This window comes from Xenopus tropicalis, chromosome 1 (assembly GCF_000004195.4).
Source record: "Xenopus tropicalis strain Nigerian chromosome 1, UCB_Xtro_10.0, whole genome shotgun sequence".
In the NCBI taxonomy this organism is placed as follows: Eukaryota; Metazoa; Chordata; class Amphibia; order Anura; family Pipidae; genus Xenopus; species Xenopus tropicalis.
The window spans coordinates 2,601,948-2,674,036 of record NC_030677.2 but is presented as its reverse complement, the minus strand read 5'-3'; the positions used below and the strand labels follow the sequence as shown (position 1 = coordinate 2,674,036).

The 72,089-nt window shown below is 43.6% G+C and overlaps 2 protein-coding genes across 2 annotated transcripts; both read left to right on the top strand.

Annotated features, from left to right (window-relative positions):
- The first annotated feature begins 23,112 nt into the window (after positions 1-23,112).
- LOC116408384 (vomeronasal type-2 receptor 26-like) lies at positions 23,113-54,734 on the top strand. Its single transcript, XM_031895159.1, has 7 exons — positions 23,113-23,348; positions 38,278-38,569; positions 42,151-42,981; positions 43,685-43,894; positions 52,314-52,322; positions 52,844-52,964; positions 53,827-54,734. Exons 1-7 carry the CDS (start codon positions 23,113-23,115, stop codon positions 54,732-54,734), a joined length of 2,607 nt encoding a protein of 868 aa, XP_031751019.1.
- A 2,935-nt stretch (positions 54,735-57,669) lies between these two features.
- On the top strand, positions 57,670-70,350 carry LOC116408383 (vomeronasal type-2 receptor 26-like). The gene is made up of 6 exons (XM_031895158.1): positions 57,670-57,905; positions 64,984-65,275; positions 65,459-66,286; positions 67,634-67,843; positions 68,831-68,954; positions 69,443-70,350. Exons 1-6 carry the CDS (start codon positions 57,670-57,672, stop codon positions 70,348-70,350), a joined length of 2,598 nt encoding a protein of 865 aa, XP_031751018.1.
- The last annotated feature ends 1,739 nt before the right edge of the window (positions 70,351-72,089 follow it).

The following is a 72,089-nucleotide window of genomic DNA, read 5'->3' as shown; positions in this document are numbered from 1 at the left end:
TACTCTTAGATCCACCTGTATCTGTATCCTCAGCCTCCTGACCCCATTACTCTTAGATCCACCTGTATCTGTATCCTCAGCCCCCTGACCCCCTTACTCTTATATTCACCTGTATCTATATCCTCAGCCCCCTGACCCCCTTACTCTTATATTCACCTGTATCTCTATCCTCAGCCCCCTGACCCCCTTACTCTTATATTCACCTGTATCTCTATCCTCAGCCCCCTGACCCCCTTACTCTTATATTCACCTGTATCTATATCCTCAGCCCCCTGACCACCTTACTCTTATATTCACCTGTATCTATATCCTCAGCCTCCTGACCCCCTTACTCTTAGATTCACCTGTATCTGTATCCTCAGCCCCCTGACCCCCTTACTCTTAGATTCACCTGTATCTGTATCCTCAGCCCCCTGACCCCCTTACTCTTATATTCACCTGTATCTCTATCCTCAGCCCCCTGACCACCTTACTCTTATATTCACCTGTATCTGTATCCTCAGCCTCCTGACCCCCTTACTCTTATATTCACCTGTATCTATATCCTCAGCCTCCTGACCCCCTTACTCCTAGATTCACCTGTATCTATATCCTCAGCCCCCTGACCCCCTTACGCTTAGATTCACCTGTATCTATATCCCCAGCCTCCTGACCCCCTTACTCCTAGATTCACCTGTATCTATATCCCCAGCCCCCTGACCCCCTTACTCTTATATTCACCTGTATCTATATCCTCAGCCTCCTGACCCCCTTACTCTTAGATTCACCTGTATCTGTATCCTCAGCCCCCTGACCCCCTTACTCTTAGATTCACCTGTATCTATATCCCCAGCCCCCTGACCCCCTTACTCTTATATTCACCTGTATCTCTATCCTCAGCCCCCTGACCACCTTACTCTTAGATTCACCTGTATCTATATCCTCAGCCCCCTGACCCCCTTACTCTTAGATTCACCTGTATCTGTATCCTCAGCCTCCTGACCCCCTTACTCCTAGATTCACCTGTATCTATATCCTCAGCCCCCTGACCCCCTTACGCTTAGATTCACCTGTATCTATATCCTCAGCCCCCTGACCCCCTTACGGTTAGATTCACCTGTATCTATATCCTCAGCCCCCTGACCCCCTTACTCTTATATTCACCTGTATCTCTATCCTCAGCCCCCTGACCCCCTTACTCTTATATTCACCTGTATCTATATCCTCAGCCCCCTGACCCCCTTACTCTTATATTCACCTGTATCTATATCCTCAGCCCCCTGACCCCTTACTCTTAGATTCACCTGTATCTATATCCTCAGCCTCCTAACCCCTTACTCTTAGATTCACCTGTATCTATATCCTCAGCCTCCTAACCCCTTACTCTTAGATTCACCTGTATCTATATCCTCAGCCCCCTGACCCCCTTACGCTTAGATTCACCTGTATCTATATCCTCAGCCCCCTGACCTGCTTACTCTGAGATTCACCTGTATCTATATCCTCAGCCTCCTAACCCCTTACTCTTAGATTCACCTGTATCTATATCCTCAGCCCCCTGACCCCCTTACTCTTAGATTCACCTGTATCTGTATCCTCAGCCTCCTAACCCCCTTACTCTTAGATTCACCTGTATCTATATCCTCAGCCTCCTAACCCCTTACTCTTAGATTCACCTGTATCTATATCCTCAGCCCCCTGACCCCCTTACTCTTAGATTCACCTGTATCTGTATCCTCAGCCCCCTGACCCCCTTACTCTTAGATTCACCTGTATCTGTATCCTCAGCCCCCTGACCCCCTTACTCTTATATTCACCTGTATCTATATCCTCAGCCCCCTGACCCCCTTACTCTTATATTCACCTGTATCTGTATCCTCAGCCCCCTGACGCCCTTACTCTTAGATTCACCTGTATCTGTATCCTCAGCCCCCTGACCCCCTTACTCTTAGATTCACCTGTATCTATATCCTCAGCCCCCTGACCCCCTTACTCTTATATTCACCTGTATCTATATCCTCAGCCCCCTGACCACCTTACTCTTATATTCACCTGTATCTATATCCTCAGCCCCCTGACCCCCTTACTCTTATATTCACCTGTATCTATATCCTCAGCCCCCTGACCCCCTTACTCTTAGATTCACCTGTATCTATATCCTCAGCCCCCTGACCCCCTTACGCTTAGATTCACCTGTATCTATATCCTCAGCCCCCTGACCTGCTTACTCTGAGATTCACCTGTATCTATATCCTCAGCCCCCTGACCCCCTTACTCTTAGATTCACCTGTATCTGTATCCTCAGCCCCCTGACCCCCTTACTCTTATATTCACCTGTATCTGTATCCTCAGCCCCCTGACCCCCTTACTCTTATATTCACCTGTATCTATATCCTCAGCCTCCTGACCCCATTACTCTTATATTCACCTGTATCTGTATCCTCAGCCCCCTGACCCCCTTACTCTTATATTCACCTGTATCTCTATCCTCAGCCCCCTGACCCCCTTACTCTTATATTCACCTGTATCTGTATCCTCAGCCCCCTGACCCCCTTACGCTTAGATTCACCTGTATCTATATCCTCAGCCCCCTGACCTGCTTACTCTGAGATTCACCTGTATCTATATCCTCAGCCTCCTGACCCCCTTACTCTTATATTCACCTGTATCTGTATCCTCAGCCCCCTGACCCCCTTACTCTTATATTCACCTGTATCTGTATCCTCAGCCCCCTGACCCCCTTACTCTTATATTCACCTGTATCTCTATCCTCAGCCCCCTGACCCCCTTACTCTTATATTCACCTGTATCTATATCCTCAGCCCCCTGACCCCCTTACTCTTATATTCACCTGTATCTGTATCCTCAGCCCCCTGACCCCCTTACTCTTATATTCACCTGTATCTCTATCCTCAGCCCCCTGACCCCCTTACTCTTATATTCACCTGTATCTATATCCTCAGCCCCCTGACCCCCTTACTCTTATATTCACCTGTATCTCTATCCTCAGCCCCCTGACCCCCTTACTCTTATATTCACCTGTATCTATATCCTCAGCCTCCTGACCCCCTTACTCTTATATTCACCTGTATCTATATCCTCAGCCCCCTGACCCCCTTACTCTTAGATTCACCTGTATCTATATCCTCAGCCCCCTGACCCCCTTACTCTTATATTCACCTGTATCTATATCCTCAGCCTCCTAACTAAGTACTGATTTCCATTTTTACATTCAGAATGCAGTTTCTATGGGTGCCGGCCAGCCCTGTCCTTAACAACTAGACACAGGAGAAGCATTGTAACCTGCAGCTGCAGGAATTATATCAGTGCTTATCATAGTAACACAGGAACATAGTAACATAGTAAGTTAGATTGAAAAAAGATGTACGTCCATCATGTTCAACCATAATGCCTACCAATAAACTGCCTAACTTCTAGTTGATCCAGAGAAAGGAAAAAACCCCATCTGAAGCCTCTCTAATTTGCCGCAGAGGGGAAAAAATTCCTTCCTGACTCCAAGATGGCAATCGGACCAGTCCCTGGATCAACTTGTACTAAGAGCTATCTCCCATAACCCTGTATTCCCTCACTTGTACTGAGAGCTATCCCCCCTACCCCTGTATTCCCTCACTTGTACTGAGAGCTATCCCCCCTACCCCTGTATTCCCTCACTTGTACTGAGAGCTATCTCCCCTACCCCTGTATTCCCTCACTTGTACTGAGAGCTATCTCCCCTACCCCTGTATTCCCTCACTTGTACTGAGAGCTATCTCCCCCTACCCCTGTATTCCCTCACTTGTACTGAGAGCTATCTCCCCTACCCCTGTATTCCCTCACTTGTACTGAGAGCTATCCCCCCTACCCCTGTATTCCCTCACTTGTACTGAGAGCTATCCCCCCTACCCCTGTATTCCCTCACTTGTACTGAGAGCTATCTCCCCTACCCCTGTATTCCCTCACTTGTACTGAGAGCTATCCCCTACCCCTGTATTCCCTCACTTGTACTGAGAGCTATCTCCCCTACCCCTGTATTCCCTCACTTGTACTGAGAGCTATCCCCCCTACCCCTGTATTCCCTCACTTGTACTGAGAGCTATCTCCCCTACCCCTGTATTCCCTCACTTGTACTGAGAGCTATCTCCCATACCCCTGTATTCCCTCACTTGTACTGAGAGCTATCTCCCCTACCCCTGTATTCCCTCACTTGTACTGAGAGCTATCTCCCATACCCCTGTATTCCCTCACTTGTACTGAGAGCTATCCCCCCTACCCCTGTATTCCCTCACTTGTACTGAGAGCTATCCCCCCTACCCCTGTATTCCCTCACTTGTACTGAGAGCTATCCCCCATACCCCTGTATTCCCTCACTTGTACTGAGAGCTATCCCCCCTACCCCTGTATTCCCTCACTTGTACTGAGAGCTATCCCCCCTACCCCTGTATTCCCTCACTTGTACTGAGAGCTATCCCCCATACCCCTGTATTCCCTCACTTGTACTGAGAGCTATCCCCCCTACCCCTGTATTCCCTCACTTGTACTGAGAGCTATCCCCCATACCCCTGTATTCCCTCACTTGTACTGAGAGCTATCCCCCCTACCCCTGTATTCCCTCACTTGTACTGAGAGCTATCCCCCCTACCCCTGTATTCCCTCACTTGTACTGAGAGCTATCCCCCATACCCCTGTATTCCCTCACTTGTACTGAGAGCTATCCCCCATACCCCTGTATTCCCTCACTTGTACTGAGAGCTATCCCCCCTACCCCTGTATTCCCTCACTTGTACTGAGAGCCATCTCTCCTACCCCTGTATTCCATCACTTGTACTGAGAGCTATCTCCCCTACCCCTGTATTCCCTCACTTGTACTGAGAGCTATCTCCCATACCCCTGTATTCCCTCACTTGTACTGAGAGCTATCTCCCCTACCCCTGTATTCCCTCACTTGTACTGAGAGCTATCTCCCCTACCCCTGTATTCCCTCACTTGTACTGAGAGCTATCTCCCCTACCCCTGTATTCCCTCACTTGTACTGAGAGCTATCTCCCCTACCCCTGTATTCCCTCACTTGTACTGAGAGTTATCTCCCCTACCCCTGTATTCCCTCACTTGTACTGAGAGCTATCCCCCCCTACCCCTGTATTCCCTCACTTGTACTGAGAGCTATCTCCCCTACCCCTGTATTCCCTCACTTGTACTGAGAGCTATCTCCCTACCCCTGTATTCCCTCACTTGTACTGAGAGCTATCCCCCCTACCCCTGTATTCCCTCACTTGTACTGAGAGCTATCCCCCCTACCCCTGTATTCCCTCACTTGTACTGAGAGCTATCCCCCCTACCCCTGTATTCCCTCACTTGTACTGAGAGCTATCCCCCTCCCCTGTATTCCCTCACTTGTACTGAGAGCTATCCCCCTACCCCTGTATTCCCTCACTTGTACTGAGAGCTATCTCCCCTACCCCTGTATTCCCTCACTTGTACTGAGAGCTATCCCCCCTACCCCTGTATTCCCTCACTTGTACTGAGAGCTATCCCCCCTACCCCTGTATTCCCTCACTTGTACTGAGAGCTATCCCCCCTACCCCTGTATTCCCTCACTTGTACTGAGAGCTATCTCCCTACCCCTGTATTCCCTCACTTGTACTAAGAGCTATCCCCCCTACCCCTGTATTCCCACACTTGTACTGAGAGCTATCCCCCCTACCCCTGTATTCCCTCACTTGTACTGAGAGCTATCTCCCTACCCCTGTATTCCCTCACTTGTACTGAGAGCTATCTCCCTACCCCTGTATTCCCACACTTGTACTGAGAGCTATCCCCCCTACCCCTGTATTCCCTCACTTGTACTGAGAGCTATCCCCCTACCCCTGTATTCCCTCACTTGTACTGAGAGCTATCCCCCCTACCCCTGTATTCCCTCACTTGTACTGAGAGCTATCCCCCCTACCCCTGTATTCCCTCACTTGTACTGAGAGCTATCTCCCCTACCCCTGTATTCCCTCACTTGTACTGAGAGCTATCTCCCCTACCCCTGTATTCCCTCACTTGTACTGAGAGCTATCTCCCATACCCCTGTATTCCCTCACTTGTACTGAGAGCTATCCCCCCTACCCCTGTATTCCCTCACTTGTACTGAGAGCTATCTCCCCTACCCCTGTATTCCCTCACTTGTACTGAGAGCTATCCCCCCTACCCCTGTATTCCCTCACTTGTACTGAGAGCTATCTCCCCTACCCCTGTATTCCCTCACTTGTACTGAGAGCTATCTCCCTACCCCTGTATTCCCTCACTTGTACTGAGAGCTATCTCCCCTACCCCTGTATTCCCTCACTTGTACTGAGAGCTATCTCCCTACCCCTGTATTCCCTCACTTGTACTGAGAGCTATCTCCCCTACCCCTGTATTCCCTCACTTGTACTGAGAGCTATCTCCCCTACCCCTGTATTCCCTCACTTGTACTGAGAGCTATCCCCCCTACCCCTGTATTCCCTCACTTGTACTGAGAGCTATCTCCCTACCCCTGTATTCCCTCACTTGTACTGAGAGCTATCCCCCCTACCCCTGTATTCCCTCACTTGTACTGAGAGCTATCCCCCTACCCCTGTATTCCCTCACTTGTACTGAGAGCTATCTCCCATACCCCTGTATTCCCTCACTTGTACTGAGAGCTATCCCCCTACCCCTGTATTCCCTCACTTGTACTGAGAGCTATCTCCTCTACCCCTGTATTCCCTCACTTGTACTGAGAGCTATCTCCCTACCCCTGTATTCCCTCACTTGTACTGAGAGCTATCTCCCCTACCCCTGTATTCCCTCACTTGTACTGAGAGCTATCCCCCCTACCCCTGTATTCCCTCACTTGTACTGAGAGCTATCTCCCTACCCCTGTATTCCCTCACTTGTACTGAGAGCTATCCCCCCTACCCCTGTATTCCCTCACTTGTACTGAGAGCTATCCCCCTACCCCTGTATTCCCTCACTTGTACTGAGAGCTATCTCCCCTACCCCTGTATTCCCTCACTTTTACTGAGAGCTATCTCCCATACCCCTGTATTCCCTCACTTGTACTGAGAGCTATCCCCCTTACCCCTGTATTCCCTCACTTGTACTGAGAGCTATCCCCCATACCCCTGTATTCCCTCACTTGTACTGAGAGCTATCTCTCATACCCCTGTATTCCCTCACTTCTACTGAGAGCTATCTCTCATACCCCTGTATTCCCTCACTTCTACTGAGAGCTATCTCTCATACCCCTGTATTCCCTCACTTCTACTGAGAGCTATCTCTCATACCCCTGTATTCCCTCACTTGTACTGAGAGCTATCTCCCCTACCCCTGTATTCCCTCACTTGTACTGAGAGCTATCTCCCCTACCCCTGTATTCCCTCACTTGTACTGAGAGCTATCTCCCCTACCCCTGTATTCCCTCACTTGTACTGAGAGCTATCCCCCATACCCCTGTATTCCCTCACTTGTACTGAGAGCTATCTCTCATACCCCTGTATTCCCTCACTTCTACTGAGAGCTATCTCTCATACCCCTGTATTCCCTCACTTGTACTGAGAGCTATCCCCCTACCCCTGTATTCCCTCACTTGTACTGAGAGCTATCTCCCCTACCCCTGTATTCCCTCACTTGTACTGAGAGCTATCTCCCATACCCCTGTATTCCCTCACTTGTACTGAGAGCTATCTCCCCTACCCCTGTATTCCCTCACTTGTACTGAGAGCTATCCCCCCTACCCCTGTATTCCCTCACTTGTACTGAGAGCTATCCCCCATACCCCTGTATTCCCTCACTTGTACTGAGAGCTATCCCCCCTACCCCTGTATTCCCTCACTTGTACTGAGAGCTATCTCCCCTACCCCTGTATTCCCTCACTTGTACTGAGAGCTATCTCCCCTACCCCTGTATTCCCTCACTTGTACTGAGAGCTATCTCCCCTACCCCTGTATTCCCTCACTTGTACTGAGAGCTATCTCCCATACCCCTGTATTCCCTCACTTGTACTGAGAGCTATCCCCCCTACCCCTGTATTCCCTCACTTGTACTGAGAGGTATCTCCCCTACCCCTGTATTCCCACACTTGTACTGAGAGCTATCCCCCTACCCCTGTATTCCCTCACTTGTACTGAGAGCTATCTCCCATACCCCTGTATTCCCTCACTTGTACTGAGAGCTATCCCCCCTACCCCTGTATTCCCTCACTTGTACTGAGAGCTATCTCCCTACCCCTGTATTCCCTCACTTGTACTGAGAGCTATCCCCCCTACCCCTGTATTCCCTCACTTGTACTGAGAGCTATCCCCCCTACCCCTGTATTCCCTCACTTGTACTGAGAGCTATCCCCCCTACCCCTGTATTCCCTCACTTGTACTGAGAGCTATCTCCCCTACCCCTGTATTCCCTCACTTGTACTGAGAGCTATCTCCCTACCCCTGTATTCCCTCACTTGTACTGAGAGCTATCCCCCCTACCCCTGTATTCCCTCACTTGTACTGAGAGCTATCTCCCCTACCCCTGTATTCCCTCACTTGTACTGAGAGCTATCTCCCCTACCCCTGTATTCCCTCACTTGTACTGAGAGCTATCTCCCCTACCCCTGTATTCCCTCACTTGTACTGAGAGCTATCTCCCCTACCCCTGTATTCCCTCACTTGTACTGAGAGCTATCTCCCCTACCCCTGTATTCCCTCACTTGTACTGAGAGCTATCCCCCATACCCCTGTATTCCCTCACTTGTACTGAGAGCTATCCCCCTACCCCTGTATTCCCTCACTTGTACTGAGAGCTATCTCTCATACCCCTGTATTCCCTCACTTGTACTGAGAGCTATCTCCCCTACCCCTGTATTCCCTCACTTGTACTGAGAGCTATCTCCCCTACCCCTGTATTCCCTCACTTGTACTGAGAGCTATCCCCCCTACCCCTGTATTCCCTCACTTGTACTGAGAGCTATCTCCCCTACCCCTGTATTCCCTCACTTGTACTGAGAGCTATCCCCCCTACCCCTGTATTCCCTCACTTGTACTGAGAGCTATCCCCCCTACCCCTGTATTCCCTCACTTGTACTGAGAGCTATCCCCCTTACCCCTGTATTCCCTCACTTGTACTGAGAGCTATCTCCCCTACCCCTGTATTCCCTCACTTGTACTGAGAGCTATCCCCCCTACCCCTGTATTCCCTCACTTGTACTGAGAGCTATCTCCCCTACCCCTGTATTCCCTCACTTGTACTGAGAGCTATCCCCCCTACCCCTGTATTCCCTCACTTGTACTGAGAGCTATCCCCCCTACCCCTGTATTCCCTCACTTGTACTGAGAGCTATCTCCCCTACCCCTGTATTCCCTCACTTGTACTGAGAGCTATCTCCCCTACCCCTGTATTCCCTCACTTGTACTGAGAGCTATCCCCCCTACCCCTGTATTCCCTCACTTGTACTGAGAGCTATCCCCCCTACCCCTGTATTCCCTCACTTGTACTGAGAGCTATCCCCCCTACCCCTGTATTCCCTCACTTGTACTGAGAGCTATCCCCCCTACCCCTGTATTCCCTCACTTGTACTGAGAGCTATCCCCCCTACCCCTGTATTCCCTCACTTGTACTGAGAGCTATCTCCCCTACCCCTGTATTCCCTCACTTGTACTGAGAGCTATCCCCCCTACCCCTGTATTCCCTCACTTGTACTGAGAGCTATCCCCCCTACCCCTGTATTCCCTCACTTGTACTGAGAGCTATCTCCCCTACCCCTGTATTCCCTCACTTGTACTGAGAGCTATCTCCCCTACCCCTGTATTCCCTCACTTGTACTGAGAGCTATCTCCCCTACCCCTGTATTCCCTCACTTGTACTGAGAGCTATCTCCCCTACCCCTGTATTCCCTCACTTGTACTGAGAGCTATCTCCCATACCCCTGTATTCCCTCACTTGTACTGAGAGCTATCCCCCCTACCCCTGTATGCCCTCACTTGTACTGAGAGCTATCCCCCCTACCCCTGTATTCCCTCACTTGTACTGAGAGCTATCCCCCCCTACCCCTGTATTCCCTCACTTGTACTGAGAGCTATCCCCCCTACCCCTGTATTCCCTCACTTGTACTGAGAGCTATCTCCCCTACCCCTGTATTCCCTCACTTGTACTGAGAGCTATCTCCCCTACCCCTGTATTCCCTCACTTGTACTGAGAGCTATCCCCCATACCCCTGTATTCCCTCACTTGTACTGAGAGCTATCCCCCCTACCCCTGTATTCCCTCACTTGTACTGAGAGCTATCTCCCTACCCCTGTATTCCCTCACTTGTACTGAGAGCTATCTCCCCTACCCCTGTATTCCCTCACTTGTACTGAGAGCTATCCCCCCTACCCCTGTATTCCCTCACTTGTACTGAGAGCTATCTCCCCTACCCCTGTATTCCCTCACTTGTACTGAGAGCTATCTCCCCTACCCCTGTATTCCCTCACTTGTACTGAGAGCTATCCCCCCTACCCCTGTATTCCCTCACTTGTACTGAGAGCTATCTCCCCTACCCCTGTATTCCCTCACTTGTACTGAGAGCTATCCCCCCTACCCCTGTATTCCCTCACTTGTACTGAGAGCTATCTCCCCTACCCCTGTATTCCCTCACTTGTACTGAGAGCTATCTCCCCTACCCCTGTATTCCCTCACTTGTACTGAGAGCTATCTCCCCTACCCCTGTATTCCCTCACTTGTACTGAGAGCTATCTCCCCTACCCCTGTATTCCCTCACTTGTACTGAGAGCTATCTCCCATACCCCTGTATTCCCTCACTTGTACTGAGAGCTATCCCCCCTACCCCTGTATGCCCTCACTTGTACTGAGAGCTATCCCCCCTACCCCTGTATTCCCTCACTTGTACTGAGAGCTATCCCCCCCTACCCCTGTATTCCCTCACTTGTACTGAGAGCTATCCCCCCTACCCCTGTATTCCCTCACTTGTACTGAGAGCTATCTCCCCTACCCCTGTATTCCCTCACTTGTACTGAGAGCTATCTCCCCTACCCCTGTATTCCCTCACTTGTACTGAGAGCTATCCCCCATACCCCTGTATTCCCTCACTTGTACTGAGAGCTATCCCCCCTACCCCTGTATTCCCTCACTTGTACTGAGAGCTATCTCCCTACCCCTGTATTCCCTCACTTGTACTGAGAGCTATCTCCCCTACCCCTGTATTCCCTCACTTGTACTGAGAGCTATCCCCCCTACCCCTGTATTCCCTCACTTGTACTGAGAGCTATCTCCCCTACCCCTGTATTCCCTCACTTGTACTGAGAGCTATCTCCCCTACCCCTGTATTCCCTCACTTGTACTGAGAGCTATCCCCCCTACCCCTGTATTCCCTCACTTGTACTGAGAGCTATCTCCCCTACCCCTGTATTCCCTCACTTGTACTGAGAGCTATCCCCCCTACCCCTGTATTCCCTCACTTGTACTGAGAGCTATCTCCCCTACCCCTGTATTCCCTCACTTGTACTGAGAGCTATCTCCCCTACCCCTGTATTCCCTCACTTGTACTGAGAGCTATCTCCCATACCCCTGTATTCCCTCACTTGTACTGAGAGCTATCTCCCCTACCCCTGTATTCCCTCACTTGTACTGAGAGCTATCTCCCCTACCCCTGTATTCCCTCACTTGCTAAGAAGCCATTCAGCCCCTTCTTAAAGTTATATAATGTATCTGCCAGCACGACTGGTTTGGGGAGAGAATTCCTCTACTTCACAGCTCTCTCTATCCCTACAGATCAGTTACGGAGTGACAGACCCTTTGCTCAGTGACAGAATCACCTTCCCATATTTTTTCCGCACAGTACAGAGTATTCAAAGTGAGTTTCATGCTTTAGGGCAATTACTGAGCCATTTTGGCTGGACCTGGGTTGGAATAATTACATCTGATGATATGAGTGGGGAGGAGGAATATAAGCTCCTGGCCAAGTATCTCTCCAGCGCCGGCATCTGCATAGAGTTCACATTAAGACTGCATATAAAGATAAAAAATGACTATTATATAACTGAGAAAAACACAAACATTTTCAGCAGCTCCTCTACCAATGTCATTATAATCTGTGGAACTGTAAGTTTTCAACTTTTTATCGGTTTATACAATGAAAATGACTGTTACAGAAGAAAGACAGTAATCCTTTCATCAAACTGGGGAGCTAATGACATTGTTATTGGGTACAGCCCTGTATTATTTAATAACAGTCTGGTCCTGGTGCCCGGGTACCATTATGATCTGGATACTCCTCAAATGAGGGACTTTTTACAGCATTTTCATCCTTCTAATTACCCAGATGACAAGTTTCTTGAAGATATATGGCTTATTCATCTGTACTGTTTGTCTAAAGACCCAAATAAGAATAAGATTTATAAATTGGCTTACATTCGTAAGAAACCTCTCCGTAACTGCACTGGGCAGGAACGTATTACAGACCTTCCCTATTTCAGAGGAAAACACAACTCTCCCCGAGTGCATCTGGCAGTTGATATGATGTTTCGGGCTCTACATGATATGAACATGGAGCTTGAAGTGAAATCAGTGAGGAACAGGGACAGATTTCCTTATAAGTTTGAGGTGAACTAAAGTTTAATAAAAAGTAAAAATGCTATCCCTTGAGTTTTGGGATTTCTGTAGCCACCCATGGCTGCCACAACCCTATAGAGCAGTGCTGTCCAACTTCTGTTGTACCGAGGGCCGGAATTTTTCCGACATACGTGGTGGAGGGCCGATAATGGAAGCCAGTTTTTACCACTCCCCTTTTTGAAACCGCACCCACTTGAAACCACACCCATGTTATCACATGACCATACCCATATTAATGGTTGCAGTACAGCAAAAACCTGCCATACTCTGCCTGCCCTACCCTGCCTGTGTGTACCATACTCTGCCTTCACTACCCTGCCTGTGTGTGCCATACTCTGCCTGCCCTACCCTGTCTGTGTGTGCCATACTCTGCCTTCCCTACCCTGCCTGTGTGTGCCATACTCTGCCTTCCCTACCCTGCCTGTGTGCCATACTTTCACTGTGTGTGCCATTCTTGGCTGGTTTGTGCCATACTTGGCCTGTGTGTGCCATACTCTGCCTGCCCTACCCTGCCTGTGTGTGCCATACTCTGCCTTCCCTACCCTGCCTGCGTGTGCCATACTTTCACTGTGTTTGCCATTTTTGGCTGGTTTGTGCCATACTTGACCTGTGTGTGCCATACTCTGCCTGTGTGTGCCATACTCTGCCTTCCCTACCCTGCCTGTGTGTGCCATACTCTGCCTTCCCTACCCTGCCTGTGTGTGCCCTACCCTGCCTGTGTGTGCCATACTCTGCTTGCCCTATGATGCCTGTGTGTATGGCACACACAGGCAGCCTACAGTGACACAATGCTGGCACTGCTCCTACAGTCTGCACAATAACTATATATTAAAAAACTTTTTAATTGAAGTACCACCTCAGTATATGTTCTTTTTGTAGTGTGCAGGGATTATTTGTGGTTTTCTACTGCTCCTGAGGTGTGAACAGGGGAACAATGGGGGTGATTACAGCCTGAGCCTGAGGTGTGAACACTGCAGGGGGTGAACAATGCAGAGATTAAAAGGTGTGAACAACACAGGGGATTACATATTTAAACAATACAGCCTGATTACAGCCTGAATCTGAGGTGAGAACCATGCAGGGGGGGCAGTTAATCACAGTACTGATACCACTTAGAGCTTACACAAGAGTAAGCCATCAAAGCAGCCAGACAGGTGGGGGGCCACACAGAGGGGGGTCGCGGGCCGCATGCGGCCCGCGGGCCGCCAGTTGGACAGCACTGCTATAGAGCATACATGCCTCCAAAGAAACCCACAGTAATATCTTTTGTTTCCTGCTGGGGCTCTGCACATGCTCAGTCTGCTATTGGCTGCTGTCAGTTACCCGATGTTACCCCTATTTGGCTGTAAGTCAGTCAAACCCAGGCTAGTATAGGTTAGAGCATGGGGTACATGTGACTTCAGGAAGGGCCTTCGCTATATGGCAGTAACCAGCAGTGTAGTGTAACTACAACTCACTGTAGCAGTGTGCATTTAGCAAATAATGGATGCCAGAAGGTTCTTGCAGTTGAACAAATAATAACTGGGTTTATTGTCAGAGACAATCACATCAAGTTGCAGGGTAATAATACTCACCAGACAGATGTTATAGTATAGTGGTAATCTCTGAGGACAACAAGAGAGGATGCACACTAGTTTATCCCACCTCTGTTAGGGGTTTGGTCAGGGTAAATGCACCTGGTTGGCTTGGCACCCCTTTGGAAGCAGTCAGGATAGATACCTTAGTCCTCAGATTGAATACCTCTTGCTTTTAAGAGTCCTACATCCAACTGTGGATCAGGGTTTAGATACTGCCTGTCTCCTATGTCTTATCCGTGGCCTTTTCCGAGGCAACAGTGCCTGTATGGAAGGGTACTTCCAGCTTCTCTCCTTGGAGTTTCTCTCACTGCAGAGCTGTGTAAATCCCTCTCCCCCCTCCCTTCAGAACCTCCTTGTCTGCCTGGCGTGGTGCACATGCTCAGTTTCTAAGCCGTTTTAATGAGCATGCTCACTTGAGATGAATCTCTTCTCTACACAGCAGACGATTGAACTCTTTAACCACACCCACAGTCAATCCTCCAATGAGCCGATCGCATAGGCAGTTGCTATACTAACTCTGCCTTTGTAAACAAGAGCTCTCTGCTCCCTCTCTTGGAACACGTTCTTCTGACTGCAGGCAGGAAAGTTTAACCTTTTCACCGCTGAATCTAATCGGCAGGCATTTTATAAGTGAGTCTTGCAAGCTTAAACAGTGTTTGCTGAAATACTTGAGCAATGTACACTTCATTCCTGTTTAATTTTATTGTTGTTTAATGCCCTAACAGTTTCATTTTTAGGAAAAAGCTGTCTGTACAGCTTTGTTTAAAAAAGCAAAAGCTTGAAAAAAAAATCCTTGAAGAGGTCAGGCGTGCGCTCTCAATGACGTCACCCGGCAAAATGGCCGCCGGGTGAGACGCAAAACAGAGCAGAAAAGAATGCGGTGGTGCAGGCTGTAGGAGGAGATTGAGGGAGCGGCACTTATGCGGTTTAAGTGGGTGTAAAGCGCCCTATCCATTAGAGCTTTGGCTCCAGCAAATACACGTAGGATCTACAGTTGTTGTTTGTTCTAATTTGCAGAGAAAAGTCCTTTTCCCTCACTCAAATTGGCATTTTAACAAATAAAATGGGAATGTATTACATTTTGGGCCAAAAAATGCTACCCTGGATTTGATTGTATGGTATCAGGCTCTCTTTAACTCATTGTAATGTATTACTATGCTAATATTGGTAATATTATGCTTTTACTGCAAAAAGCTACCTCCATTAATTCAACCATTGTTATTTTGGGTTTTTTAAGTTGCGCCATTATTTGACGAACGTTCAGCTTCAATCCAAACATGGTGAGATTTTCTCATTTGATAAAAACGGAGAGTATATGACTAAATACCAGATCTATAGTAACCTAGTGACTCCTAATGGGATGTTGATCAGGAACTTTGTTGGTGAGTTCTCCCCTTGGGCACCAGTAGACCAGCAGCTCAATATAACCTCAATGGCAATTCCATGGAAGACAACAGACAACACAGTAAGATTCTCTTTTCTAAATGATAAACATTGTGTATATTGATATCTATTTTGCTGTTAAACACGTATCAATGGCAGAGGAAAGTGAGGCTGCACTCAAAGCTGGGCCTGTATATAACTTTACTGGCTGTTACAAGCCCTATATAACTCTGTTTGGTCCCATAAGCCATACAGAACTCTACTGGGTCTCAAAAGTTGTATAGAAGGCTATACACTAGCTATTCAGCAACTTCTGGGTCTTACAAACCATATATATATATATACATACAATGGTACTATGCTAAGATGTCTGTTTATCTTAAAAGGATCAGAAGCAAGAAGGAATTAAATCTGATGCAAGAACTCAAACACTTCTAAGTAGCCATATTGCCATACTACTGGGTTAGCATCCTCTTTTATATGCAATGTAATAACCCGACCAAGTCCCTGCAGCCTTCTCCATGCAACAGATTTTCTCATCATATTGTACATATGCCAAATGTCACACCACACATGGATTGAAAATGTAACAAATATGTTCTTTTGAATTTTACTTTTAATGTTTTTAGATCCCAATATCTCAATGCTCGGACAGTTGCCTCCCCGGATACAGGAAGATGCCGATACCCGGAGGCCAATCTTGCTGTTATAACTGTGTTCCATGTTCCGAGGGAGAGATCTCTAATATAACAGGTATAGTAAAAATACTTCCAGTTTAATGATAAAATACTGTGAGTATATTGTTGATAATCTCCATTTACTGAAGGTGGAAAATTTCAGGAGACTTTTCAGTCTTTCATAGAGTAGACTTATGGAGTAAAAATGCATAGACTTCTGGTATGGGGCCTTCATGTAAAGCTACAAATGGAGAAAGTACTGTCTATTTTACCCAAGTTTGTTGTATATCATCAGCACATCTTGGGTGTCAAACTGTCAGGACTGGCCACTGGTGAGTGACCAGCAGGTTGGAGCCTATGTGCCGAGTAACCCCAGAAACACACTGTAAAGGCTGAATAGTGAGCAAAGGCCAAGTGAGATGAAGCAAATAGATTTAATGGACCAATAGCGGAATTAACAAAACAGATTAAAAGTAGAACCAAAGTAAGACTTAAGATAAAACAGTCCAGCAACAGGCAAGTTGGTTAGCGCTGGTAGAAGACTGGCAAGGTCCATAAGGCAGGTCAAGGTCATTGGCAGGTAGCAGACAAACAAGGTCAAGTAACAGGCTGAAGGTTAAACCAGGAAATCCACAGAAGGTAGGTACCAGGTGGGGACAGGAGAACAAGAACGAGGACCCAGGCAGGGCACAGGCAGGGAGCTAGAAAACCAGGAATCATGGAATCACAGGATGTTGGGATGTCAGAATCAAGATGGCGGCTAGATCAGGCTCACCAGCAACGATGATCAGCCAGGAGCAGATTTATAAAGGCAACACATGCAATCAACAAGATGGGTGGAGACAAGAGGGAAGCAGGTAGAGTTGCTGGATGCCATCAGGGCAACTGACGCCACTCAGCTCAAAGAGCCTCCTGTGGCTCAGTATATAAATGCAAAAGTGCTTTACGAATTTTTCGGCGTTTCGCAAATTTTTCTTCAAAGCAAATAGGACAGATTTGCTCATCCCTAGCTTTCAGACCTTCCAGGGGGCATGGAGTCTGTTACTAAACCAAAATGTAGGAATTTAAAAGTATAATATTGGCCTCACAAAAGATAAACTAGAAAGGAGTAAGAGGAAAATGTATTAAGTGACAATTAATATTTAAGATCTAAAAATCCTTGGGAATTATACCTATACTATATAAATGGAATGGTATTCTAGGTATCAGTGAGTTATTATTGTTTCTTATTTTGCTGTTTCCAGTCTGATATATTGTGTCGTTAAAAAAGTATAATAATTACAGTTTCATTTTAATAATTTTAAAATAATGTACAAAATATTTTACATAACTCAATCTCCTTCTTAATTTTCTCTCCTACTTGTTATTTATATAGACAGTGTGAGCTGCACCCAATGCCCAGACATGGAATGGCCCAATGAGATGAAGGATCAGTGCATACAGAGAGAGGAAGTTTTTCTATCATACACTAATGATGTCATTTCCATATGCTTTTCAGCTGTTTCTATTCTCTTTTTCCTTATAACTCAATTTATATTACAAGTCTTCATTAAACACCGGGACACTCCCATAGTAAGAGCCAACAACCGGAGCCTGAGCTTCCTCCTCCTTGTCTCCATCAAGCTGAGCTTCCTCAGTGTGTTTCTGTTCCTCGGTCGCCCTGTGGATATAACCTGCATGCTGCGCATCATCACTTTTGGAATCACCTTCTCCATAGCTGTCTCTTCTCTCCTGGCCAAGACTATCATGGTTTGTGTTGCTTTCAAAGCCACCAAGCCAGGGAGCTCATGGAGAAAATGGCTGGGAGTCAAACTGTCCAATTCTGTAGTCTTGTTCTGCTCATCCATTCAAATAATCATCTGCATGACTTGGTTGGCCATTTCTCCTCCCTTTCAGGAACTGGACATTCACACTTCCCCTGGAACCATCATCATTCAGTGCAATGAGGGCTCAGCTATTGGCTTTTACTCAGTTATTGGGTATATGGGGCTTCTGGCAGCTGTTAGTTTTGTTTTAGCATTTTTAGCTCGGAGCTTACCGGACAGTTTTAATGAGGCCAAGTACATCACTTTCAGCATGCTGCTCTTCTGCAGTGTTTGGATCACAATGATCCCAGCCTATCTGAGCACCAAAGGCAAAAACACTGTGTGTGTGGAGATATTTGCCATACTCACCTCAAGCGCGGGGCTTTTAGCCTCTATATTTCTGCCCAAATGTTACACAATACTACTCAGGCCAGAAATGAACACAAAAAACAATTTGCTTGGAGACAAATAGAAATAATGTTCAAATCCCCATTAATAGTTCTGTTATATATTGTTATACATAAACATCATCATTAGACAATAAAATATACCCTTATATGCGGAATTTATTGATGCCACTTATGATACATGATCTGAAATTTGTGTCTTTTAAGAAACTAGAAACTTCCTGATCAACTACCCAGAGTTCATCAGGAATGTTTTGCAAAAGAAAGCAACAGCATAATTAAGTTCTGCACCATTTAATTTTGTGCTTAAATTGGGCAGATGGGCTGGCATGATGGGCAAATCTACCAGAGATATGTATGGTTATATAGCACCAATCACATTGTTTGACCTGTGGGAATACAGCGTACTGTATATTACCATTACTAATGATACTAACTACTAGTATATTGGAACTACTCTGGCCAATCACCTTTGGGGCAGGGTGCAAAGTGCAAAAACGATGCCAGCTTGTACTTGTGTTCTGCACTTTGCAGTCTGCCCTGGGGTAATAATGACCCATTGAAAATCAAAACAATAAAAGGGAGAGATAAAAGGAGGGAATAAATTATGCAGATCGATGAGGTTGGAAATAAAAAAGCTAAATAGTAAAAGTACTAAATAGTTTCATATTGTTGGAGGGAGGAACTATTGCAGAAACTAAAACCCCTGATTAAATTTAAATTGTTGCAATGAATGAAGGAGAGTTAAAACCTAAGATGTGATAGCTTTATAGTATAGAAGGAATGGATTAGGCAACGTTGGCCAATCGTTGGATGCCAATTTCCAGAATAGAAGAAAGACTTCCACTAAATGTGTCATGGGTCGGCCCTTCATTCTGGAGCTATGACTGAGGCCTCATGCGTGATAGCATTGTTATATGATTTCAGGGGCATTTGATCACAAAGCTATAAAATATCTATGAGTAGCTGTGCCATTGTTTTTTCATTCTCTAGTACAGAAACTTCTTACTTTTATTCATAATGTGCATTCTGTGCCAAAATGGGTTTGTACAAGATGCAAAATGTGGTTGAATTTGTTTGATCATATCGCAAGATGCAACCTTGTAGCCACCATGCAAGTTCCACCATAGAATATCCAGGGCCCCCAAAGAGCATCAGTGGAAACCAGTGCCTGGTTCTGTTATACACATATAGTTACATAAATCCTGGTATCACTGGAGAACCCATCAGGAAACCTGTGTAACTCAAAATTCAAGTTGTACAACTTACACCTATTTTTATCTTCAAATATACTCTTCCTCCTTCTGAGAAGTTGTTGTTTAACACTTAATACACCAGTAGATTCAGGTGGTGTAAGAAGGTGGCTCAAAATAAAACATCTAGGTCTGAGTCAATGCCTAGGCATGGAGTTATAAATAAGGAGCACATACCTATAAGCATTTCCAGTTCACCAAAGATAGTATACCCCTAGGCACAATATTGTGAGAGCCTTGTACTCCGAGACTGGACACCTGTTGACTAAGTACTACAGCTGGTTGTTACTAATACCATAAGGCAGACAAATATGAATCAAGGGAGCAATCAACAATGCAGGGTTAAAATGTTAAAAATATCTAGTATAAATAGATTTAAAGCAAGTGGACTTGTTAAGTAATCATTGAAGACGTTTCACTACTCATCCGAGCAGCTTCTTCAGTTCAACTGACTGGTATGGGAAGTCCTCAGCATATATACTCTTCCACTAATCCAATCACAATGGTACTTTGTAACTCTTCCACTAATCCAATCCCAATGGCACTATGTAACTCTTCAGAAAGGTGACATCTGAAACTCACAGAGGTGTGACTGCTGGGGAGTTACTTTGAAAGGATTACCCAAGTATCATGCAACTCTTCAGGTGTTACTTGTTAGAGTTACATAGTGCCATTGTGATTGGATTAGTGGGAGAGTATATATGCTGAGGGCTTCCCATACCAGTCAGTTGAACTGAAGAAGCTGCTCGGATGAGTAGTGAAACGTCTACAATGGTTACCCAACAAGTCCAGTTGCTTTAAATTTATTTATATTAGATATACCCACACCATAGCCTCCTCCTTTATTTGTAGGAAAGTGGAAAGCCAATGCAGCTTTTAGAATTCCAGAACATATATATATATATATATAATGTGCCAAATTTTAAATCTGATGTAAGGAGCAGAGTACAGCATCCCTTTGGTCCCTGGGAAGCATGTGCTTGTTGCTGCTGTAATGTATTCTACAATCTCCAATATCCCCATTAGTCCTCATTTCCTTGTCCAGTTGGTCTTGCAGTCCTGGCTAGAGATGTAGCGAACTGTTCGCCGGCGAACTAATTCGCACGAAAATCGGGTGTTCGCAAGTTCGCGAACTTTTAGCGATGTTCGCAATTTTGGGTTCGCCTTAGCTGGCGCCAAATTTTGACCTCTCACCCCAGACCAGCAGATACATGGCAGCCAATCAGGCAGCTCTCCCTCCTGGACCACCCCCGGACCACTCCCTTCCATATATAAACCGAAGCCCAGCAGCCATTTTACATTCTGCCTGTGTGTGCTTGATGAGTTAGCATAGGGAGAGAGCTGTGCAGGGATTTGAGGGACAGTTTAGGTAGCTTTGCTGACTAGTAATCTACTTTCTACTGCTCTGTATGTAGCTGCTGGGGACAGCTGTCCTGCTGATCTCATCTGCTGTAACCCAATAGTCCTTGTAAAAGCAGTTTATTACACAAGTTTAGAAATGTAGTGTGATTTCTGCCCTTTACAGCACAAAACGCAACGCTGTGTCAACAACGTATTTTTCAGAGAAATTTTTGCCCTTGATCCCCCCCCTGCATGCCCCTGTCCAGGTAGTGGCACCCTTTAAACAACTTTAAAATCAGTTTTCTGGCCAGAAATGGCTTTTCTAGGTTTTAAAGTTCGCCTTCCCATTGAAGTCTATGGGGTTCGCAAAGTTCGCAAAAGTTCGCACTTTTTGGCAGAAGTTCACAAACAGGTTCGCGAACTTTTTTTGTGAGGTTCGCTACATCTCTAGTCCTGGCAGAACAGTATGATGAATAAAATGAATTATGAGGTATACCTACATGCATAAAACAGTATATTTAATGTAATAATCATACTATTTATATTTTATTGTAATGTTAATTGAGGCCACCAAAGATTATAAGTATCTTACTGCATTTCTATTCAACACAACATCAATCTAAAAAGATAAAGTGTTCAGAATAGAGCAGAGCTCCCCAGGTGCCGGTGCCTATATTCATTCTACTGAGCAAATCCTCTCTCTGCTCTCTATAAAATGAGGGTTGGATGAGCCGGGCCCCTTACTCTGTTCTACACACACAGCCCAACCCTGGGGCCCCTGTGTCTCTCTGTGCCACTGACTGTTACTGGGGCAAATCCTCTCTCTGCTCTCTATAAAATGAGGGTTGGATGAGCCGGGCCCCTTACTCTGTTCTACACACACAGCCCAACCCTGGGGCCCCTGTGTCTCTCTGTGCCACTGACTGTTACTGGGGCAAATCCTCTCTCTGCTCTCTATAAAATGAGGGTTGGATGAGCCGGGCCCCTTACTCTGTTCTACACACACAGCCCAACCCTGGGGCCCCTGTGTCTCTCTGTGCCACTGACTGTTACTGGGGCAAATCCTCTCTCTGCTCTCTATAAAATGAGGGTTGGATGAGCCGGGCCCCTTACTCTGTTCTACACACACAGCCCAACCCTGGGGCCCCTGTGTCTCTCTGTGCCACTGACTGTTACTGGGGCAAATCCTCTCTCTGCTCTCTATAAAATGAGGGTTGGATGAGCCGGGCCCCTTACTCTGTTCTACACACACAACCCAACCCTGGGGCCCCTGTGTCTCTCTGTGCCACTGACTGTTACTGGGGCAAATCCTCTCTCTGCTCTCTATAAAATGAGGGTTGGATGAGCCGGGCCCCTTACTCTGTTCTACACACACAGCCCAACCCTGGGGCCCCTGTGTCTCTCTGTGCCACTGACTGTTACTGGGGCAAATCCTCTCTCTGCTCTCTATAAAATGAGGGTTGGATGAGCCGGGCCCCTTACTCTGTTCTACACACACAGCCCAACCCTGGGGCCCCTGTGTCTCTCTGTGCCACTGACTGTTACTGGGGCAAATCCTCTCTCTGCTCTCTATAAAATGAGGGTTGGATGAGCCGGGCCCCTTACTCTGTTCTACACACACAGCCCAACCCTGGGGCCCCTGTGTCTCTCTGTGCCACTGACTGTTACTGGGGCAAATCCTCTCTCTGCTCTCTATAAAATGAGGGTTGGATGAGCCGGGCCCCTTACTCTGTTCTACACACACAGCCCAACCCTGGGGCCCCTGTGTCTCTCTGTGCCACTGACTGTTACTGGGGCAAATCCTCTCTCTGCTCTCTATAAAATGAGGGTTGGATGAGCCGGGCCCCTTACTCTGTTCTACACACACAGCCCAACCCTGGGGCCCCTGTGTCTCTCTGTGCTACTGACTGTTACTGGGGCAAATCCTCTCTCTGCTCTCTATAAAATGAGGGTTGGATGAGCCGGGCCCCTTACTCTGTTCTACACACACAGCCCAACCCTGGGGCCCCTGTGTCTCTCTGTGCTACTGACTGCTGGCTGCCAGGTTTCTGCTCTTATTGGGGGATACTTTGATAGTGGGTACAATGCCAGGAGACATGGTTCCCTATAAGCTCAAATTACTGAACTGTATAATGCTCATGTGCATGGGGGCCTGCAAGTCTGAAGTTCAGAGCAAGCATTCTGCATGTCATTTGGAGATGATGAAATCATTTGAGGAATATGAATATATTCAGGAAGGAGACATCATGATTGGTGGGGTGTTAACTGTGAACTCCTATGTGAAATTTTTGAAACACCCAGAGGATAATTCCATCAGGATACTGTGTATGGAGTAAGTCCTCAAGTCCTCACATCCCTCAGTAATATTTCTGGGAACTTGTAGCCAGGAGATTTGCTATAGCATATTTGTTGACCCGAAATGTACCAAGTCCTGCACTGTGCATTTGGGCTTTTCTGTTACATCCATCTTTGTGGACACCAATGAGTGTATTAGTTTTTATTATTTTCAGACTTCAATGAAATGAACCCTGGAACTTAGCACTGAAAACTGTAACCCAGGAGCTTTAACCAATTTCTTTATCATGCAAGATTATGCTTATAAGTGTCAGAACATGATGATAATGCCTATGTTTTTTTTTTTTTCAATATAAAACCCATGGCAATTAGGCACATATTCACATTCTATGTGCCATGGAGAAAATGCTGATTTCTGACACAAATCTATAACAGGCAAATACATTTGCTCATCACTATTAGTTATCTAAAATGGAAGTTCCTTTTACAGTTAAGTTTGAGAGGAGAGTTGTATTCTAACACAATTCTTGTATTTGGGCTGTGTGAATTACTTTTTGTTCTGTAGCACTCATCAGAGGTGAAAACTAAGCCGTCGTATCACTATGTACAACATTATTGTGTCTCATACTGTGGCCTTGTTTAAGTGTCCCTGAAGGATTAGGGAATTCCCTGTTGGCCAAAGGGTGTCAGATGAAATTCCTACACTATAAAAGGGGACACTTGACTTTTGGCTTCTTTGGACTTCACTTCATAGAGAGGATTTATGATTCTGGGAGCCTAAGGGAAAAGAAGATTGGAATGAGGGCTAGTAATTTGGAGTGTTACCTTCTGTCATAGCTGGCTATTTGAGGGAGAGTTAGACTTGGAAGTTCAGTGAGAAGCTCCAACAAGGAAAGGGGAAAGATTAGAACCCCAAATGTTACCTCCAAATGTAGATATTCAGGAGGATTCGCTCAGGAATGAAGAGAATTCTCCTAGGCACAATATTGTGAAGGCCTTGTACTCCGAGGTTGGACACCTGTTGAATGAGTACTACTACTGGGTGTTACTAATGCCATAAGGGAGAAAAATATGAATCAAGGGAGCAATCATCATTTTAGGGTTAAAGGAACAGTAACACCAAAAAATTAAAGAGTTTTAAAGTAAATGAAATATAATGTGCCCTGCACTGGTAAAAGTTGTATGTTTGCTACAGTAACACTACTATAATTTATATAATAAGCTGCTGTGTAGCCATGGGGGCAGCCATTCAAGCTGGAAAAAAGGAGAAAAGGCACAGGTTACATAGCAGATAACAGATAAGCTCTGTAGAATACAATGGTGTTTTTTCTGTTATCTGCTATGTGCCTGTGCCTTTTCTCCTTTGAATGGCTGCCCCCATGGCTACACAGCAGCTTATTTATATAAACCATAGTAGTGTTTCTGAGGCAAAGACCCCAGTTGTAGCAATGCAGGGCAGCAGTACATTATATTGGAATTTCTTTTATACACTTGATTTTTTTGGTGTTACTGTTCCTTTAACAAATTATTTCCTCCATATGTGCAACTACACACACCTCTGGCTAGTGTTAAACATCCGAACAGTCCTTTGTGAGAAGCATCAGGGATGGACGGTTCCAATTGAAATTAAACTTTAAATTCTTTATTGCTTTATTTAAATTCAATAATTGCCCTGCTCCTGTAATAGACATAGATGCACCAATAAAGGATTAAAGGTTTTATATCAATTGGAATTGTCCGTTCCTAATGCACCACACAAAGGGCGGTTTTATTACTGTAACTCTGTTGTAACTAACTTGTTACCGAGAACCTGCTGATAATTAACATTTCAGCATTAAAAAATAATAAAAGTCAAAAAGTCATTCAAGCCAAAAGCATTCATTGAAACAGATCAAAGTATTGCCCATAGTTAGTAGAAGTTCTGTAACCCTATTTTGGCTACTGTGGTACTTATAACACGCAACTCCCTGTGTGTGGCGCTACCCTGAGCCCCCGCTTATTATGGGGGACAGGTATGATATAAATGAATGGCGTGCCTCCACCCAGGGTAGGTATAGGTAGAACTATATCTCTCCCCCCTGGGAAACTCTGTGATGTCCTCCTTGGACCAGGACTCCCAGCAACTCCCGGTACCTTGCCCCTCCCTTGGGGTAGCTGCTTACCAGGCAGTTGAGGATCCTCAGTATATGAACAGCCAAGACACTGGTTATAATGATGAACCAGATGAACTTGTTTATTGATGCAGGCAGAACACTTCAGAGGATGTCACACAGACGGCTCAAGTCACACTCTCTCTTTGGGCTACCCCCGGTACTCCCGCCAGATGATCCCACCTAGGAACTCACCCCGGCCCACGCGTAGGGTCCCTTCACTGGGAACACTCCCATGTGCTGACTTGGCTCCTCTTACTAAACACTACAGGTCCTTAACTCCAGCCATGAGTGCTGGGGGGTCTTAACCCCTCTCTCTCCTGTTGGGGCTATCGCTGCCCGTTCTCTCTAGCCTGCCTGTCACTCCTAGAGTGACCTGTTACAGTACCTCCTGTACTAGAACACAAGCCTGTTATACGCTTCTTTACAAGAAGCAGTCCCAGGACTAAGACCTTCACAAAATGGGTGTCATTCCTTTTTATATTGCAGCATACTGCCACCTAGTGGTTGCTGCTGAATAACAGGGAAACTCCCTTTTCCACAGAAACAGCTAGGACCCCCTTTAGGTGTCCATAACTCAAAAGGCCACCCTCTGGTGCTTGTCTAAAGGGGAAGTCAGCCTGTAGGGGCCCAATTCTTTGGGGTTCCTACCGGCAGTAGGCAGCCCGACCATCTGTGCAATTTCTGTAATCAACAAACCCCACACCTTCAGTTTTGAACAAAAGCATGGCAACACCTAGGGGCACTAAAATGCTAATACTTCTCTTTTTTTTTATTTTAAAATTCCACCAAACTCATTCTGAAAAATCTGACAGGAAAAAGTCTTTGCAGAAAAATATGGCAGAAACTCTGAATTGTTGCACTGAGACCTCTATGAGATACTCTACTGAATTGTTACTCAAAAATTACAGCATCAAAAATCTAAAACCTCTAAAGTTTTTAGGCAAAGAAAGATTTTTGAGGGAAGGGGCCTCTGCCATTGACTTCTACATAATCTCAGCAAGTTTAACCTGGTGAATAGTCAGATTTGTATTTTTAGGCATTTTGACTCCTAAAAAATGGTGACATTTTTTTCTGGGACTTTTAGCTCTAAAAATCCAAATTGAGAAAAAAAAAATCTGATGGTTAGCAAATGGGCTCACTAGATTCCTATCATATTAGCAAGAATTTGTCTTTCTCAAAACGCATGCAAAGAATAATTTTCCTAATAGCAGTACAGGTATAGGACCCATTATCCAGAATACTCGGGACCAAGGGTATTCCGGATAAGAGGTCTTTCCATAATTTGGATCTCCATACCTTAAGTTTACTAAAAAATTAATAAAACATTAATTAAACCCAATAGGATTGTTTTGCATCCAATAAGGATTAATTATATCTTAGTTGGGATCAATTACAAGGTTCTGTTTTATTTCTACATAAAAAAAGGAAATCAGTTTTAAAATTCTGAATTATTTGCTTATAATGGAGTCTATGGGAGACGGGCTTTCCGTAATTCGGAGCTTTCTGGATAACGGGTTTCCAGATAAGGGGTCCGATACCTGTACTTCCACCTCTAGTGATGACTGTCGGGTCACATAACCACCCAAATGCCAACACTGATGCCACACACCTATCCCGCCTGATGCTCTTATTCAATTGGAAGCTTTGCATCAGGTTTCCATAGTAACCATGTCAGAAAGCGAGCTGTCTGACTGAGGTCTGTATTTATGTGCACATGAGGATAATATCTAGGGGTCAGGGGGCAGATTCCTAATCATGTATGTACAATACAGTGCTGAGTGTGGCAGCTTAAACATGGCGGGGTAGAAACAGAGGGGAAGGAAGGTGAATATTCAAATTTTATTCCTTTTTATACCTGCAGTCCTACAGAAAAAAATACATATTACAAACTAGGATTTCATATTGGAGCTCACTACAGTCCATTAGAGTCAAATTCCTCCACTCTCCATTTATTCCTATGGGATTTTTGAAAGAGTATTTGTCAATGACAATAAGTGAAAATTCACCCTTTGATAAAAATGCCTTCAATAATGCAAATTAAATGAATGTAGGGGGGCAGAATTTCATTCTAGCTGACTGTGGTGAGCTCTAACTAGTGATGAGCGAATCTGTTCCGTTTCGCTTCGCCGAAAAATTCGCGAATCTTTGAAAAGATCCGCGAAACGGCGAAAAATTCGCGAAACTGCGAAAATGACGTGCGACAAAAAAAATTGTCGCCCGCGGCTATTATTTTGTCGCGCGGCTATTGTTTCGTCTCCCGCGGCTATTGTTTTGTCGCGCGGCTATTATTTCGTCGCGCGCGGCTCTTGTTTCGTCGCGCGCGGCTCTTGTTTCGTCGCGCGGCTCTTGTTTCGTCGCGCGGCTCTTGTTTCGTCGCCCGCGGCTATTATTTCGTCGCGCGTGGCTCTTGTTTCGTCGCCCGCGGCTCTTGTTTCGTCACGCGGCTCTTGTTTCGTCGCCCGCGGCTATTGTTTTGTCACGCGGCTCTTGTTTCGTCGCCCGCGGCTATTATTTTGTCACCCGCGACTATTCTTTTTTGACTCTGGCGACAATTTTTGGACGTGCGGCGAATTTTTCCGCTGCGAAATTTTTCATCCGTTTCGCGAAACAATCAGCCAATGGCGAAACGCGGAAATTCGCCGCGAATCCATGCCTGGCGAAACTTTTCGCCCATCACTAGCTCTAACTTCACTCTTAATAAATATATCCCATTGGGGATAAAAAGGAACAAGTTTGGTAAGCATGACGCTACCTTACTAAAAAGGTTTTCATTATAATCATTTCTTTTTTGTAACTTATATTTTTATTAGATTTTAACCGTGATGATTGTACAATGACAGTAATAAATGATAAACATAGATGTAATAACAGTGCCGCATGGTAAGGTTATTAAAGGTATATGTAGGTTTTCACGGTGGTGTATTCCATGATGTCTCAATTGAAGAGAAGATAAAGAAAGGGTAGTTAGTAGAACACATATTAAGCAAAAATATTTCAACGGTACAATAAGGTTTCAGCCTCCATTAGCATATAATCCCTAGGGTGTCCAAATTTTGAGAAAGTGGGGGGTTCTGTTATTTAGTCTGGTGATGCCAGCTTCGAAAACCTTGTTAGACTCCACTCTTCGTTTGACCTCAGCTAAGGTGGGGGAGGTTGGGGTTTTCCAGTGTGCAGCTATCGAGATTAGAGTCGCTGTTAAAACATGGTTATGCTTGGTAAGCTTTATTAGTTTTTGGGAGCGGTTTGCCCAGCAAAAAGGTCTTTATGTCAAGTGGCACCGGATTTCATAATAGTTTGCTTAATAGATCTGAGATTTCTGGGGGGTTATCATGGGGCAAGACCAAAAAATATGTGGGAGGGTTCATTATAATCAATTCTTATACTACAAGTATAATTTCAAAAGTGTGATGTGCCACCTGCTGATTGGTTGCTAAAGGCCATTAAACCTGCAAGAAATGTTGCATCTTTTTATTACCTCTCATTGTAGCCTTGCATACACTACTTAGTCTCTTCAAGGCACCAGTCAGTACAGCATGACTATTCACTTATACACAGGCTAACAATCCACCTCACCCTAAAAGCTGCAAAGGGGTTTTCCCAGACATAATGAGGTTGGACTCTATTGTTTTACTGCAGTGTATGTGGTACCTGACTCTAGAGCTCTGGATAAGAAAAGGTAACATGAAGCTGCCAATCCACCCTGTGGGGCCTTTACCTTAGACTTATACTTTTACCCATCCCATGCAACAAAAAACTCTACACTGAGGAAGTAGGGCTGCTTTAATAAGAGGACAAAAGGGGCATTTGCCCGGGGTCCATTTATTTTGGAGTCCCACAGACTGAGCAACATTTTCTTAATTTTTTTGGGCCATTCTGGCCATAAGATATCTGTGACAGTGGCCCTCTCCCTCACCCTTACCCTAATAATGGCCACCACAAGCCGGCATCAATGAGCAGGAATAAGTGATTAAGTAATTGACAAGGGGGTGGGACCAGCATGCACATATGGTTGAAGAGCGAGTGAGAGACATGGGCTGATGACACATTGGGGGAGATTTATGAAGGGAAAAAATCGGATTGGAAACGAACATTTTGCAACTTTTTCATCGGCATTGAGATTTGTCGCAACTTTTTCATCGCCGCCACGACTTTATCGTCTTTTGCAGGACGTTTTCAACGTCGTCGCGGGAATAACCAATCCAATATTTTCGCGTTGGCCACGAAAAAGTCGCGGAAAATATACGAAAAAGTCACGACGGCAACTAAAATGTTGCGGAACATACAAAAAAGTCACGACGCCGACGAAAAAGTCGCAAAACTACCGATCATTACGAAAAAAACGCATTCAGACACCTTCAGACTGTTCCTGGATTAGTAAATCTCCCCCATTGTGTTGGTAATGCATTGGGCCACCAGGCCGGCCACCCAATCACACGAGCAAGCAAGACAGCTGCCTCAGCCTCTACAACAACACTTGGTTAGTCGGTCCCAGTCCCCACATCAGTCCCAAAGTCAAATGTTGCAAGTCCTGAGTCTTTGTTTTAAAGTTCACCTTGAAGGTGACTTTTAGGGGCTGATTTACTTACCCACGAACGGGTCGAATGGAGTCCGATTGCGTTTTTTTCGTAATGATCGGTACTTTGCGATTTTTTCGTATGTTTTGCGATTTTTTCGGATTCTTTACGAATTTTTCGGATCCAATACGATTTTTGCGTAAAAACGCGCGTTTTCCTATCCATTACGAAAGTTGCGTAAAAAGTTGCGCATTTTGCGTAGCGTTAAAACTTACGCGAAAAATGCGCAACTTTTCGCGTAAGTTTTAACGCTACGAAAAATGCGCAACTTTTTACGCAACTTTCGTAATGGATACGAAAAACTCGCGTTTTTACGCAAAAATCGTATTGGTAACGAAAAATTCGTACAGAATCCGAAAAAATCGCAAAACATACGAAAAAGTCGCAAAATGTTCGTTTTCAAGTCGGAACTTTTCCAATTCGGGTCGGATTCATGGGTTAGTAAATCAGCCCCTTAGTATGTTATAGAATAGTCCGTTCTTTGCAGCTTTTCTAGTGGTCTTTAAGTTGGTATTTTTTTAATAGTTTCTTATTTATTTTCCTTTTTCTTCTGACCCTGCTTTCAATGGGGTCACAGAAATGAGAGATTACAATATGATTGTTATTGATATTTAATGTTATTTTTTTTTATCCTGGTTTCTCTTACCCATATTCCAGTCTCTCTTTAAAACCACTGCCTGGTTTTTAGGGCAAGTTGGACAGATAGCATCTAAAATTTCAAACTGGAGAGCTGCTAAACAAAAAGATAAATTTGGCATGTGACTAAAATCACATATGATCTAACTGGCATGTGTGGAGTTAAAGGTGTGCCTTTGGCCATTTTCCAGTGATCTAACTGGCGTTTATGGATTATTGGTATTTGTTGAGTTAATGAAGTGCTTATTTACCATTTTCAGTGATCTTACTGGAATTTGTTGAGTTAATGAAGTGATCTTACTGGCTTGTCTAGTTTTAACAAAGTGCTCATTGGCAATTTCCACTTGCATAGCTGGGGTTAGTATGTTAATTATGCTTTTCCTGTAGTAATTATATTGGTGCATAATGTTGTGAGTAAATACTGTGATTATGAATTTTCTGTAATAATTATACTTCCACATCTGGTTTATGTCTTGTTAAATGGATGTATGGGGGTGTGGCCTAAAGTGGGTGTGGTCAAAAATGTTGTCAAGCTGAACACAGCTGGATGATGCTGGCTCACCAATTAGATCTTTGACCATGGACCACCAAGGTCTTAAAACAGTACTGTGAGGAATAAAGTACAATATATAGAATAACATGTATTCTTTGAGGCAGGAAAGAGTAAGGCCGCAATTCATTACATGTATTTACTAGTGTAGAACACAGTGCAGTGGCTGGTTTATGCATCTATGTTGGGGGAAAAGGATCCAGAACCACAATGTGATACTGATAGAATAAACTAATGCTAAGTTTATGGAGTAAAGTTATTTTGCTCACAGTGATAAAGTTCATATATGCATGTAAAGACTCCAAATTCCTTGGTAGATTTCCAAGCTGGAACCCTACAGTGAGGCCCAGAGAGACAGGGAGGATCAGGTGTTATCTAAATTATGTTAGAAAAGTGCTAAAAATTGGGGATAAAGTAATTATATCTGAATTCACTGTGTGATCATCAGACACCCCTAGGAGTGGCTACCACAGAGACCAAACAATCACACCATAGTTGTCAGGCACTACAGATATTAACTGGAGATTTTGTCGAGCCATTCAAAATGCCTTATAATTTTTTCTTCTGAAGCAAGATAAATCTGCCAAAAATTAGATGTATGTATGGGTGTCACGTGCCTCAGCTGTATGTGGGGCAGAAATAACCTGTGTATATCTTTGCTATTTTACATCTGTTCCTTTATGGCATCCATTTGACCCTCACAAACAGAGTAGGGGAGCAGTTGCCTTGCCATGAATTCCTAGCCGGACTGCTGGTAACATACAACGAGAGCTACAAGTCACAGATTATTCCTCAGACAATAAATGCTTGTAATGAAAGATTTTGACCATACAGTACCCCTTTTCTCATTCCCTACATTACAGAGGTAATTTACTGTTAGGAAGGCAGTGTGCAAAGTACATAAATAGTTTTATTCTCTCATTTTGCATTTCTTGATGTTGACTTTCTTACATATTTAATTGCCACATGTGCTGCATTATAAAGTGCAAAGACCTACAGTTACCCCATAATTACAACACTGCCTGCTTTTGGCAGCACTGTATATGTTGGTTGGCAGTGCAAGGAAGGTAGGCATTCCCATACCACCCCCTTACCCAGTGGAATGATATACAAGTTAGGTAGCACCAGAGGATGCTAGACTTCCCCCGTAATGCTGTAGTTTGCACCTTGAACCATATGACAGGTTATATAATACACAAGGAATAAGTGCCATGTGGTATAAGACACAGTAGGAAGGAGGTCCCTGCCCCGTAGAGCTTACAATCTGAGTGGTTGGGTAACATACAGGCACAAACTGTAAGGTAAGAGGGCATCAGGTATGTGCATTTGCCCTTAAGCGCAGGACTAGGCAAAATAATGTTTTAGTGCTCGAGAAGGTACAGTCTGAGCTTTTTCTTAAAGAGAGTGGGTGAGTTTTCCCTACGGAGGGATTCAGGGATAGAGTTCCAGAGGTAAGGAGCAGCGAGATAGAAAGGGTTAAGACAAGAGAGCGCAGTGGGTGTGGATGGTGTAAACAGATGGAGGCTCTGAGAGGAGCAGAGGAGACGACCAGGAACGTGCAGGGAGTGCAGTGAGGGAATGTAGTGAGGAGGAGGGGGACCAGTGAGGGAATGTAGTGAGGAGCAGGGATATCAGTGAAAGAATGTAGTGAGGAGCAGGGAGACCAGTGAGGGAATATAGTGAGGAGCAGGGAGATCAGTGAGGGAATGTAGTGAGGAGCAGAGAGACCAGTAAGGGAATGTAGTGAGGAGCAGGGGGACCAGTGAGGGAATGTAGTGAGGAGCAGGGAGACCAGTGAGGGAATGTAGTGAGGAGCAGGAAGATCAGTGAGGGAATGTAGTGAGGAGCAGGGAGACCAGTGAGGGAATGTAGTGAGGAGCAGGGAGACCAGTGAGGGAATGTAGTGAGGAGCAGGCAGACCAGTGAGGGAATGTAGTGAGGAGCAGAGGAGGGAAGGGCTTTGAATGTTAGCAGGAGGATTCTGTAAGCTCCTTTGCTTAACAGGCACGCATGCAGGAGAGCTTAATTGAGGCTGAGCAGGTTCCCTCTTAGGAGAGAGCAGGAGGATCCTGGCAGCAGAGTTTAAAATTGATTGCAGGGGAGAGAGGTGGGAGTCTGGGAGGCCGGTTAGTAGGAGATTGCAGTAATCTAAGTGGGAAAGGATAATATGGTTAGGGAAGGAGAGAGACTGGTCAAGAGGACCCCAAGGCAGCATGCAGACAGGGTTGATGGTTTTAGCTGGTTAAGTTTGAGCTGGTGTCGGTTCATCCAGGAGGATATAGCCAGGGGGCAGTTAGTGCAGGGGGGTCTAAATATATCTGGGTGTATCTGCATTTAAGTGATATTTAAGACCAAAAGAAGAAATAAGGTCTCTTAAAGAGAGAGTGTACAGGGAGAACAGCAAAGGACCAAGCACAGAGCCCTGAGGCACCCCCACACTGAGCTGAACCCCCACACTGAGCTGAACCCCCACACTGAACTGAACCCCCACACTGAGCTGAACCCCCCACACTGAGCTAAACCCCCCACACTGAGCTGAACCCCCGCACTGAGTTGAACTGGGGTAGATGATTTGTTAGCAAGAGTGACAGAAAAGGAGTGGTTAGAGAGATAGGAAGAGAACCAGCCTGATCCCGGATACCTAGAGAAGAGAGAATTTGAATAAGGACAGAATGGTCAACAATATCAAAAGCAGAGGAAAGGTCTAGGAGAATGAGAACCTAGTAGCGTCCTTTGGCCTTGGCAGTCTGGGGATCCTTAGCAACTGTCTATAAGGCCGTCTCAGTGGGGATCCACCTGAGGAAAGGATAGAGTCTCCTGTGTGTGTCCCCTGTGTGAGTCCCCAGTGAGGGATCCATCTGAGGGAAGGTATAGAGTCTCCTGTGTGTGTCCTTGTGTGAGTCCCCAGTGAGGGATCCATCTGAGGGAAGGTATAGAGTCTCCTGTGTGTGTCCCTGTGTGAGTCCCCAGTGAGGGATCCATCTGAGGGAAGGTATAGAGTCTCCTGTGTGTGTCCCTGTGTGAGTCCCCAGTGAGAGATCCATCTGAGGGAAGGTATAGAGTCTCCTGTGTGTGTCCCTGTGTGAGTCCCAGTGGGGATCCACCTGAGGAAAGGTATAGAGTCTCCTGTGTGTGTCCCCTGTGTGAGTCCCCAGTGAGGGATCCATCTGAGGGAAGGTATAGAGTCTCCTGTGTGAGTCCCAGTGAGGGATCCATCTGAGGGAAGGTATAGAGTCTCCTGTGTGTGTCCCTGTGTGAGTCCCCAGTGAGGGATCCATCTGAGGGAAGGTATAGAGTCTCCTGTGTGTGTCCCTGTGTGAGTGCCCAGTGAGAGATCCATCTGAGGGAAGGTATAGAGTCTCCTGTGTGTCCCTGTGTGAGTCCCCAGTGAGGGATCCATCTGAGGGAAGGTATAGAGTCTCCTGTGTGTGTCCCTGTGTGAGTCCCCAGTGAGAGATCCATCTGAGGGAAGGTATAGAGTCTCCTGTGTGTGTCCCTGTGTGAGTCCCAGTGGGGATCCACCTGAGGAAAGGTATAGAGTTTCCTGTGTGTGTCCCCTGTGTGAGTCCCCAGTGAGGGATCCATCTGAGGGAAGGTATAGAGTCTCCTGTGTGTGTCCCTGTGTGAGTCCCCAGTGAGGGATCCATCTGAGGGAAGGTATAGAGTCTCCTGTGTGTGTCCCTGTGTGAGTCCCCAGTGAGAGATCCATCTGAGGGAAGGTATAGAGTCTCCTGTGTGTGTCCCTGTGTGAGTCCCCAGTGAGGGATCCATCTAAGGGAAGGTATAGAGTCTCCTGTGTGTGTCCCTGTGTGAGTCCCCAGTGAGGGATCCATCTGAGGGAAGGTATAGAGTCTCCTGTGTGTGTCCCTGTGTGAGTCCCCAGTGAGGGATCCATCTAAGGGAAGGTATAGACTCTCCTGTGTGTGCCCCTGTGTGAGTCCCCAGTGAGGGATCCATCTGAGGGAAGGTATAGAGTCTCCTGTGTGTGTCCCTGTGTGAGTCCCCAGTGAGGGATCCATCTGAGGGAAGGTATAGAGTCTCCTGTGTGTGTCCCTGTGTGAGTCCCCAGTGAGAGATCCATCTGAGGGAAGGTATACAGTCTCCTGTGTGTGTCCCTGTGTGAGTCCCCAGTGAGAGATCCATCTGAGGGAAGGTATACAGTCTCCTGTGTGTGTCCCTGTGTAAGTCCCCAGTGAGGGATCAATCTGAGGGAAGGTATAGAGTCTCCTGTGTGTGTCCCTGTGTGAGTCCCCAGTGAGAGATCCATCTGAGGGAAGGTATAGAGTCTCCTGTGTGTGTCCCTGTGTGAGTCCCAGTGGGGATCCACCTGAGGAAAGGTATAGAGTTTCCTGTGTGTGTCCCCTGTGTGAGTCCCCAGTGAGGGATCCATCTGAGGGAAGGTATAGAGTCTCCTGTGTGTGTCCCTGTGTGAGTCCCCAGTGAGGGATCCATCTGAGGGAAGGTATAGAGTCTCCTGTGTGTGTCCCTGTGTGAGTCCCCAGTGAGGGATCCATCTAAGGGAAGGTATAGAGTCTCCTGTGTGTGTCCCTGTGTGAGTCCCCAGTGAGGGATCCATCTGAGGGAAGGTATAGAGTCTCCTGTGTGTGTCCCTGTGTGAGTCCCCAGTGAGGGATCCATCTAAGGGAAGGTATAGACTCTCCTGTGTGTGCCCCTGTGTGAGTCCCCAGTGAGGGATCCATCTGAGGGAAGGTATAGAGTCTCCTGTGTGTGTCCCTGTGTGAGTCCCCAGTGAGGGATCCATCTGAGGGAAGGTATACAGTCTCCTGTGTGTGTCCCTGTGTGAGTCCCCAGTGAGAGATCCATCTGAGGGAAGGTATACAGTCTCCTGTGTGTGTCCCTGTGTGAGTCCCCAGTGAGAGATCCATCTGAGGGAAGGTATACAGTCTCCTGTGTGTGTCCCTGTGTAAGTCCCCAGTGAGAGATCCATCTGAGGGAAGGTATACAGTCTCCTGTGTGTGTCCCTGTGTGAGTCCCCAGTGAGAGATCCATCTGAGGGAAGGTATACAGTCTCCTGTGTGTGTCCCTGTGTGAGTCCCCAGTGAGAGATCCATCTGAGGGAAGGTATAGAGTCTCCTGTGTGTGTCCCTGTGTGAGTCCCCAGTGAGAGATCCATCTGAGGGAAGGTATACAGTCTCCTGTGTGTGTCCCTGTGTGAGTCCCCAGTGAGGGATCCATCTGAGGGAAGGTATAGAGTCTCCTGTGTGTGTCCCTTTGTGAGTCCCCAGTGGGGGATCCATCTGAGGGAAAGGTATTGGAAGGCTCCAGTGTGTGTCCCTGTGTGAGGACAGGGGTTTCTCAGGGCCTGATACATGGGAGCAACTGCCTATCCAATGGGAGAGGTACTTTGGGCAGGTACTATTACCTGGGGAAATTAAAGAGCTTTTGGGGAAGGGACTTGACCAGAGACTGAACTGGGAAAGGGTATTTCCACCAGAAGTAGAGTGTGGGACTGAGTCCTGAGAGAGTTGGGAGTTGGTTTCCTTTTCATATTTTAGTTAGAAATATATAAAAATAACAATAATATTTACCAAGGATCCTCCTGCTCTCTCCTAAGAGGGAACCTGTTCAGCCTCAATTAAACTCTCTTGCATGGCTGCCTGTTAAAGGAACAGTAACACCAAAAAATGAAAGTGTATAAAAGTAACTAAAATATAATGTGCTGCTGCCCTGCACTGGCAAAAGTTGTGTGTTTACTTCAGAAAGTCTACCATAATTTATATAAATAAGCTGCTATGTAGCCATGGAGGCAGCCATTCAAAGGAGAAAAGGCACAGGCACATAGCAGATAACAGATAAAACACCATTGTATTCTACAGAATTTATCTGTTATCTGCTATGTAACCTGTGCCTTTTCTCCTTTTTTCCAGCTTGAATGGCTGCCCCCGGGGCTACACAGCAGCTTATTATATAAATTATAGTAGTGTTACTGTAGCAAACACACCAGTTTTACCAGTGCAGGGCAACAGTGCATTATATTTTTATTACTTTAAAGCTCTTTCATTTTTTGGTGTTACTGTTCCTTTAAGCAAAGGAGCTTACAAAATACTTCTACTAACATTCAGTGCCCTTCACTCCTCTGCTCCTCACTACATTCCCTCACTGGTCTCCCTGCTCCTCACTACATTCCCTCACTGGTCTCCCTGCTCCTCACTACATTCCCTCACTGGTCTCCCTGCACGTTCATGGCCATCTCCTCCGCTCCTCTCAGAGCCTCCGTCTCTTTACACCATCCACACCCACTGCGCTCTCTCGGCTTAAACCTTTCTATCTCACTGCTCCTTCCCTCTGGAACTCTATCCCTGAATCCCTCCGTAGGGAAAACTCACCCACTCTCTTTAAGAAAAAACTCAGCTGTTACCTTCTGGGGCACTAAGACATTATCTTGCCCAGTCCTGCGCTTAAGGGCAAATGCCCGTACCTGATGCACTCTTACCTTCCAGTTTGTGCCTGTATGTTACCCAACCACTTAGACTGTAAGCTCTACGGGGCAGGGACCTCCTTCCTACTGTGTCTCATACCACATGGCACTTATATATATATATATATACATATATGTATTTATTGTATTTATTTATTAAATCACTTGTCCTCCCTGTGTGTAATTTTGTATTCTGTAAGACTGTACAGCGCTGTGTCCCCTTGTGGCGCTTTATAAATAAAGTTATACATACATACATACATACAAGTGTGAATTGTTTGTTAAATAGATAACTCCATTATATTTTCCATTCAACTTTTTCTCTGTTCTTCCCGTATCCCCTTTGTTCATGTTTTTGTATTCTCTCCCACTGCTTTTCTCCTTTTCCTTTCTTGTTTCTGATTTCCTCTTCTATTTCTTTAGTTAAAGGGGTGGTTCACATTTAAGCTAAGTGTTAGTATGTTATAGAATTTACCTATTGTAAGCAACTTTTAAATTGCTCTTCATTATTTATTTGTTATAGGCTCTGAATTATGGAATTACAGAATCCTGTGCTGTTACGACAGATACTGTAGCAAATATTTAAACTTTATTTTCCTCATTACTTTCCCCAGAGCCGTGCCTGAGTATTACCGACAGTTTATAGATTTTCGTTACTTTATTGAACAAACAAACAATAATACAGCCTTGTTCCCCAACCTGACCCTGGGGTACCATATATACGATTCCTGTGGGGACCCCCGGAAGGCAGTGAGGAGCGTATTACAGATATTATCTGGTACCAGGGAGCCGGTTCCCAATTACTCCTGTGTGGGAAAGAGAAACATTGCTGGGTTTATTGGGGATCTCACCTCAGAGACAACTGTACCCATAGCCCAGATACTGACTCTGTATGGATATTCCCAGGTGAGAAAAATAATTTTTTATAAAACCATTATTAGACAATTTTAAGGCATATCGTGAGCCTGTAAGCTCCAATGATTGAGTCTTCTGCATGTTGTACTAAAGACAGAGTCCATTGTTGGTAACTGTTGTGGTAGTGTGACCCAACAAATAAGAGAAAATGTGAGTTTTCCCTTTAAGTTCTCCATAGTGGGAGATGTAGGCTTTAAGGGAGATGTTGATAAACAGAGACTGTTTTCTCTGTTTAAACCTTTAAGTGCCACAGTACTTAGATGTAGAATCTACGTCCTGTTTAATAAAGTACCTAAGTGCCAAAGGACGTAGATTCTATGTCCTGCTGCACTTTCGGGTTTGGGAGTGGAGGAGTGGATTTTTAAGCCGTTCCTTTGCTCCCTGCTCATTCCCCAGCCCCTAGCCAACGAGCACGTGGGGGGAACAAGTGGCCCCTGGGGTGCGATCGCCCAGGGGCCCCATAGGAAAAGCCAGGCATGTTCATTCTACATGCCTGGCTTTCCCTGATCTCACTCTCCCTTCCTCCGCTTCCCCTCTGCTCCCCCTCCCCTTTGTGCACCATCCACTCACTAGATCCTTCAGTGCAGCTGCTGTCCCTGCGATGTCCTGTGATCTTCAGCTTCTTGACCCCAAGTAACTGCCACATACACACAAAAACACACAATCACACACTTATTACATTAGTACACACTTATATTTACACTTACTTACATACATTTTCGGGGGGGTTGGGGGGTTTCACACATTCACAGCACTTACAGCACTTACACTTACTTGCACACAAAACACATTTTACCTAGTGTACACACACACTTACACACATGTAATTTTGTAATTTTTTTTATCACATCATTTTTATTCTTGCCTTAAAAAATGTTTTATTGCATTTTATTGTGTTTTTACTACATTTTCTGTGATTTTGGTGCATTTTTAGGTATATTAAAGCATTTTTAGCCATTTTATTGCATTTTCAGTTATGTATAGTTGTTCGCTTGACTTTGTCTGTAAAACTTATTTGCCCAAGCCAAAATACTCAAACTGTGATTCTGACCACATATATTACTAGACAAAAAAAACCCATTGATTTTAGTGATTTTGCTTTTCATTTTTAGCAATTTTTTTCAAAAATATCACAAAAACCGTTCTGTTTAGCATACCTTTGCAGTGTGGTAGTTTGCAGTAGAAAGTTGTATTTAGCCATTTTTGTTTTGTCAGAATGTGTACTTTCGGAAAATGTATGGTTTTCTAGGGTCTCGGTACTGTTAGGGGGTCTTATGGCACATAATACACATACCGGGTGGAAAAACTGCACAAGCCTGAGCGTCTTATGTGAAAATTCATATGCACTATTTTTATTTGGGTGCCCCTGTATGCCACACAGTTTGGTAAATCTATGCATATTGGGCATCAAACTGTTCAGTAGACCCCTGGGTTCATATTTAGAATGTTTTATGTTGATACTTGTATTTGCACATGGACATTTTGTCTGCTATATTTCAATTTGGCTTCCTCTGTACCCCACATACACTAGTTTGGTAAATCTATGCATATTGGGCATCAAACTGTTCAGTAGACCCCTGGCGTTCATACTTAAAGTGTTATATGTTGATACATTACAAAATGTGGGGGTACATAATGGGGTAAAATTCAAGCTTTGTGACGATTTTCAGAAATATCACAAAAACCGTTCTGTTTAGCATACCTTTGCAGTGTGGTATCTTGCAGTAGAAAGTTGTATTTAGCCATTTTTGTTTTGTCAGAATGTGTACTTTCGGAAAATGTATGGTTTTCTAGGGTCTCGGTACTGTTAGGGGGTCTTATGCCACATAATACACATACCGGGTGCAAAAATTGCATGAGCCGGAGCGTCTTATTTGAAAATTCATATGCACTATTTTTATTTGGGTGCCCCTGTACGGCATGTAGTTTGCCCAATATATGCATATAGGGCATCAAACTGTTCAGTAGACCCCTGGCGTTCAAGCTTCGTGACGATTTTCAGAAATGTCATAAAAACCGTTCTGTTTAGCATAGTTTTGTAGTTTGGTAGTTTGCAGTAGAAAGATGTATTTACCCATTTTTGTTTTGTCAGAATGTGTACTTTTGGAAAATGTATAGTTTTCTAGGGTCTCCTTACTGTTAGGGGGTCTTATGGCACATAATACACATGCCGGTAGCTTATATTGCAGCGTATACACTTTGTATGCACTAACTTCCTTTTGGGGTCTCTAAATGCCAGATACATTGGTGATCCTATGCACAGTGGGTATCAAATTGTTCAGTGGATGCTTGGCTTTCATATTTAGGGTGCGTTTTCTTGGTACCTAATGTTATGTGGGAGATAAGGTGCTTGAAAGTGGGAGGTCTGATGTGATTTTTAGGTATTTCATCAAAACCGGCAATTTTGGGAAAGCATTGCGACTCTGTAGTTTGGAGTAAGAAAGACATGGGTACCAATTTTGAATTTACCCGAATGTGTACTTTCCAAAAATATAGAGTTTTTGGGGGTCAATGTATTTTTTTGTGTTTTTACCCCACAGAAAATGCAGTAAACATGTTGAATTTTCAGTAGCTAAAGAGACCTCTGGGGCAATCTCTATTCACTAACTTCCTTATGGGGTCTCTAAATGCCAGAGACATTGGTGATCCTATGCACAATGGGCATCAAACTGTTCAGTGGACCCTTGGCTTTCATATTTAAGATGACATAAGGCTTTCCAAATCAGTTGAATTTTTGTACATAAAATATGTTTCTGGTACAAATCCCTATATCATGAAAAACAGCATTTTTTTTGTATTTCAAGCTCTATATCTTGTTCTTGGAAATACACCAAAACAATATATAGTTTGCCTACCTAAACTTAACCTCCCCCCCAGTAAATGCCCCTAAAATGAGAGAGCACAGAATGTTAAAAAAATGTCTGGCACTGAGGGGAACCAAAATGTGAAATTCTCCTGGCACTTAAAGGGTTAAAGGGGTTTTACTTAATGGCCCTGGAAGCTATAGGGTTCTGGATGTAACAAGTGGATCAGGTGATCCATTCCAGTAGTTCAGCTATTGGAGCTTATTTTCCACAGGAAGGCTGTCCTGTGGAAAGGTATTTAATTGTATGGAAAGGTGTGTAAAGGTCTCTCAGAGCAGGAAGGATACCTGTCTGTGTTTTAGGACTCCCAGAGGGGCTGGGGTGCTTCCTGCCACTGCAAGGAGCAGAGGGAGCCCCTACTTAAGCAAGCTACCAAGAGACTGAGCGTCTAAGAAGCTGAAAGGAAAGCCGGGAGGCTGCAAAATCCCCCAGAAGTGTTGTGAGTACAGGGGTGACCCCAACATTTGTGTTTTCCCATTGGTAGTCCACAAGGGGCCCAGGCTAGTGAGGGAACTCATTTAATGTGTGAAGGTAGTGCCCAGAGGGTAGGATTTATTTTTATGATTTGTTTTGTATGCTGAAATGGCCCCCCCTGTGTTACATAAACTGCCTTAAGGCTAAGAAAGTGTCTGTCATGGATCCCACTAGTTTACACTGTCTATATTCCAATATACGAAAGCAAAGTGAATCTTTATTTCATTTTCTCAGATCAGTTACGGAGCCACAGACCCATTACTGAGGGACAGAGCCGCCTTCCCGTACTTCTTTAGGACAGTACAAAGTGATCACCATCATTGTTACCTCCTTACGGAGCTACTGAAGCATTTCGGCTGGACCTGGGTTGGGGTTATTAGATTAGATGATGATGCCGGAGACAGAGAATTCCAGCTTCTGACAAAATATTTCTCTAACAATGGAATATGTATCGAGTTCTCAACAAAGATAAATATTAAGGCAAACAAATATTCAAGTGACCCCCATATTGCTAAACATAAGGAGCAGCTCCAGAAATCCACCACCAGTGTAATTGTACTTTGTGGAACGGTGTCTATAGCAATAGCTGAAAAATTCAGCCTATTAAAAGATGTTCTCAGAGAGAAGACTTTAATTCTCGCTACTAACTGGGCAGCCAATCACATGATGTATTATGCCATAGAAGTGTTTAATGGGAGTTTGGGGTTTATGCAACGTTTACTGTATTCACTAAATGGCCCCAAAGTAAAGGCTTTCCTAGCGAGCATCCATCCTTCCAAATACCCCAAAGACAAGTTGCTTGAAGACCTTTGGATGCAGCATCACTTATGTTCCTCATCTAATGAATATAAGAACAAGATTTATGACTATTTGTACCCTTATAGTCTGCATAACTGCAGCGGAGAGCAACATATTCAGGATATCTGGAACATTGACAATGCTTTACACTCCCCCCGGGTGCACCTTGCAGTCAATGTGCTGTCTCATGCAATTCATAAGATGCACATGTCCCTCAGTAAGCTCAGCCCCAAACAGAACAAACGACTGTATAGTTACAGGTATCAGGTAAAAAGCATTAAACTGAACTCCTAAACATATTCTGTTTTGATTGGTAACAGATATTGTTATGAGTATCCTGCTGCCCCAGTTCTATTTGCCTTTGTGTGTTACCTTCTAGCCCACATGTAGGTTATTTCTCTCTATTATTTATGAGCTATGGTTGCACAGATAAAATTCCAAGATGATAATTCAATTGTGGACAGTTTAATTTAGCCTTTACTTTTGGCAAAAAGCCAACTCCCTCTCCAACTATCCTTATCCTCCACCTGCTATAGGGGAAAGATACACAATATACTGATGTTACTACACATAGTGCATGTCCTTTCTTTATTCATTTACAGATTCAACAATTTTGGTTGTATTTCTTAGGGTTATCCAATAATTTCCTCTAGTGTATTGTTTCTCGTGTATCTGAATAAGTGATAGCACCTGCCCATAGTACTGGTGCTACTTACATTAGAGAGAAGTACTAGATTCATTTGCCATGATCTATTTTTCTTAAACTTTGCAGATAGAAATGACATCATTATTATTAGATGAAAGTGCTTAATCCAATTTTTCAATTTCCTTGTTTTCCCTTTTTAAATAAAAGTAACCCATTAATATCTTATGCCAGTAGGTTATTGTATTATTGATATTATATGAGGCTCCCACTGATGTATAAACAAATCTTTAGTGTTTTGTTGATCTAAATCTGTGTCCTTTCTAGTTACATCACTACTTGAAGGTCCTTCAATATGAAGTCGAGGGGGTTCCTTACACTTTTGATGAAGCTGGAGAGTTTAAAAGCCAATATTGGATGTATAACTACATGATTGAAGCTGAAGAAAATGTGAAAGTGCAATACTTTGAATTTAACCCACTGGCTCCATCAGAACAGAAACTTATTCCAGCAGATATAAAATGGAAAACAGGCCAGGTGAGAGACTTTCTTTCCCTTTCCTTAATAATATCGGCTATAACATGTGAGGACGGGGCAAATTGAATATGTTTTTTTAAAAGGCCTTTACTGCTAACTGCTACTTTTGTTTATGTAACAAACATTATAGTTAAATTGGGTTAGTAAAAGACCAAAGTCCACCACCTACGCTACTTCAAATGAATGTTTAGTCCCTTAACTCTAAAGAGGGGCCTCTGCTGCATTGATCTGCCTATAATGTCCTGTAATGTAAAGAGTCATCATATCCCTCACAAGCACAAGAGAAAACAACCACAACCATGACAGTTTCCATCAAGTTGAACCTCATTTCCCAGTTTGCTGCCCAGTTTTCCAGTTTAGTCAAATCGCTCTGCAAAGCGGCAGCATCCTGCATGGAACTTATAGTTTTGCACAATTTAGTGTCATCCGCAAAAATAGAAACAGTACTGTCTATGCCCACCTCCAGGTCATTAATAAACAAGTTAAAAAGCAAAGGACCAAGGACTGACCCCTGCGTTACCCAGCATTAGTGGAAATAATTTATTCCAATTTTTTTTAAAAAGTGAGAAATGAAAAAAGTCAGTTTCATTAAATCTGCCCCATTGGGCTATCCCCACTCTGAAAAACATGTCAGGTTCTGTTCAACCTCTAAGATTCCAGAAGTTTGTTGCTGTAGAGCTCAAAAACAAAGAGATTATAGGAAAAAACAAGAAAAAATATTTATAGACCCATTTATCAATACTAAAACCACAATATCTAGTCACAAACAAGGAAGAATAAAGAACATGAAATCCACAGTTTTTGGAGGCATTTTTGTTCACTTACAAACTGTAAAAAACCTGAAAACTAGTATTGAGCGAATTTGTCCAGTTTTGACGAAAAAATAATAATAAAAATGATTTTTTTTCACAGTGTGACCATTGGATCTGACCACTACCATGCTGTAAAATAATTAATTTTGTAATTTCATTGATTTGCCTAATTGTATTTCATTTTTGTGGTTTTATTGCAGTTTTATACTTTCTTTGTTGCATTTCCTTTAGCACAGCTAGGGTACACCAAGGGTCAGGACAGGTTGGATTGTGGTACCCCTCCCTAGGAAACTTCACATACACACAGAAAATGTTGATGGATTTATTGGCAGGACACTATGCATATACATATTTGCAGGTTTTGCCAGGTGCAACTTCACTCACATAACACAGCTGGTACTTTCTGAACTGATGAGGGGAATCCCCACTTCCAGCACCTTGCTTGTCTCTCTGCTTCCTTGTTCCACGACTCCTCCTCTCTCACTTCCTTCCTGTCAGCTCTCACAGAGGGTGGGGTCACCTCCTCTCTTACTTCTTTCCAGTCAGCTCACACATAAGGTGGGGTTGCCTCCTCTCTCACTTCCTTCCTGTCAGCTCACACAGAGGGTGGGGTCAGCTCTTCTCTCACTTCCTTCCTGTCAGCTCACACAGAGGGTGGGGCTCCTCTTCTCTCACTTCCTTCCTGTCAGCTCACACAGAGGGTGGGGCTCCTCCTCTCTCACTTCCTTTCTATCAGCTCACACAGAGGGTGGGGTCACCTCCTCTCTCACTTCCTTCCTGTCAGCTCACACAGAGGGTGGGGTCAGCTCTTCTCTCACTTCCTTCCTGTCAGCTCACACAGAGGGTGGGGTCAGCTCTTCTCTCACTTCCTTCCTGTCAGCTCACACAGAGGGTGGGGCTCCTCTTCTCTCACTTCCTTCCTGTCAGCTCACACAGAGGGTGGGGCTCCTCCTCTCTCACTTCCTTTCTATCAGCTCACACAGAGGGTGGGGTCACCTCCTCTCTCACTTCCTTCCTGTCAGCTCACACAGAGGGTGGGGTCAGCTCTTCTCTCACTTCCTTCCTGTCAGCTCACACAGAGGGTGGGGCTCCTCCTCTCTCACTTCTTTCTAGAGATGTAGCGAACCTCACAAAAAAAGTTTGCGAACCCGTTCGCGAACTTCCGACAAAAAGTGCGAACTTTTGCGAACTTTGCGAACCCCATAGACTTCAATGGGAAGGCGAACTTTAAAACCTAGAAAAGCCATTTCTGGCCAGAAAACTGATTTTAAAGTTGTTTAAAGGGTGCCACGACCTGGACAGTGGCATGCCGGAGGGCGATCAAGGGCAAAAATTTCTCTGAAAAATACGTTGTTGACACAGCGTTGCGTTTTGTGCTGTAAAGGGCAGAAATCACACTACATTCCTAAACTTGTGTAATAAACTACTTTAAAACGTCTGGCGTCTACATGCCAATCAAATCGTGTAAAGGTTACAGCCGGTTCACCCGCAAAGACAAAACGCCGCAGTAGTGGATACGGAATATATTATTGTTGGTGGAAAAACATCGCTCAGGTAATTTTATTGCAATGCAATGTCACTACTATGTGTAACGTGTTTGGTGCACTACTATGAAAAACAGCAAACAGCACTGGACACATTAAAGAACAGTAAGTTAAATTTAAAAAAAAATTAATAATAAAAAAAAGTGATCTCTGGTTGGTGCTGGGGGTGAACTACTAGGAGCAGCACACCAGTCCCCCACAGCTAGACTAATAGCACTCGGCTCTATAAATTACAGTAGAAAAGTAAAAAAACACAAATAAAAAAAAAATGATGTGAATGTGTGGTTGGTGCTTAGTGCACTACTATGAGCAGCACACCTGTCTCCAACACACACAGACGGAGCTGCAGTACACAATGAAAGAAGAGTAAAACTAATCAGAAAATAAAAGCAGTCCTTACAAGGACTATTGGGTTACAGCAGATGAGATCAGCAGGACAGCTGCCCATAGCAGCTACATACAGAGCAGTAGAAAGTAGATCACTAGTCAGCAAAGCTACCTAAACTGTCCCTCAAATCCCTGCACAGCTCTCTCCCTATGTGCTAATACAGAGCAGTAGAAAGTAGATTACTAGTCAGCAAAGCTACCTAAACTGTCCCACAAACCCCTGCACAGCTCTCTCCCTATGTGCTAATACAGAGCAGTAGAAAGTAGATTACTAGTCAGCAAAGCTACCTAAACTGTCCCTAAAATCCCTGCACAGCTCTCTCCCTATGTGCTAATACAGAGCAGTAGAAAGTAGATTACTAGTCAGCAAAGCTACCTAAACTGTCCCTCAAACCCCTGCACAGCTCTCTCCCTATGTGCTAATACAGAGCAATAGAATGTAGATTACTAGTCAGCAAAGCTACCTAAACTGTCCCTCAAATCCCTGCACAGCTCTCTCCCTATGTGCTAATACAGAGCAGTAGAAAGTAGATTACTAGTCAGCAAAGCTACCTAAACTGTCCCTCAATCCCCTGCACAGCTCTCTCCCTATGTGCTAATACAGAGCAGTAGAAAGTAGATTACTAGTCAGCAAAGCTACCTAAACTGTCCCTCAAATCCCTGCACAGCTCTCTCCCTATTTGCTAATACAGAGCAGTAGAAAGTAGATTACTAGTCAGCAAAGCTACCTAAACTGTCCCTCAAACCCTGCACAGCTCTCTCCCTATGTGCTAATACAGAGCAGTAGAAAGTAGATTACTAGTCAGCAAAGCTACCTAAACTGTCCCTCAAACCCCTGCACAGCTCTCTCCCTATGTGCTAATACAGAGCAGTAGAAAGTAGATTACTAGTCAGCAAAGCTACCTAAACTGTCCCTCAAATCCCTGCACAGCTCTCTCCCTATGTGCTAATACAGAGCAGTAGAAAGTAGATTACTAGTCAGCAAAGCTACCTAAACTGTCCCTCAAACCCCTGCACAGCTCTCTCCCTATGTGCTAATACAGAGCAGTAGAAAGTAGATTACTAGTCAGCAAAGCTACCTAAACTGTCCCTAAAATCCCTGCACAGCTCTCTCCCTATGTGCTAATACAGAGCAGTAGAAAGTAGATTACTAGTCAGCAAAGCTACCTAAACTGTCCCTAAAATCCCTGCACAGCTCTCTCCCTATGTGCTAATACAGAGCAGTAGAAAGTAGATTACTAGTCAGCAAAGCTACCTAAACTGCCCCTCAAACCCCTGCACAGCTCTCTCCCTATGTGCTAATACAGAGCAGTAGAAAGTAGATTACTAGTCAGCAAAGCTACCTAAACTGTCCCTCAAACCCCTGCACAGCTCTCTCCCTATGTGCTAATACAGAGCAGTAGAAAGTAGATTACTAGTCAGCAAAGCTACCTAAACTGTCCCTCAAATCCCTGCACAGCTCTCTCCCTATGTGCTAATACAGAGCAGTAGAAAGTAGATTACTAGTCAGCAAAGCTACCTAAACTGTCCCTCAAATCCCTGCACAGCTCTCTCCCTATGTGCTAATACAGAGCAGTAGAAAGTAGATTACTAGTCAGCAAAGCTACCTAAACTGTCCCTCAAACCCCTGCACAGCTCTCTCCCTATGTGCTAATACAGAGCAGTAGAAAGTAGATTACTAGTCAGCAAAGCTACCTAAACTGTCCCTCAAATCCCTGCACAGCTCTCTCCCTATGTGCTAATACAGAGCAGTAGAAAGTAGATTACTAGTCAGCAAAGCTACCTAAACTGTCCCTCAAACCCCTGCACAGCTCTCTCCCTATGTGCTAATACAGAGCAGTAGAAAGTAGATTACTAGTCAGCAAAGCTACCTAAACTGTCCCTCAAATCCCTGCACAGCTCTCTCCCTATGCTAACTCATGAAACACACACAGGCAGAATGTAAAATGGCTGCTGGGCTTCGGTTTATATATGGAAGGGAGTGGTCCGGGGGTGGTCCAGGAGGGAGAGCTGCCTGATTGGCTGCCATATATCTGCTGGCTCTGGGGTGAGAGGTCAAAATTTGGCTCCAGCTAAGGCGAACCCAAAATTGCGAACATCGCTAAAAGTTTGCGAACTTGCGAACTTGCGAACACCCAATTTTTGTGCGAATTAGTTCTCCGGCGAACAGTTCACTACATCTCTACTTCTTTCCTGTCAGCTCACACAGAGGGTGGGGCTCCTCCTCTCTCACTTCCTTTCTGTCAGCTCACACAGAGGGTGGGGCTCCTCCTCTCTCACTTCCTTCCTGTCAGCTCACACAGAGGGTGGGATTCCTCCTCTCTCACTTCCTTCCTGTCAGCTCACACAGAGGGTGGGATTCCTCCTCTCTCACTTCCTTCCTATCAGCTCACACAGAGGGTGGGGCTGCAAACGCAGCAAATTACAACGTTTCTAGGGGATTTTCAGAAATGAAACATAAAAAATGCTAAATTTAGGAAAGCTTTGCAGATTGGTACTTTGATATAGAAAGGTGTCTTTACCCATGTTGGATTTGTCTGAATGTGTACTTTCAAAAAATATATGGTTTTAAGGGATCACCTTAAAGGTTTGCCTCTTTTACCACACACAAAACTGCCTGTGTGTTTTTCAATTAGGTAAATGTATGTGCACAAGGTATATTTTGGGGTCTCTAAGTGCCATGTGCTTTGATAAACCTATGTACAGTGGGCATCAAACTGTTCAGTAGACCTCTGGGGTCTCTGAACCTATTTAGGGTGTGTATACGGTTACCTAATGACCTGTGAGAGAAAAGATGCTGCAAAGTGGAAGTTTTCAGGTGCTTTTCAGAAGTTTCAGCAAAATCACCAATTTTGAAGTAGAAAGTCATGGGTACCCATTTTAGATGACAGAAATGATAGATTGTATGGGGGTATGTTTTATCTTGCTACCTAATAGTATGTGGGAGATAAGATGCTGCAAAAAGCTTTGAGATGATTTTCAGAAATCCCATCAAAATTGCCAATTTTAGAAAAGCTTTGCGGCTTGGTACTTTGGAGTAGAAAGACATGGATACCCATTTTATATTCAGGGGAATGTGTACTTTCCAAAAATATATGGTTTTCCTAGATGAATGTACTTTTTCTAGCTTTACCCCCATAAAATGAGTAAATGTGTTGAATTTCACCTTGAGATCCCTACATGCCACATACTTAGGTAAACCTATGCACATTGGGCATCAAACTGTTCAGTGGACCCCTGTTGTACATAATTAGAATGTTTTATCTTGGTACCTCATAGTATGCACGAGAAAAGATGCAGGAAAATGAAGACTGTGGAGACTTATTCCCTCCCTACCAAACTTGTCCCCTCAATGTATCGCCTGACCAAGAAAACAATGACAATGACACCATAATTTTTGTGGGTGGAATTCGGCCACAGCTTTATTAAAGAAATCCCAACATCAGAAAATAGTCCTTGCCATGTATTTAAAACTTTACCAAACATCGCAACAACATTTTTATAACTGTTTTATAACGAATGCCGGCCACTGCAAATGCAGCGGGCATGTGAAAACCATCAAACACCACCAGAGATGAAATGGCCAAGGACTATCCCCCGCTATTTGCTGTGACAAACCAAATATGTAAAGTATATATATAAGTCTTTGAAATGTAGAACCTGCAAAGAAAATATAAACATTGAAATTGAGAGAACTTACAGGCCTATGCTTACTATCTAATTGCTCCTAAACAGGGAGGGGGGAGGGAGATGCTGCTCCGTACCTGCAGAGTGAGAACCGGTGAGAGAGCTGACAGGCAAAGGGGAGGGGGTGAGTACAGTTACTTTTTCTTCCCGCCCAAAGGCTAAGCTAATTAACTCCTCGCGTGCCGGAGGGAATTGGGCACAGATTGGCTTCCCAGTCCCTCGGCGCTTTCCTTACGTATTTCAGCGCCCTCTAAGATTTGAGGCGATTTTTGGAAATCTCCTCAAAATCGCCAAATTTAGAAAACCTGTGTGGCTTGGTACTTTGGAGTAGAAAGACATGGGTACCCATTTTAGATTCGGAAGAATGTGTACTTTCCAAAAATATATGGTTTTCTGGGGTAAACTTCATTTTTTGTGGATTTACCCACCATAAAATGCAGTGAATGTGGTGAATTTGCAGTAACTGAAACAACAGAAATGATACACCATATGGGGGTATTTTCATTTTGGGGCCCCTACATGCCACATTCTTAGGTAAACCTATACATATTGGGCATCAAACTGTTCAGTGGACCCCTGGCATTTATAGTTTAGGGTGTTTTATTTTGGTACCTAATGATATGTGGGAGATAAGAAGCTGTAAACTGGAAGTTTTGAAACAATTCTTCAAAAATTTCACAAATTTTTATAAAAACTGATACATTTAGGAAAGCATTGCAACTTGGTAATTTGGAGTAGAAAGACAGTTGTTCCTATTCTAGATCCATCATCATCCAAAAATGTATAGCGTTATAGCATAAACCTGCTTTGAGTGGAATATTTGGCCTTGAAATCTAAAGTATGTAGCTTTCTGGAGCAGTGCTTTGGAAATTTGGTAGTGTACTGCTGGGAGTTTTTGACCTATACAAGTGAGAAATCTCCATAAAACTATATACAGTATATTTGGTATTGGCACGTTCAGGAGACATGGGACTTTCCAAATCAGTTGGATTTTCATGCATAAAATAATCCATGTTCCTGATAAATGTGTCTATATTATGAAAAATATTATTTTTCTTCATTTTTTTTAGACATTTAGAAGCCTATATCTTGTTACAGAAATGAAATGATACAAAAATTCTTCCATATTTTGAAAGCTTAGGTTGTCCTGAAAAAAAATGGTATATTATTTTCCCATGTAAACTAAAACCCTCATGGAAAGGTCCCCAAAGTGAAAGAGTGCAAAATGTTCAAAAACAGTCTGGTAGTTGAAGTTCCACTTTGTCCAAATCAGCTGGCAGTTAAAGGGTTACATTATCCCTACCACTTACAATCTGGTTTTATTTGAGATTGGGGTTTTGATAACAAAGAAAATTAATATTGGATTGAGATGGCAGCAGGCACAATACATACTAATAATAACAGCCCCAGTGCACTTCTGGGAGAAAAGGAGAATCCAGGGAGTGGCTGGCTTTGGAGCCAAAACCAAGGATGGGGCCAGCAGGTTATAAGAGAACACCAGCTCCAGATCCAGCCAGAACCAGGATCTTCATCCTGTGTGGAGTGCGGCCAGGAGGAAAGGCCTAGAGCCCCATCTGTACAGAGAGAGCCCATCCTGTTCCCTGCCAGGCTGCTAGAGATCCAGGAGGTGCCCAATGCCACTGTGCACAGAGCCGCCTGTGAACTCCAGTGTGTCTGCCGCTGATAGCCCCCCTGTAACCCACCAAAGGGAGGATACTGGCAAGGCTACAATTGTCGGGCCCCTGTGTGAGGACAGGTTTTATTCATGTACCTGCTACATGGAAGCGGCTACTAAATCCAAGTGGTGGGACTTTGGGGCAGGTAGCACTACCTGGGGTATAAGGGAAGAGACATTCTGCATTTAACTGAACTGTGCATTATTAATCCCACCCAGAGTTGAGGGACTGTGCTTACAAAGGCACTGTGCTCATTAGACAGTCAGAGTGTATTATCTGCCAGAGAGACTGATAGTTCCCCAAGTGTCCCCAGTGCAGGATTGTTTCTATATCTGATGTCCGTTTTTCTATTTTTTATATAAAGTTAATCTTTGCTGCAAAATTGTGTGATTTATTTCCTAGTGGAACCCCCTGGGGTGTGCTCCTCAGTGCCCACTAGGGGGGAAGCACTGCACTGTACTCCCCAGTTCCCAGTACTGTTCATGCAAGGGGGACCAGGCTACTAGGTTACAAATTTACAGGTAACAGCCCAGAAAAGAGTGAGTGTAATCCAGTTGTGTGCCAAGAAAGGGTTACAGCAAGAAGAGTGACCCAAGAGTGATAACATCCATAGATATTTGGAAAAAAGCTCAATAAACTTCAAATCTTTACATGGTATGGGTGGCATGGTATGGCTTAAGTTTGGACATCAACTTGTGATCTGTAACCCCAAAATGTTAAATGTACAATGATGCTTCAGTATTCCAATGATTCTATGATTTAAGTCACAGAAAGGGTTAAATTCTGTCAGTTTGAGATCCATTCATATCACAGTAGCCTTTCTGTGTATTTGTCTCCTAGAAGCCAAGAGCTCAGTGCTCAGACACCTGCCCAACTGGTTTCAGGAAGGCATCCAAGCCCGGGACCCAGTCCTGCTGTTATGGTTGTGCCCAGTGTTCCGAGGGAGAGATCTCCAATGTAACCGGTTTGATTGGTTCTATAAATGGGTTTGATAGTTCTATAAACTCCTAGCCACTGATTATGCAAGCTTTTGGGACAAATCCACTTTCCCAGGGTTGCCATTACCTCATAACAAAGTGTAAATTATATTAATATGATAAAGACTAATCAATATCTGGGTGGGAATAGTCTTTACACATACATATTATATTTACAATAATGCCCCAAGCAGGGACCTCAGCTGCCCGAACTCTTGTTTAACTTGGTAAACACTTTGTTACTAAGGGAAGATTTTCATAGTGAAAGTGTTTAATCAATAGATATCAATGAACTCTTTTTATTTAAAGGCAGTAAATTGATGGGGGTCCCCCAAAAAACCCTGATTTTTGCATAAATAAAAAAGTCATCATGCAACAGGAATTAATTCTCATCAGGTCTTTAAATCAGTAGGAGTCAGAGCCAGCAGTGCAGAGAATGTAAACAGCCAAGCAAACACTTCTTTCATTAGCAACAGAATTACGTTCCCGCTCCTGGGTCCCTGGTTGCCCTGAGGTTGCCCTTTGGGTGCCATTCCCATGCTTATCTTTCTGAGCTGTGGAATGGGGCAAGTATAATTGTGCTCTCTGCACTAGAAACGCTAAAAGCCGGACTTAAAAATATGATTTTTGCCTACTTGGAGCGGCTTTGTACTGCCCCTGGTAACTTGAGGGGTGTTGCCCCCTAAGGCATGGTTCTTCCCTGATAATAGTGGTGCCCCTGGTTACTGACCTCACTAGTCACAAACCTATTGCTTTGTGATTCTATAGTTTTATAGCTATAATTACCTTAAACAATTAATATATGACATGAGTTCCTTATCTGAAAATGTTATTCTGACATCTTTGTAGAAAGAGAAAACTGCACCAGATGCCCAGACATGGAGTGGCCCAATGAGAAGAGGAATCAGTGTGTTGCTAGAACAGAGGAGTTTCTATCCTACAATGATGATGTGATTTCTATATGTTTACTATCTCTGTCTGTTGTTCTGTACCTTTGTACTGTGCTCATAACGACTTGTTTTATCACATACCGGGACTCCCCCATAGTGAGAGCCAACAACCGGAGCCTGAGCTTCCTCCTCCTTGTCTCCATCAAGCTGAGCTTCCTCAGTGTGTTTCTGTTCCTCGGTCGCCCTGTGGATATAACCTGCATGCTGCGCATCATCACTTTTGGAATCACCTTCTCCATAGCTGTCTCTTCTCTCCTGGCCAAGACTATCATGGTTTGTGTTGCTTTCAAAGCCACCAAGCCAGGGAGCTCATGGAGAAAATGGCTGGGAGTCAAACTGTCCAATTCTGTAGTCTTGTTCTGCTCATCCATTCAAATAATCATCTGCATGACTTGGTTGGCCATTTCTCCTCCCTTTCAGGAACTGGACATTCACACTTCCCCTGGAACCATCATCATTCAGTGCAATGAGGGCTCAGCTATTGGCTTTTACTCAGTTATTGGGTATATGGGGCTTCTGGCAGCTGTTAGTTTTGTTTTAGCATTTTTAGCTCGGAGCTTACCGGACAGTTTTAATGAGGCCAAGTACATCACTTTCAGCATGCTGCTCTTCTGCAGTGTTTGGATCACAATGATCCCGGCCTATCTGAGCACCAAAGGCAAAAACACTGTGTGTGTGGAGATATTTGCCATACTCACCTCAAGCGCGGGGCTTTTATTCTGTATATTTCTGCCCAAATGTTACACAATACTACTCAGGCCAGAAATTAATATGAAATCTAATTTGCTTGGAAACAAATACAAATAATGTTAATGTTATATGTTGTATTACATAAATGTTATTATTAGACAATAAAATATACCCTTATCAAAGGAATTTATTGATGCCACTTGTGATACATGACTGTCTGAAATTTGTGTCTTTCAAGGCCACCACACTCAATTCCCACAGGCCAAAAGGCTCGGTCTTCGCCGAGGCTAGGGAGGCCTCCTTTATCCCCAACCCCTGGACCAAAAAGTTTCAAAGAGCAAGGGTCTTCTAAACTCTCCTTCACCTCACAGCTAGGGAGAGTTCTTTTCCCCAGTGGTTGGCCGAAGCTTCCCCTGAGGTTTCTGAAAGGCCAAAGTCTTGACTTTTGTGTTGGGGAGAGACCGGAACCTCATGGCCACACGGTCCTCACCTTGGTCTGTGGGGCATACCCTTATGGGCAACTGCACCCTCAAACCCATACAAAAGGGTCACATATAAAAAAATGCAGTGACAAAACAAGAAGGTGAATAAATAGATAAATAGTAAAATAATAAAATGTGCTGTGCATATGGCCCAAGCCTGACCTGACTCCTTGAGAATGAATGCCTAGACGAGGAGTTAAAAATAAAGAGCACATACTTATAAGCATTTCCAGTTCACCATAGAGAGAAGTCTCCTAGACATGATATGGCAGGACTCTTAGGGATTCAAACCCTGGCCTGCATGGTATTCAGCAAGTGTAGTACCCCACTGAGCCACTGGGGGTTTAGTGATCCCAAATGTCCATATAGACACCTGCTACCTCTGCTATTTTCCCTCTCTCCACCCCACTCTCATTAAGGCCAGGTGTCTATAATCTGGACATTATGGACCTATATAAGCCACCTACCTCCTTTTTCCGGATCATTAAGTTTGTAGGTGATCTTGCCCCAATTGTTCTGACTCCAGCCTTGTTCCTGCCTGATACCTGCACCCCAAATCCTTCATCCTGTTCCTGTGTTACTACTACTGACCTCTGGATAAAGACTCAGCCTTGTCCTGGACATTATCTACAACTGAACACTGCCTGCCTCTGGCCTCAGCATCTCCTCAACTCCGATTGTACGCTGCCTGCCCCAGACCTAAGCCTTATCTTCTCACTGGTTATTTCTTTGGTCTTGCCACTTTTGACTTAATTTCAGTATTGTTATTAATTTTTAATTTTTTTCATAAATTCGCCATGCTTACATTACGTGGCTTCAGCTATTGATCCATCTTACAACCTGCCTAACTAGGGTTAAGGTGGCCATACACGGGCCGACTGTAGCTGCCACTATCAGTCTCTTAGGCCGATTCGGCACCTTATCGGCCCGTGAAGGGGCACAAACAATTGGCCTGTCCTACCTAAAATCGGGCATATATCGATCGGGCAGGTTAAAATATATAGTCGGATCGGGGACCACATAGGCTCGTTGATGCGGTCCTCGAACTGACTGCGCCTATTACTGGTGTTCTAATTCAATCATTTGGCCCCAGACCAAGGCGAGGACCATGTATCCATGAGGTTCTGGTCTATCCTCGACACAAAAGACAAGACTTTGGCCTTGAAGAGACCTTGGGGGAAAGGGACTCTCCCTAGCCGTGAGGTGGTGGATATCGGGAGAAGATCCGCTCGCTTAGCTACTTCGCCAAATGAGCGGATCTTAATGTGTATGGCCACCTTTACTCAGCACACAGGCTCCCCCCTGCCAAACTCACACCTGAGGTAGTTCCTGATAGAATGATCCAGTCTCATAATAAGGAGCTTGCTGGTAACTCATCTACAGTCCATGAAAAGTCTGAACTACAACTCTCTGCTGACTGGATTGATTTGGCCTAAAGAAATGAAGGGGAAATTGACACTTTTGAGTTTCTTCTTATTGGCAAAAAGTTTCCTAATGTCAGTTTTTTATTCAGGTACCCAACTATATGAAGAGTAGACTGATAATCCTGCTTTTTTTGGCAGGGGCAAGGCTCAGGAAGGGGCTGAACGGGCTTTTTTTCTGCAGAATCCCAGCTTGTTTCTTTCCTTATTGCAGGAAATCTCTGATGGTTTGAAACCAACTGCAGTTTTCTGTCTAAGCACCTCGGTTTCACCAACATTTCCTTTTGTTCATCTGAAATGGCCGTTCACTATTCCTACCTTCCACTCACCACTGCTGATTGCATTCCACAATCCACCTATTTTGACCCTTCTGGCAAGCTATTTGAAGATGGGGCTTGGGAGAATTTTTCTGATGGACATGATTTAGAAGATACTTCTAATGAGGAAGAATGGAAAGATTTGAATTTAATGTTGATGGAGGTGACCAAAGAATATCAGTATTTTACTGCATTTCTATTTAGCACAACATAAATCTAAAAACATACAGTGTTCAGAATAGAGCAGAACTCCCCCGGTGGCTGTGCCTATATTCATTCTACTGAGCAAATCCTCTCTCTGCTCTCTATAAAATGAGGGTTGGATGAGCCGGGCCCCTTACTCTGTTCTACACACACAGCCCAACCCTGGGGCCCCTGTGTCTCTCTGTGCCACTGACTGTTACTGGGGCAAATCCTCTCTCTGCTCTCTATAAAATGAGGGTTGGATGAGCCGGGCCCCTTACTCTGTTCTACACACACAGCCCAACCCTGGGGCCCCTGTGTCTCTCTGTGCCACTGACTGTTACTGGGGCAAATCCTCTCTCTGCTCTCTATAAAATGAGGGTTGGATGAGCCGGGCCCCTTACTCTGTTCTACACACACAGCCCAACCCTGGGGCCCCTGTGTCTCTCTGTGCCACTGACTGTTACTGGGGCAAATCCTCTCTCTGCTCTCTATAAAATGAGGGTTGGATGAGCCGGGCCCCTTACTCTGTTCTACACACACAGCCCAACCCTGGGGCCCCTGTGTCTCTCTGTGCTACTGACTGCTGGCTGCCAGGTTTCTGCACTTATTGGGGGACACTTTGATAGTGGGTTCAATGCCAGGAGACATGGTTCCCTATAAGCTCAAATTACTGAACTGTATAATGCTCATGTGCATGGGAGCCTGCAAGCCTGAAGTTCAGAACAAACATTCTGCATGTCATTTGGAGATGGAGAAATCATTTGAGGAATATGAATATATTCAGGAAGGAGACATCATGATTGGTGGGGTGTTAACTGTGAACTCCTATGCGACATTTTTAAAACACCCAGAGGATAATTCCATCAGGATACTGTGTATGGAGTAAGTCACACCAGCGAGAATCACTATGAGATGCAACTCATACAACATATTTGTAGACCACAAACATATCAAGTCCTTCAAAGTGCATTTAGGTTTTTTCATAGTCTGTTACAGCCATCCTTGTAAATACTAACAAGTCTATTATTTATTATTTCAGACTTCTATGATAATGTATCTGAAACATAAAATTATTTGTACCAATGTCACACATTCAAGTCAAAATCATTAAATGAAACAGATCAAAGTATTGTCCATAGATAGCAGAGGTTCCTACCGGCAGTAGGCAGCCTGACCATCTGTGATATCTCTGTAATCAATAAACCCACACCAGAAAGGGAACTCAGGTCTATATTTGCACATGGGGGAAATGTATAGGGGTCACAGTACTGTCTTGCCTGACATGGGGTGCTTTAACCCTTTCACTGCCAGCCATTTTGGACAAAGTGGAACTTGTACTGCCAGACAGTTTTTGAACATTTTGCACTGTTTCACTTTAGGGGCCTTTCCCCGGGGGGACTTTTAGTTTACCCAGGAAAACTATATATCGTTTTTTTCAGGACAACCTAAGCTTTCAAAATATCATGGAATTTTTGTGTAATTCCAATTCTGTAACAAGATATAGGCTTCTAAATGTCTAAAAAATGAAAAAAAAAATTTTTCCACAATATAAACACATACAACTGAAACAAAAATTATTTTATGCATGAAAATACAACTGATTTGGAAAGTCCCATGTCTCTTGAATGTGCCAATACCAAATATATACAGGTCCTTTTCAAAAAATTAGCATATTGTGATAAAGTTCATTATTTTCTGTAATGTACTGATAAACATTAGACTTTCATATATTTTAGATTCATTACACACAACTGAAGTAGTTCAAGCCTTTTCTTGTTTTAATATTGATGATTGTGGCATACAACTCATGAAAACCCAAAATTCCTATCTCAAAAAATTAGCATATCATGAAAAGGTTCTCTAAACGAGCTATTAACCTAATCATCTGAATCAACAAATTAACTCTAAACACCTGCAAAAGATTCCTGAGGCTTTTAAAAACTCCCAGCCTGGTTCATTACTCAAAACCACAATCATGGGTAAGACTGCCGACCTGACTGCTGTCCAGAAGGCCATCATTGACACCCTCAAGCAAGAGGGTAAGACACAGAAAGAAATTTCTGAACAAATAGGCTGTTCCCAGAGTGCTGTATCAAGGCACCTCAGTGGGAAGTCTGTGGGAAGGAAAAAGTGTGGCAGAAAACGCTGCACAACGAGAAGAGGTGACTGGGCCCTGAGGAAGATTGTGGAGAAGGACCGATTCCTGACCTTGGGGGACCTGCGGAACCAGTGGACTGAGTCTGGAGTAGAAACATCCACAGCCACCGTGTACAGGCATGTGCAGGAAATGGGCTACAGGTGCCGCATTCCCCAGGTCAAGCCACTTTTGAACCAGAAACAGCGGCAGAAGCACCTGACCTGGGCTACAGAGAAGCAGCACTGGACTGTTGCTCAGTGGTCCAAAGTATGTCATTCGGAAATCAAGGTGCCAGAGTCTGGAGGAAGACTGGGGAGAGGGAAATGCCAAAATGCCTGAAGTCCAGTGTCAAGTACCCACAGTCAGTGATGTCAGCTGCTGGTGTTGGTCCACTGTGTTTTATCAAGGGCAGGGTCAATGCAGCTAGCTATCAGGAGATTTTGGAGCACTTCATGCTTCCATCTGCTGAAAAGCTTTATGGAGATGAAGATTTCATTTTTCAGCACAACCTGGCACCTGCTCACAGTGCCAAAACCACTGGTAAATGGTTTACTGACCATGGTATTACTGTGCTCAATTGGCCTGCCAACTCTCCTGACCTGAACCCCATAGAGAATCTGTGGGATATTGTGAAGAGAAAGTTGAGAGACACAAGACCCAACACTCTATTGAAGCATCCTGGGCCTCCATAACACCTGAGCAGTGCCACAGGCTGATTGCCTCCATGCCACGCCACATTGAAGCAGTCATTTCTGCAAAAGGATTCCCGACCAAGTATTGAGTGCATAACTGAACATAATTATTTGAAGGTTGACTTTTTTTGTATTAAAAACACTTTTCTTTTATTGGGCGGATGAAATATGCTAATTTTTTTAGATAGGAATTTTGGGTTTTCATGAGCTGTATGCCACAATCATCAATATTAAAACAAGAAAAGGCTTGAACTACTTCAGTTGTGTGTAATGAATCTAAAATATATGAAGGTCTAATGTTTATCAGTACATTACAGAAAATAATGAACTTTATCACAATATGCTAATTTTTTGAAAAGGACCTGTATATATTTGGTATTGGCACATTCAAGAGACATGGGACTTTCCAAATCAGTTGTATTTTCATGCATAAAATAATTTTTGTTTCAGTTGTATGTGTTTATATTGTGGAAAAAAAAATTTTTTCATTTTTTAGACATTTAGAAGCCTATATCTTGTTACAGAATTGGAATTACACAAAAATTCCATGATATTTTGAAAGCTTAGGTTATCCTGAAAATTTTTTTAAAAGGACCTGTATAGTTTCATGGGGATTTCTCACTTGTATAGGTCAAAAACTCCCAGCAGGACACTACCAAATTCCCAAAGCACTGCTCCAGAAAGCTGCATACTTTAGATTTAAAGGCCAAAAATTCCACTAACAGAAGGTTTATCCCAGAAAATTATGCATTTTTAGAAAAATCTGATTCTGGGGAATCCAGAATAGGTAGAACTGCCTGTCTACTCCAAACTACCAAGTCTCAAGGCCTTCCTAAAGTTATTGGTCTTTATCAAAATTTGTGAAATTTCTTAAAAATCGCTTCAAAGCTTCCAATCTATAGTATCTTATCTCCCACATATCATTAGGTACCAAGATAAAACACCCTAAATATGAATGCCGGGGGTCCACTGAACAGTTTGATGCCCAATATGTATAGGTTTACGTAAGTATGTGGCATGTAGGGGCCCCAATGTGAACATACCCCCATATGATCTGTCATTTCAGCTTCTGCAAAATCAACACATTTACCTCATTTTGTGTGGGATAAAGCTATGAAAAAGTATGCTCACCCCAGAAAGCCATGTATTTTTGGAAAGTACACATTCCCCCGAATCTAAAATGGGCACCCCTGTCTTTCTACTCTAAAGTAGCAAGCCGCAAAGGTTTCCTAAAGTTGGCAAATTTGAGAATATTTCCAAAAATCCTCTCAAAGCTTCCAGTTTGCAGCATCTTATTTTCCTTGTATCATTAGGTACCAAGGTAAAACACCCTGAATTTGAACGCCAGGAGTGCAGTGAACAGTTTGATGCCCAATATGTATAGGTTTACCTAAGTATGTGACATGTAGGGGTTCCAAAGTGAACATACACCATATGATCACCAAAGTACCAATCTGCAAAGCTTTCCTTAGTTAGTGGTTTTATGACATTTCAGAAAATCACCTAAAAATGTTGCAATTTGCCCCATTTATCTCACACAATTTCTTGCATACAAAGGCAAATCATCCCAAATAGAAACACCAGAGGCCTACTGAACAGTTTGATGCCCTATATGCATAGATTTAACAAACTATGTTGAGTACAGGGGCACCCAAATGAAAATAAAAATAAAAAAATGTGCATTTGAATGTTCACATATGACACTCTGGCTTGTGCAATTTTTGCACCTGGTATGTGTATTTTGTGCCCCCATAAGACAGTATGACCTCCATAAGACAGTATGGAGACCCTAGAAAACCATACATTTTCCAAAACTACACATTCTGACAGAACAAAAATGGGTAAATACATCTTTCTACAGCAAACTACCAAATTACAAAGCTATGCTAAACAGAACGGTTTTTATGACATTTCTGAAAAGTGTCACAAAGATTGCATTTTACCTCATTATGTACCCCCACAATTTGTAACGTATCAAAAAAAAACTCTAAATATGAACACCAGGGGTCTACTGAACAGTTTGATGCCCTATATGCATAGATTTACCAAACTATGTGGAGTACAGGGGCACCCAAATGAAAATAGTGCATAGGAATTTTCACAAATGACACTCCGGCTCGTGCAGTTTTTACATCCGGTATGTGTATTATGTGCCATTAGACCCCCTAACAGTATGGAGACCCTAGAAAACCATATATTTTCCAAAAATACACAAAAATGACAAAACAAAAATGGGTAAACACATCTTTCTACTGCAAACTACCAAACTACAAAGCTATGCTAAACAGAACGGTTTTTATGACATTTCTGAAAATTGTCACAAAGCTTGCATTTTACCCCATTATGTACCCCACATTTTATAACGTACCAACATAAAACACCCCAAATATCAATGCCAGGGGTCTATTGAACAGTTTGATGCCCAATATGCATAGATTTACCAAACTATGTGGGGTACAGATGAAGCCAAATTGAAATACAGCAGACAAAATGTCCATGTGCAAGACAAGTAACAAACAACAATACGAAATGCAATAAAATTGCTAAAATCCCAAAAAAACCTAACATCAATTTTTTTTCCTAGTGATATCTGCAGTCAGAACCACAGTTTGAGTATTCTGGCCTGGGCAAATTAGTTTTACAGACAAAGTCAAGCGAACAACAACTATGCTTAACTGAAAATGCAATAAAATGACTAAAAATGCACCAAAATCACAGAAAATGTAATAAAAACACCAAAATAATACACAAAAGGTATTGCACAGTGCAGTTAGTGAATACATTATCCGCAATGGTAATAAAACATTTTTTCAGGCAAGAATAAAAACGATGCGATAAATTTTTTTTTTTACAAAATTACATAAGTGTGTAAGTCTGTGTGTGTACACATGGCAAAATGTGTTTTGTGTGCATGTGTGTGAGTGCTGTAAGTGCTGTGAATGTGTAAAACCCCCCAACCCCCCCAAAAAATGTATGTGTGTGTTTATAAGTGTAAGTATAAGTGTGTATTAGTCTAATAAGTGTGTGATTGTGTGTTTGTGTGTGTGTCTGGTACTTACTTCGGCTCATGAAGCTGTAGATCACTAGAGGGACACAACAGAGATGCAGGCACAGCAGCTGCACTGAAGAATTGGTGAGTGGGTGGAAGAGGAGGGGGGAGCAGAGGGGGAAGCACAGGAAGGGAGAGCAGAAGAAAACAGACAGGTAGGAGCTACATGCTGGCTTTTTCTATGGGGCCCCTGGGCAATCACGCCCTAGGGGCCACTAATAACCCCCCTCTACTCGTTCCCTAGGGAGTTCTTTACATTGCGCTTGTTCTCTGCACTCGGATTAAGCAGGGAGCCATAAATACAAGTCAAATCATAACAATTCTAAAATTCCATCACTTTTCAGCTTTTGCAGTATTTTATTACATAATCACGGAGATGACTTTCTTTTTAGCAATTGGAAATTCCAGTAAACTGATTGCAAGGGTGGTTTTAGGTCCAACAGAACAAATGACAAGACCCCGTCACTAGGCTTTCATTTAGGGGATATGCTTAGTATGCACTACTGTACCAAAAAGGTGCTCATTGTAACCATGTATAGAAAGTACAGAACAAGTATAGAAAGTGTGTAAATGCTACCTGCTGATTGCATCCAGTCCCAGAAAGTGGAGCCATTCACCTTAGGGCAGTGATCCCCAACCAGTGGCCCTTGAGCTACATGTTGCTCCCCACGGGTTTTGATGTTGCTCCCAGTGACCTCAAAGTAGGTGCCCAATATATAATCTCAGGCTTGGGGGCAAGTTCTGAAACCACAAAGACATTTTTTCTCCCAGCAGAGCCTTCTGCAGGCTAGCAGTCCCCATGGGGCTACCAAATAGCCAATCAGAGACCTTATTTTGCATTTTCAAAGACTTTTTTTTTCATGCTTCGTGGCTCACCAACACTTTTTACATCTGAACGTGGCTCACAAGTTAAAAAGCATGGGGACCCCTGCCTTAGGGTATACTCATAGCAAATGATGAGGAGAGCACCACAAGGCAGATTACCATTCAGTACATTTATTGCAAACTTCTACAGCTGATTGGTTGCTATAGGTCATTAGACCTGCAGGAAACTTTTCTCCTTATGACATGGCCCCCAAATGTACCTTTAACTGTAGCCTTGCATACACTGCATAGCCCCTTTGTCAGGAGGCACCAGTCAGTCCAGCATGACTATGGATTGCTGACTATACATTAGAGACTTGTGGCCTCTTTGTGCTTACATTTGCTCCTACTTTTACCCACCCCATGCTATAATAAGCTCTACGTTGAAGAAGCACAAAATGTAGAAATAAAGTGCACTCAGGCAGGAAAGACTTAGCCAGCAATCAACTGTACATAAGCGAGTAGGAAATGCTCCAAAGGTGGGATGAATGGACCCAAAACCACTATGTGATACTAGAATAAACTAGATATCAGTTCAAAGAGTGACACTATTTAGCCCATAAAGTCAGAAAGTTCATAAATACATATAAAGACTCAGTGCTAAATGCCCCTCAGTGAGGCCCAGAGAGACCAAGAGAGTATCTGGTGTTATCTAAATTTTGATGAAAAAGGGCTGAAAATTGGGGGTAAAGTAACTGTAACTAAATTCACTGTTCAGTCATCAGACACCCCGCAGAGTGGCTATGACAGAGACCAACCAATCACCTTCTTGGGGCTCATCAGTGTAGTACAGGGTTTTCTGATCAGCTATTCAGATAGTTGGGAATCTGATCAGCTATTAAAAATGGGATTTTTTTTGGAGCCTTAAGGAATTTGTTCCCAGAATCCCTTTGGTCTATTTGCATACATACAAGGCAGTCTCCTCAATACTTTTGACTTGTTGGTAATCCCCACTCCTGGCTCTACCTAAGCTGATCAGGAAACCCTGCACTACACTGATGAGCCCCAAGAAGGGCGAAACCGGTCTGTAGTTGGGAATCTGATCAGCTATTATCCCGGCTTCTGCTTTAAACCCAGTGGGTGAGCTGTAGCCTATAGGATAAACCCATGTAAATGGGATTTTTTTAAGAGCCTTAAGGAATTTATTCCCAGAATCCCTTTGGTGTATCCTGTTATGACATATAGCAAATACTTGATTTTCCTTTTTCTTTTCCCCAGAGCCGTTGCTGAGTATTACCGACAGTTCATAGATTTTCGTTATTTTATTGAACAAACAAACAATAATAGAGCCTTTTTCCCCAACCTGACCCTGGGGTACCATATATATGATTCCTGTGGGGACCCCCCTAAGGCTGTGAGGAGCGTATTACAGATATTATCTGGTACCAGGGAGCCGGTTCCCAATTACTCCTGTGTGGGAAAGAGAAACATTGCTGGGTTTATTGGGGATCTCACCTCAGAGACAACTGTACCCATAGCCCAGATACTGACTCTGTATGGATACACACAGGTAAGAAAAATAATGTATTTTAAAACCATTAATAGAAAGTTTCAAGACATAGAAAATTGAGACAAGAACAAGATTGAGTCTTCTTCATGTTGTACTAAAGGCAGAGTCCATTGCATGTAACTGGTTATATTCCAATATAGTAAAGCAATGTGATGATATTTAACCTCCATTTTATTTTCTCAGATCAGTTACGGAGCCACAGACCCGTTACTGAGGGACAGAGCCGCCTTCCCGTACTTCTTTAGGACAGTACAGAGTGATCACCATCATTGTTACCTCCTTACGGAGCTACTGAAGCATTTCGGCTGGACCTGGGTTGGGGTTATTAGATTCGATGATGATGCCGGAGACAGAGAATTCCAGCTTCTAACCAAATATTTCTCTAACAATGGAATATGTATCGAGTTCTCAATAAAGATAAATATCTACAATATTCAATCACGTGAGCACATTATTAATAAACATAAGGAGCAGTTTCAGAAATCTACCACCAGTGTAATTGTACTTTGTGGAACGGTGTCTATAACAATAGCTGAAGAATTCCGCCTATTAAAAGATGTTCTTAGAGAGAAGACATTAATTCTCGCTACAAACTGGGCAGCCAATCACATGATATATTATGCCATAGAAGTGTTTAATGGGAGTTTGGGGTTTATGCAGCGTTCACTGTATGAACTAAATAGCCCAGAAATAAAGGCTTTCCTAGCGAGCATCCATCCTTCCAAATACCCCAGAGACAAGTTGCTTGAAGATCTTTGGATGCAGTATCACTTATGTTCCTCAACTAATGAATATAAGAACAAGATTTATGAATATTTGTACCCTTATAGTCTGCATAACTGCACCGGAGAGGAACGTATTCAGGATATCTGGAACATTGACAATATCCTTCACTCCCCCCGGGTGCACCTTGCAGTCAATGTGCTGTCTCATGCAATTCATAATATGTACATGTCCCTCAGTAAGCTCAGCCCCAAACAGAACGAACGACTGTATAATTACAGGTATCAGGTAAAAAACATTAAACTGAACTCCTAAACATTTTCCATTTTATATAATAACAGATACGATAACTATCCTACTGTATTATTCCTATTGCCTTTGTTTGTTACCCACACCCACATGTTGTAGGTTTAGCAGGGTTATTTTCCTCTTTTATTGTTCATTTTGGAGCTCTGATTGTACTGGACAATAAAATTTAGCCTGTATAGGTATGGGATCCGTTATTCAAAACCATCGTAACCTTGGGTCTTCCGGATAAGGGATCTTTCCGTAGTTTGGATCTCCATGCTTTAAGTTTACAAGAAAATAATTTAAACATTAGATAAACCCAATAGCATTGTTTCCCATCCAATATGGATTTATTATATCTTCGTTTGGATCAAGTACAGGTACTGTTTTATCATTACAGAGAAAAAGGGAATCATTTAACCATTAAATAAACCCAATAGGGCTGTTCTGCCCCCAATAAGGGGTAATTATATCTTAGTTGGGATCAAGTACAGGTACTGTTTTATTATTACAGAGAAAAGGGAATCATTTAACCATTAAATAAACCCAATAGGGTTGTTCTGCCCCCAATAAGGGGTAATTATATCTTAGTTGGGATCAAGTACAGGTACTGTTTTATTATTACAGAGAAAAGGGAATCATTTAACCATTAAATAAACCCAATAGGGCTATTCTGCCCCCAATAAGGGGTAATTATATCTTAGTTGGGATCAAGTACAGGTACTGTTTTATTATTACAGAGAAAAGGGAATCATTTAACCATTAAATAAACCCAATAGGGCTGTTCTGCCCCCAATAAGGGGTAATTATATCTTAGTTGGGATCAAGTACAGGTACTGTTTTAATACTACAGGGAGAAAGGAAATAATTTCTAAAAATTAGAATCCTTTGTTTGAAATGTAGTCTATGGGATTTGGCCTTTCCGGAATTCAGAATTTTTGGATAACGGGTTTCCGGATAACGAATCCTATACCTGTACTTGTGAAAAAGCCAACTCCCTCTCCAACTATCTTTATCCTCCACCTGCTGAGGGAAAGATACACAATATACTGATGTTACTACACATAGTGCATGTCCTTTCTTTATTCATTTACAGATTCAACAATTTCGTTTCATTTGCCATGATCTATTTTTTCATTAAACTTTGCAGACAGAAATGACAGTTATTATTAAAGTGCAGAAACCAGTTTCCATATTTCAAAAAGCTTCCAAGCATCCCTTTATAAACAAAGGGAAAGTGTCCATCTTTGCCAGTAATTTATCGGATCATTTATAATATGTGAGGCTCCCACTGATGTATGAACACATTTTTAGTGATTTGTTGATCTAAATCATTTACTTTTCTAGTTACATCACTACTTTAAGTTTCTTGAATATAAAGTCCAGGGGGTTCCTTACAATTTTGATGAAAATGGAGAGTTTAAAAGTCTATATTGGATGTATAACTACATGACTGAAACTGAAGAAAAAACGAATGTGCAATATTTTGAATTTAACCCACTGGCTCCATCAGAACAGAAACTTATTCCAGCAGATATAACATGGAAAACAGGCCAGGTGAGAGACTCTCTCTGCTTTTCCTTATCAGCAATAACATCTATAGACCAGGGCTCAGCTATAATATGTGGGTCAGCAGTGTTCATTGAATATGTCTTCTTCACTGGGTCAATGCAACTAAAACTCTGACATCTAGAATCAGGCTTAGAACTAGCCCAGGACTTATGAGGTACAATCTATACTAGCAATGAATGAATTTTTTCACCATTAGTGAATTGTTTAACAAAACTTCCGTGATAATTCTCGGTGGAAAAATGCGTTGTGAATGAAAAAATGGGGTGAGTTGACCCAGCACTCAAATAATATATTTCATCATTAAATTACTAAATTTTTATCAAAAATGCTTAAAGGAGATGTTCACCTTCAGGCCAAAATGCTTAATTTTGAAGAACAGGCTGCCCTCTCAGTAGGGGATTTCCCAGACAAGGACTTGGCCGGCAGCCAAATAAAAAAAGTTGACAATGAACTGGTTCCTGTGCATGCCTTGCCCTTTCCCACTTCATCAATAACATGCAAACAAAGCAGGAAATGGCAAGGCATGCACAGGGATAAGTTTAGTGTAAACTTCCTGTTTTGGGCAGAGTTAAACTTGGAGTTGCCGATCCCCTCAGAACAGAATGGTGAGACCAAAAGAGCGAGTGTTATAGCAGCACTGATCCTGGTCTGTAGCATCAAAACTAAACATTTCAAATAATAAAGATGAATTACAAAAATGTTTTTTTCTGGCAGGGGCTGTTCAAATTCAGTCTTTTGTCTAAGGGCAAACATCCCCTTTACATTTTCAAAGCAAGGTTCCCTATCTATAATACTTTAAGTGAGCCTCAATGAGCTGAGATAATGACAAGGGATATAGAATGGGAGGGGTTAATATGGTGGCCCCTCAGCTGTCTACTAAATTATTCATATTTCATAATTTCTGTAATATTTGTTAGTTTGAGTTCCATTCATATCACAGTAGCCTTTCTGTGTATTTTATTTGTCTCCTAGAAGCCAAGAGCTCAGTGCTCAGCCAACTGCCCAACTGGTTTCAGGAAGGCATCCAAGCCCGGGACCCAGTCCTGCTGTTATGGTTGTGCCCAGTGTTCCGAGGGAGAGATCTCCAATGTAACAGGTTTGAGTGGTTCTATAATGGAAATAAAAACTGGAAGATACAGTATTTGCTAAATTCTTAAATTATGCAACATTTCAGGACAAATAACACATTTTCCCAATGACTGCCATCATCCTCTAAACTAGGTGTTAATTATATTAACCTCAAAAAGATTGATGGTTTTTACTGATACATATCATGTATTTACTCTGTGCCAGTGAGTGGCAGATTCTGTTAATGCCTATAAGAGGGGCCTGGATGAGTTCTTGAACAAGCAGAATATCCAAGGCTATTGTGATACTAATATCTACAGTTAGTATTAGTGGTTGTATTTATAGTTTATGTATGTGAGTGTATAGATTGGTAGGTGTGGGTTGTGTGTGCTGGGTTTACTTGGATGGGTTGAACTTGATGGTCTTTTTTAGAAAAATGTAACTATGTAAAAATGTACCAGGAATTCCTTTAATGATTGATATATCGACTAAATGCTTTTTTTTACGTTTTTGCAGACAGTAAAAACTGTATCAAATGCCCAGACATGGAGTGGCCCAATGAGAAGAGGAATCAGTGTGTTGCTAAGACAGAAGAGTTTTTATCCTACACTAATGATGTCATTTCCATATCTTTTTCAGCTGTCTCTATTATATTTTTCCTTATAACTCAACTTCTAATAGTAGTTTTTATTATACACATGGACACCCCCATAGTGAGAGCCAACAACCGGAGCCTGAGCTTCCTCCTCCTTGTCTCCATCAAGCTGAGCTTCCTCAGTGTGTTTCTGTTCCTCGGTCGCCCTGTGGATATAACCTGCATGCTGCGCATCATCACTTTTGGAATCACCTTCTCCATAGCTGTCTCTTCTCTCCTGGCCAAGACTATCATGGTTTGTGTTGCTTTCAAAGCCACCAAGCCAGGGAGCTCATGGAGAAAATGGCTGGGAGTCAAACTGTCCAATTCTGTAGTCTTGTTCTGCTCATCCATTCAAATAATCATCTGCATGACTTGGTTGGCCATTTCTCCTCCCTTTCAGGAACTGGACATTCACACTTCCCCTGGAACCATCATCATTCAGTGCAATGAGGGCTCAGCTATTGGCTTTTACTCAGTTATTGGGTATATGGGGCTTCTGGCAGCTGTTAGTTTTGTTTTAGCATTTTTAGCTCGGAGCTTACCGGACAGTTTTAATGAGGCCAAGTACATCACTTTCAGCATGCTGCTCTTCTGCAGTGTTTGGATCACAATGATCCCGGCCTATCTGAGCACCAAAGGCAAAAACACTGTGTGTGTGGAGATATTTGCCATACTCACCTCAAGCACGGGCCTTTTAGCCTGTATATTTCTGCCCAAATGTTATATCATTTTGTTTCGGCCAGAAATCAATGCAAAATCCTATTTATTTCAAAATAAATCTATGTAACTTCTGAAGACACACACCATTGTCCATACCATAAACAACATTATATGCACTGGATTTAAGTTACTATGCCTGATTATTTCCTACCACTTTTGGTGATGGAGCTCCAGTTGGTACAGTCCCAGCATCACAAAGCCTCCAGACTCGGTTATATCAGCGTCATTACACCAGTGCTGACAAGGCAGCTCCACCCCAGACATAACAATAGACACCAGGAACAATATCTCAGTGCCAAGTTGCATGGAAATCAATTTTAAAAGGTCCACTGATGGACCAATGCTGGTCATCAGTTTGTAGTCTCTGTGCTGTTGGTCTCTTTGCCTGTTTATTGTGCCTAGCCCATGGTTGGTAACACTGCCTGTTGTAAGGAAACCTCCATGCCCAGAAGGAGATGATAAATAATAAAATGTTTTATTGTATTGAAACTGACCCTTGAATAACTCTTTATCTATATACAGACTGCTTGTTGTAGTCTCAATTGCATGTAGCTGTATGGGCTTGATCCTAGTCTGTTCCTCAAGTCCTGCTTCTACTCTGCCTGCCCTACCCATATCTTGTAATTAGACTTCAATGAATGCCAGGGCCCAATTAAACAGTTTGATGCCCAGTGTATAGGTTTACCTAAGTATGTGGCATATAGGGGCCCAAAAAGTAAAATACCCCCATATGAGCTATCATTTCTGTGGGAGTTCAGCTTCCGCAAAATCAATACATTTGCTGCATTTTATTTCACCCCAATAAACCATACGGTATATTTTTTGAAAAGTAAATTTTCTCCCAAATCCAAAATGTGGAAATATGTCTTTCTACTCCAAACTATCAAACCACAAAACTTTTCTCAAGTTGCCAATTTTGATAACATTTCTGAAAATCATGTTTTTTTTGTTTTCACGTCATCAGGTACCAAGATATAATACCCTATATATATGAATACCATGGGCCCATGACCATGTGATTGCAATTTGCTGCATTTATCTCATGCAATTTCCTACATACAATGGCAAATCACCCTAAATATGAACACCAGTGGTTTATTGAACAGAGTGATGGTCAATGTGCCAAAGTGCCGCTGTAGATGTTTGACATGTGGGAAAGCTGTTCATTTCAGTTAGGATTGACTTTGCTCACTCAGTTATATTTATGTCTGACTTTTTAGGGCTTGGCCAGAGTTGAGGACTTTGCTGGCATTCCAAAAAGACTGACTCCTATATCACTATGATTGAACAATAAAAAGAGAGTATATCTAGGTTAAAATATCGGTAATATAGTCATTTGGTTTATTTGAAGTCCATTTTCCCTAGTTACCTTGACCACTAAAGTGTACAGCAATCAGGTGATTATTTTTTGCTGCTTCTCCTTTCAACAGCATTTTGGTTTTTATTTTCAAGCTTAAATCTCTGATCTCAGGTGGCTGTGTCTATATTCATTCTACTGAGCAAATCCTCTCTCTGCTCTCTATAAAATGAGGGTTGGATGAGCCGGGCCCCTTACTCTGTTCTACACACACAGCCCAACCCTGGGGCCCCTGTGTCTCTCTGTGCCACTGACTGTTACTGGGGCAAATCCTCTCTCTGCTCTCTATAAAATGAGGGTTGGATGAGCCGGGCCCCTTACTCTGTTCTACACACACAGCCCAACCCTGGGGCCCCTGTGTCTCTCTGTGCCACTGACTGTTACTGGGGCAAATCCTCTCTCTGCTCTCTATAAAATGAGGGTTGGATGAGCCGGGCCCCTTACTCTGT

What these genes read in the sequence shown, in the direction of transcription:
- LOC116408384 (XM_031895159.1), top strand. Translation starts at nt 23,113, where the DNA reads ATGGTTCCCTATAAGCTCAAATTACTGAACTGTATAATGCTCATGTGC. An exon ending in ATCAGGATACTGTGTATGGA is followed by an intron (nt 23,349 to 38,277) that starts GTAAGTCCTCAA and finishes TACTTTCCCCAG; the next exon opens with AGCCGTGCCTGAGTATTACC. An exon ending in CTCTGTATGGATATTCCCAG is followed by an intron (nt 38,570 to 42,150) that starts GTGAGAAAAATA and finishes TCATTTTCTCAG; the next exon opens with ATCAGTTACGGAGCCACAGA.
- LOC116408383 (XM_031895158.1), top strand. Translation starts at nt 57,670, where the DNA reads ATGGTTCCCTATAAGCTCAAATTACTGAACTGTATAATGCTCATGTGC. An exon ending in TGTATAATTACAGGTATCAG is followed by an intron (nt 66,287 to 67,633) that starts GTAAAAAACATT and finishes TTACTTTTCTAG; the next exon opens with TTACATCACTACTTTAAGTT. An exon ending in AGAGATCTCCAATGTAACAG is followed by an intron (nt 68,955 to 69,442) that starts GTTTGAGTGGTT and finishes ACGTTTTTGCAG; the next exon opens with ACAGTAAAAACTGTATCAAA.